The sequence below is a fragment of the Panthera leo genome, chromosome C2 (genome assembly GCF_018350215.1).
Source record: "Panthera leo isolate Ple1 chromosome C2, P.leo_Ple1_pat1.1, whole genome shotgun sequence".
Taxonomy (NCBI): Eukaryota; Metazoa; Chordata; class Mammalia; order Carnivora; family Felidae; genus Panthera; species Panthera leo.
In genome coordinates this window covers 143,535,133-143,607,221 of record NC_056687.1, presented here as the reverse complement: position 1 = coordinate 143,607,221, position 72,089 = coordinate 143,535,133, and the positions used below count along the sequence as shown (strand labels likewise).

The 72,089-nt window shown below is 39.8% G+C and overlaps 1 non-coding gene across 1 annotated transcript; it reads left to right on the top strand.

Annotated features, from left to right (window-relative positions):
- The first annotated feature begins 45,616 nt into the window (after positions 1-45,616).
- Positions 45,617-45,748, top strand: LOC122199026. The gene has a single exon (XR_006193299.1). It is a non-coding gene; the product is annotated as a small nucleolar RNA SNORA71 (small nucleolar RNA).
- Positions 45,749-72,089: the final 26,341 nt, after the last annotated feature.

Below are 72,089 nucleotides of genomic sequence, written 5' to 3'. Positions count from 1 at the left end.
GGAAGACTAGGGAAGGAGAGAGGAAAAGGACTTGTGATTTATTGTTCTTGTTGTTATAATGATTATTTTAAAAATCCAGCTCCTTCTTAGAAATTTGGAAAAAAGCACCAACCTTTCAATTCACAGGGACATGGATTACTCTATCTTGGTCAGATCTTATTGAAATCTTTAGTCATTATACTATTTGTATTAACTCTAGAACTTCTGGGCTTTATTTTGGACAGTGGGATCTGATGGGATTTTCTAGCATCCATATCTAGATTTCTCCATGTTTAGAATGTTGGACAGAAGGAGAGGTGACTATACTCTGGTCACAGGATTTTACTTTGCAGACGGCATGCCTGGCTAAGTAATTGGTTCTCAGGGACATGCAACAGTGAAAAAAAAAGACTGACAGGCTGGCATTTTTCTTAGAGAATAGGCTTGGTTTCCTCGTGAGGTCTTCATTCTGTGCCACCTGTCTCTGGGATTTTCTACCCCTGAGACTGGCTATCTGTTAGCAGCCCATGCTACAATCCCCTCTTTCCTGCCTACAGGGACGGGGATATAACTAGTATTTCAAAGCTCAGTTGAACCCCTACCTAGCTTTGGTTAAAAATGAATTTGGATCCTAGGCTGCGTTTTGTGTTGGCACCTATCTAAACACTAGTACTTTATTTTAAAAAATAAAATTTAAAGCCACCTAGGAAGGAGAGAAAGGTTGCCCCGGAAGAGAGTTGGTAACATTAGGACTAAAAGAAATGTATTAACAGGAGAGCCTCACCCAGATAGTTATGGAGGTAGTGAAAGTCTTCATCCATTGACAACCTCTAATTGTTTGAGGACATTGAACAAGTGCTATGGAGCACGATGGCAGAAATGCCAACCGGCATGAACGTAGACCAGGCATCACTTTTCTCCAAAGTTTTTCTGTTTGGTTTTCTTTTTTTTAATGTTTTCTTTCTTTTTGTAAGAATGCAGGCATGTACCTGCATGCAAGCGGGAGAGGGGCAGGGAGAGAGGGACACAGAAGATCCGAAGTGCAGGGCTCTGCACTGACAGCAGTGAGCCCCATGCGGGGCTTGAACTCACGGAACTCATGTACCATGAGATCATAACAGGAGCTGGAGTCGGAGGCTCAACTAACTGTGCCACTCAAGGCACCCCATCTTTTTTTTTTTTCTAGATAAAGTAGAAGGTAGAGATGCTGCTCTGGGCAGCAGATTCTACAGACTCCTGGGCTCCCAATCCTATTCTCTGCAGAGAATCAGGTGGGGGTCTGTACATCAGAAAGAATTATGCCTAGTGTGTACAGTTACTTTGGACTCAGGAATATATATGCTAAATGGAGCATTGAAGGAGGCAGGTGAAGAACCCTATAAATTCTTTTGTTCAAATGCAGTATTGAGAAACATTTAGCTGTAAAACCCTGTTTCCTTAGTTTCAGTATTTGCTAGGCTAGTGAGTTATAAAGAACCGCAGATGGAAAAAAAATCTCAACAATTTGTTTTTCTCTTAGGAATTCACAGGAGTGTTGTTTCTCAGCCTCTGGGGTGTGATCCTGTCTGCATTTGTAAATCTTTTAGTGAACGGAAAAATAATAACCCTTCTCATTCTGTCTGTGGTCTCTGAGTGGAACGGGCTGTGCAAAGGAGTCAAATGAAAACAGATCCTAGGCCAGCCCAGGTAAGATGGCCAGAGACCTCCTGAGGCTTTTGATTCCACCTATATAAAAGTTCTCAGAGCGGCTATTGAATGCATGAATGTAAAAAGGTGTGCACGCTAGGGGCAGTCTAGGAGGGCTCTGTATCCACAAACAGAAAGATGAGAAATGACATACCACAGAAGGCTGGAGGATTACTAATAAGCAAATCTTGTTTATCGTTAGATGTCGAGCCTGGATCTCCAAACAAGGGGTGGGTCTGGAGAAAGGATCTACATTAGAAATGTCAGTCATGGAGTCTACTCCATTTACATCCCCTTTATATGAAACAGCACATCAGTAGCCCCGATGAGGACACAGGAAACCTACTGCCCTCCCGGTCATGGGGCAAGGGAGGAGCGCCTGCCCTAAGGGCAGCCATGTTGTGCCGCCAGTGAGTCATAATATGGTCACGCTGGCTCCATCAGAGACCGTCTCTCTGAAAATGGACTGAGGCAGTAGTGGAAGAGCCCATGCTTGGCCGTGGAGTCGTTACTGTCACCACTCTGGTTTGACTTATCAAAGCCTCATGCCTTTGTTTCTCCTCTACCCCCAGGGCCTAGACAGCCTATGTGTAACTTGTACCACTGTCACCTCTCTACTTGTTTATTACTTACTTATAAGTATATAATTATATATACTTAATCAATTGCATGATTATTATATATACTGCAATTGATGCAGTATATATACAATTGATGCAATTGATGATTTAAGAAAATATCCTAAGCTTGTGAGTGTGCTTAACCATGACAAGTAAATATGGAAAATGTTACCATCAACAGGGTAATGTATTCTCTATTTGTCACCTTCAGTTAGAAACTACATACCTTGGGCTCAAAAAGTCCACTTCAAGGTGTGAATCTAGTTCTCAATAAAGACAGAACGATTTTCCTAATTCAGTCAAACAGACTGATATCACTGACCCTGTTCATGCAGTTTAAGCTTCGTAAAATATCCCCTTAAAATACAGACTAACAAAACCAAGAAGGACTGGTCTATATCCATTGGCAAGAAACACTGTCGACCAAGTACCACAGACTGGGCAGCTTACACAACGGAGGTTTGTTTTCACACAGCTCTAGAGTGTAGAGTTATGAGTTCGAGAGTGAGCAGAGTTCATTTCTTCTGAGGCCGCTTTTCTTAGCTTAGAAATGGCTATCTTTTAACATGTTTTCTTTTATAGTTAAAACATTTTTTTTTAATTGTGGTAGGTACACTTCACCTGAGATCTACCCTTCTGAAAAAATTTTAAGTGCACAATTCAGTGTTGTTAACTATAGGTAAAATGTGATACAACAGCTCACTAGAACTTACTCATCTTGTGTAACTGAAACTATGTACCCATTGTACAGCAGCTCCCCTCTTTTCCTTCCCCTCAGCCCTTGCCAACCGCCATTCTACTTTGTTTTTATGAATTTGACAATTTTAGAGGCTTCATATAGGTGGACTCATACAGCATTAGTCCTTCTGTGACTGGCTTATTTTACTTAGCATAACGTCCTCCAGATTCAGCATGTTGTTGTATATGGCAAGATTTCCTTCTCTCTATTTTTTTAGTTTGTTTATTTATTTTGGGAGAGAAAGCGCATGAGCAGGGGAAGGGCAGAGAGAAAGGGAGAGAGAATTCCAAGCAGGCTCTGAACTGTCAGGTCAGCGTGGAGCCCCACTTGGGGCTCAAATCCATGAAATGTGAGATTATGACCTGAGCCAAAACCAAGAGTCAGATGCTTAACCAACTGAGCCACCCAGGCACCCCGACGTTCTTTTGTTTTAAGGCTAAGGAATATTAATTCCATTGTATGTGTGTACCACATTTTCTTTATCCATTCATCTGTTGCTGAATATTTAGGTTGTTTCCATCTCTTGACTATTGTAAACAATACTTCAGTGAACATGGGAGTGAAAATATCTGAGATCCTGATTTCAATTCTTTGGGAGATATACCCAGAAGTGGCATTGCTGGATCATATGATAATTCTATTTTTAATTATTTGAGGCACTTCCATACTATTGGCAGTGATAACTTCACCATTTTACATCGCCACCAACAGTGTACAAGGATTTCTATCTCTCCACATCCTTGCCAACACTTATCTTTTGTGTTTTGGATAGTAACTATCCTAACAGGTATGAGGTGATATTTCATAGGTTTTTTATTTGCATTTCCCTAATGATTAGCAATGTTGAGTATCTTTTCATAACTTGTTGAGTATTTTTTACCTTTTTTGGAGAGATGTCTATTCAAGTCTTTTGTCCATTTTTAAAAACAGGTTGTTTGGACTTCTTGCTATCGAGTTGTAAGAGTTTCTTATGTATTTTGGATATTAACCCCTTATCCGTTAGATGGTTTGCAAATATTTTCTTCACTCTGTTGATTGTTTCCTTTGCTGTGTAAAAGCTTTTTAATTTGTTATAGTTCCACTTATCTATTTTTGCTTTTGTTTCTTGTGCTTTTGATGTCATAGGCAAGAAATCATTGTCAAGATCAATATTATGAAGATTTTCCCATTTTCTTCTAGAACTTTTATAGTTTCAGGCCTTATATTTAAGTTTTTAACCTAATTGGAGTTGATTTTTATGTGTGTGGTGGAAGATAAGGGTCCAATTTCATTCTTTTGCATGTTGATTAGATGGCCTTCTTCTTCCTATATTCACATGATCCCCCCACTGAACTTTTTTGTTTCCAAATTTCCTATTTTTACAAGGACACTGGTCCTATTGGATTAGAGCCTACCTAAATGACCCCATTTATACCTAATTATGTCTTTAAAGATCCTATGGCTTTTTATAGTCACATTCTGAGATGCTGAAGGTTAAGACTAAAACATAGGAATTTTGGAGGGACACATTTCAATCTATAACACTAACCAAATAAAATGCTGTAATTTCAAGAGTAAGGATGTAGTGACTCCTTCCTTTTGTGGTTTAAATAAATAGAAATACTATTACAGTATGTACAAATGAAAAGTGACCTGTTCGCATGGATTTAGGTAAATTACCTTAATTCTCCATATTTCAATTTTTCTGTGTATAAATCAGAAAACAAATGTATTCCCTATCCTCTCTGAACTTTTCTAACTGGTCAAAAATTTCAATCTTTAAAAATGATTTTGTCAGGGCACCTGGGTGGCTCAGTCTATCGAGTGTCTGACTCCTGATTTCAGCTCAGGTCATGATCCCAGGATCGTGGGATTGAGCCCGGCTTCAGGCTCTGCACTGAGTATGGATCCTGCTTAAGATTTTCTCTCTCTCTCTCTCTCTCTCTCTCTCTCTCTCTCTCTCTCTTTCTCTCTCTCTCTCTCCCCTGTCCCTCTCCCCTGCTCATGTGCTCACTCTCTCTCTAAAAAAAAAAAAAAATGATTTTGTCATCTTCAAAATCTTGTATGTATTCATTTCCCTGTGGTTTTTATTACAGTGTGGCCATTTCCAGGTTGCTGTCCCCTGACTCAACATTCATAATAGCTCCAGGATGCCCTTTGGAGAGCAAATATTCTCTTGCCACTTTGCAGATGGAAATTAAGGAAGCTAATAACATTTCCAAAATCATATATATTAAGTTGTGACCTTAAAAATAGAACCAAAATTACTTGACCCGTTATCCAATAGCATTTCAACTACACTCTTAATATATCACAATTTTGAATAGCAGCTTTTGATGAGAAATAGAAGAATAAGAGAACAGTGTCCTGAGACTAAAGAGTTAAAGTACTAAGAATCTTAGTTCTTTTTTCTGGAGCTGGCTTCCTTTTCCATAGGATTAACTAGAGTAACATGGCTCCAGTGAGGGTTGAAATTTTTGGCATCGTCAACATTTTATGTATCTCTAGTGTCTTTCCAGGCACAATGTTTATAAAATGATGGTGATGGCCTCCCACAAATGAGTCATGTTCTATGGTTTAGATAAGTTTCCTCAGCTGATAATCATGAACTGATTATCATTATGGCTTTTTCCTGGACTTGTTTCAGTGCTGAATTTCATCCAAAGCCTGTGTTCACACATTTATTTTCTTGTAATATCCATTGGCAATTTCATTTCCAGTGGATTGTTGGACTTCTTACTTATTAATTTCCCCAAGCTCATTAGTTAGTATTGACATTTACCCCTTGTCTTATGTTGATTGCAAATATTTTTTGACAGATTTTCAGCCATCTTTTTATGGTGTATTTGCCATATCCAAGTGAAGATTGTATTTTGTTTTTCATAGTAAAATCTATCAAATATTGCCTTTACTGTTTCTGAATTCTGTGACTTGCTTGCCAAGATTATGTAATAATTATTTAAATTTTGGCCTCGTTTTTAAATGTTTTTTAAATTTTTTTAACATTTATTTATTTTTGAGAGAGCATAGCGGGGGAGGGGCAGAGAGAGAAGGAGACACAGAATCAGAAGCAGGATCTGGATTCTGAGCTGTCAGCACACAGCCCGACACCAGACTTGAACCCATGAACTGTGAGATCTTGACCTGAGCTGAAGTCTTAGTCTCAACAGACTGAGCCACCCAGGTTTTGAAAAACATATTTCACTTTCAAATTCACCAGGAATTTTTGTGTTTGTGATGAAAGAAGGAATATAATTTTATTTTATTTTTTGACTGTATAATCCAATTTCAGCAAAAATTTTATTAAATCATCTATCTTTTCTATACCTTAATCATACTCAATTCCCACTGTATATGAACCAGGTTCTCTATTCTATTTTTCACCATTAATTCTTTTTTTCCTGTTCTTATACCATTGTCACACTACTTAATTTCTGCAAATTCTTATTATGTTTTGATATTTAATGAGGCAAGTTCTGTGTCTTTCTGAAATTATCTTGAACTTTCTAGCACATTTACTCTTCCAGAATAATATTTCAGTTATTCAAATGGTATATATTTTGTAAGTTTATTTATTTATAGAGAGAGAGAGAGACAACAATGAGTGGGAGGAAGGGCAGAGAGAAAGAAGAGAGAGAGAATCCCAAGCAGTCTCCGCAAGAACCTGACACAGGGATCGATCTCACGAACCATGAGATCATGACCTGAGCAGAAATCAAGAGTCGGACGATTAACCAACTGACCCACCCAGGCATCCCTCAAATGGTTTTTTAAAAATGCCATTGAGTTTTCTAGTTTACTTCAGTTCAGTTTTTATTTTAAAAATGATTAAACCACTAGACTAAAATATAAATAGTTCATATGTAATTCTGGATTGACTAAGAAAGTGGATTTTACTACTTGAAAAAAACCAACAAAAAATTAACTTCCATATGGCAAATATATCATAAACAGAGTTAGAAGACAGTTGACAGTCTGTCATAAAAAATATTTGCAAAGTAGTTGAGCAACTTTATATGTCAGGCATAAGGTGCTGGGCATTTCTCAATGAATAACTCAGGTGATAATTCCTGTGTGGAATTAACACTCTAACAGGGTAAAGCCAACAATAAACAAGGAACACAATAAATAATTATCGGCTAATTAGTACATACATATGCTATGAAAAAAAAGATACAAAGTAGAGGAGTCTGGTAAAAAAGTCAGAATTCCCTGGATGGAAAAAGTGTTGAAGTTTTGAATAGGGTGATAGGGAAAGGTTTCAATGAGGAAGGGATATTTGGGCAAAAATTGAAGAAGGTGAAGGAGTTAACCATGTGGATAATGAGAATTATTGATTGGGATTGGTGTTTATAAAATCATTTGGGGAGAGTTGATATATTATGGATTCTTCTTATCCAAGAATCAAGTGTGTCTTTCCATTTATTTAGGATTTCCTTTAATTCCTCCAGAAAATAATTGATATCTTTGTATATCTTGGGTATTGATGGGGTCTTCCACATTTTCAGTTAGGTATATTTCTAAATAATGTATGATTTTTACTCTTGCTATTTGTGGAAATGGAACTTTTATATTTTATAATTTTTTATTTCTAGTGCATAGAAGTATTGATTTGTGCTTCTACATCTCCTATCCTCCATGTATTGGACTCAACTCTTTTATTGGTTGCAGTTTTTCAATTTGTAAACAAATTATAAACAAATTATATGGTTGTCTGTAGACAACCACTATAACTAAAAATGTAAGTGGTTCTATTATTTTCATGTCTGTCTCTTTTATTTACTTATCTCAAGTATCAACTAAAACTTCAAAAATACCATTGAATACATGTATTAACTGGCATCTATGCTTTTTTCCTGATAGAAATGGGATGTTTCAAACTATTTTACCTTTAATTATGATGTTTGTTCAAGGTTTTCAATAGATTACTTTTATCAATTTAATGAAATTTGAGTCAGAACCAGATGTTAAAATGATAAGCTTTTAACAATCATCTGTTGCAATAATTATGCTATTTTGCTCTTTTATATGGTCTATAATTTTCTTTTTTTGGATAATAATAGGAATTCTCTCTCTTGGACCTTAAATGAACAGCCTTGAAAATTGTCTGGACTTTGTACATATCGTATTGTTAACCGTGCAGTTTCTTCTGTGGTTACAGATCTACTCATGTGTCTGTCCTTGATTTTGCTGAAAGATCATCTATTTCTTCTGGACTTGTACATACTTTTTTTGGTATCAAGATGTATAAGTCATCCTTCTACCACTTTCTTCTTGTTTTCATTTCCCATTTTTGTGGTTATGACTTTTTTCTTATCACTAATATTGCTTAGTGACTTACTTTCTCCTTTTCTTGAATAGATGTGCCCAAAGTTTTACTATTGCATTGGACTTTTAGGAGAACAAGTTTTAATTTTATTAAGACTGCTTTTATTATTTTATTTTATTTTATTTTATTTTTGTCACAGTTTTATCATTACTAATTCCATCCACTTTCTTTAGTTTTACCAGTCTTCTTTTTAGTTTTCTAAATTTAGTGCTTATACACTTATTTTCCTTTTTAAAATGAATGCAAAATCTTAACAAAGTAAATGTAAGCACAAAGATTATAAAATCAATTACTACTACAAAGTGGATAACCATCAACCCCCTGGAAAAGCAACTGTCCCCTGCACCACTCCTTTATATATTCCAGTTCTGTTTCTTAGAGGAAACCACAGATAAATCTTTTACTATTGTATTTGGTCCTTACTTACTATCCTACCATTAAAAATTACTTCTTTTGTTATTTATTGATTTGTCAGTTTTAGATATTATCCATAACTTATTATCTATATACTTCTGTTATGCTTTGCTTTGTTACAGAAATTCCATATAACCCAACATCCTCTTATACTACAATTTGGCTTAAGTTATAGTCAGTATTTACAATATTATGATTGTGTAAAAATATAGTTTGCTATCGAGCCATATAGTCTTTTCTTTCTTGTGTACTTTTTCTTTTTCTCTGGAGTTAATATTTATCCTACCTTTTCTTTTGTTTAGTAGTCTATGTATGTAAGGCAATGACTTTCCAAATGTTCCAAGAGAAACCTATCACTTTTTCCCCAAACAGTAAAGCACAGAAAATAATCTTTTCAGCACATTTCTGTCCTGGTTACTTGCTCACCCCAGCTCCCCAGCCTCCAACTCCATCTGGAGTGGCTGGCCTCTAGAAGAGTTGTAGAGATGCTGCCCAGACACTTCCTTCCGTTCTTCTCTGATCTAAAATCCTGTATTTCCTGGATCTCATGTTTTTGCTTCTTTCTTTCTTTCTTTCTTTCTTTCTTTCTTTCTTTCTTTCTATCTGAGAGAGAGTGAGATAGAGAGCTTACATGTGCATGAGTGGGGGAGGGGTTGAGGGCGAGAGAGAGAGAGAGAGAGAGAGAGAGAGAGAGAGAGAGAGAGAGAATCTCAAGCAAGCACCATGCTTAGTGCAGGCCCCGACGTGGGCTTGATTCCACAACCATGAGATCATGACCTGAGGCGAAATCAAGAGTCCCACGCTCAACCCACTGGGCCACCCAGGCGCCCCTCAGTTTTCATTTTATTCTCATTTTACTGAAGTACATCCTCCAAGATTTTCCATAAGAACGATGAATGGGAGATGCTTGTAAGTCTGATTTACCTCAATTTTAGGCTCATGTTTAATTGATGGTTTGGCTAGATATGCAACTCTGGTTTAAAAATCATTTTCTCTTGGTTCTGAAGGCATTGTTCCACTACCTTTCAGCATCTAGGATTCAAGATTAAGAAATGTAGTGATTCTCATTCCCATGTCCTTGTTTATGACCTATTTTTACATCTTCTTTCCACCTACAGGATTTTGAAATTTTTATACTGATGCATGCTGGTAGGTGTCTTTTTCACTCCATTTGATGGGCCCTCTCAATCTATAGATGTACCCTTTGGGTTTGCAAGTTTTCTTGTAAGTTTTCTCGGTAATTTTCTCCTTTCTATATCCCCAGTTTTCTCTGTGTAGCTACTGACAGTGGGATGCCACATTCTTGGCTTGATCCTCCAATGTCCTCATGTGTTCTTTCCCATATTCCACTTATTTGCTTCTTTATTAATTCTTTGATTTATTTTAGCTTCTGTGAAGTTTCCTTAACTTTATCTTTGACTTCTTCTACAGAATTTAAAATTTCTAACAGCACATTCTCTATTGCCAAGAGATCTTTCTTATCTGCCAAGTATGCCTTTTTATCATTGGTCAGCGTGTTGTTTTCTTTTCTCTCTCAGGTCATAGTAGTTATTTTGAAACTTCCTTCTGCTATCCCCAGCCCCAAATTATTTTGGGATTCCTTTTCCCTGTTTTTTGGTGGATTTCCTTTTCATTTAGGTAGATTTCTCAAAATGTTTAAAGATTGTTGACTGTCCCATCATATTTAAGATTTAGGCACCAAAATGCTGATAGGTAAGTTAGTTGCAGAGCGGAGGGACTCCAAAACGCCACGTTTGTTGAAGTATCCTCAAATGTTAGCGTTTCTAGTTCACTCACTTCAGACGGGAGTCAGCCACCCTTCTGACTGCTGGCATTCTGATGAGCAGTGTCAGGAAATTTATCTTCCTGTTCCCAGCCCTACTTCTTTCCCCTGCTCCCTTGTTTCATACTACTCCTGAGGTCCTCAAGGTTTAGGCCTCAACGTCTCAAGTCCTTTAGAACATGCACCTTCAGTGCCACATGGGCAGTGTGGGGACGTGGCCAGGTGCTTGGCTGCGTAGCGGAGAAGGACCTAAGTGTCTGGCTGCTCTGTGGAGGGAACTCCGAATGGCCTCTCATGTCAGCCCCATGACCCCGTTGCACCTTCCATGCTCCCTGGTATCATTTGGAGCCAAGCTTGACAGAGGTACTGAGACGAATTGCATGCCATTTGTTGATATCATTGTCTGCAGAAATTTGGATAACAATTTTAACTATTCAGTTAAATCAAGTGCTTTTGAACTTGCCAAATAATTGAAACTCCTCAGCTAAAGTTTTCTCCTCTCCCTCTTTGTCAATCGAGAGCATGTTAATATCTTTACTGGCATTCTAATATGGTTTGGGGAAAGAGAAAGTATAAATACCTGTGATCAAATGCCATGTAGTCACTTTTCTGGTTTTCTAATAAATGCAACCGAAGGCTAAAATTGTGCTATGAGTAACATAGGGCACAAAACCCAGCTTTTTCCATGAGGTTTTCTCATTATTATTTCTAAAAACTCACTTATATGAACAGTTACTAAACTATTCTGTGATTATTTTCAATTTTAAAATGAATCGATTTGTTTGGCTTTCATTTTCTTGCTAATTTTTAGTTTTATTAAAATACAGTCAGAGAATATGGTCTATATATTTCTGCTTTAAGGATTGATTTATTGTGATTTTTCTTTGTTGTTTGTGCATTGCCAAATTTTCCATTGTCTCATGAATATTTGAAATTGCTACGAATTTACCGTATATCCATATTTTATCTAAAGTTAATTGCATATTATGTTAATTATGCTATTCATACTCATTATACCCTTACGTCTCACCTACTTCATCTGTCACATTTTGACAGGGGTAATTTATTAGCCTTCCCTTATGCATATCGGTTTATTAATTTGTCCCTAAATTTCTTTTTTTTTTTCTTGATGTGCCAGTAGGAGTTAAAAAGTTTCTTTACCCCTTTACCAATATAAAAACCCCTTTTTTGTTAAATTCTGTGACTTAGATTCTATTCAGTCTGTTTTTAATGTTGCATAACTATGTCACTTATTAGTATTTCAGAATATGTTTCTGTTCCATTTATTCTGAGCCTTTTTGTATCACTTCATTTCTGGAGCATCTCTTGTGAGTAACATATAACTGGTTGAATTTGTCACCACTCCATAAGTGAGGAGTTGTCTGTGCTACAGGCAATCGGACTGAGAGGGATTTTAAGCAGATGAATAGTATTATTGGATTTACATATAAAAAATTGCATACCCTTTCTAGAGATAGAGAAGAAAGTGGAAAGGAATGCGATTGAAGGCAGGTGGAATTTGGACTTAGGTTTCTAACTTAAAATTTTAGTGCTCTGGCCCATTTTAGTATTTATCTAAAAATGAAATGATAGGGGTGCCTGGCATGCTCAGTCAATGGAGCATGCAACTCTTGATCTTGGAGTTGTGGGTTCAAGCCCCGTGTTGGGTGTAGAGATTACTTAAACATAAAAATCTCTTAAAAAAATTTTTTTAAAGTGAAATGATATCATTTAGATGTCCACAGCCTCTGGAAGAAAAATGGTGAGAAAGGAGGGTCTTACACCATAGTTCAAGAGACTGTCTACCAGGCATGAGTAAACTGTTCCTTTTCAATGCTGTTTTAAGTTTTCAAAGATTATTTTCAAGAAGTAATGACCACATATTAGATTGCAGACTTTGTAAAGAATCTGTCTTGTTCATCCTTATATCTACAGTACTTTATGCATGGTACATGTATGATTAATATTTCCTGCATATAACTGAACTTAATTCAGAAGAAAGTGACTCGTGTTTCAGAATTATTTTTATGCCATTCATTCCACATTTCCTAAGACTCCCATGGTAGGTCCTTAAAGCTTAAATGGACTCCCATAATCAATATATAAATTAAATTGACCTTCTTATAACAGCTTTGAAGCTCAGCCAGTTGCTCTGAAAATCTAGCTCAAGGAAAAGGTTAGATGAAAACTGGGTTTATGTGTTCATTGGAAAGCCCCTTAGTCATGCTTCCTACCCCCACTTGAGAGCAATTCTATAGCTGTTAAAACAACCACAGTCACCTCACTCTCAACACTCCCTGTATATACACTGAAACCTCTTGGCCACTCTCTCTGTCTATATCCCTTGAAATCGCTCTCTAGTACCTCTAGCTCAGCAGGCGTTTTTCTTTCATGCATTCATTGAACAACCATTCATTTTACCCTTGTCATATTCCAGGCACTGTTCTTGGTGCTGACGGTCTAGCAATTGATAATGCCTGTTCCTCTGGCTGTGCTACTGGTGAGATCTGAAGCTGAGTCGGAAAAGGGTAGGCAGTATATGATATATGGTACAACATAGATGCCTTAAAAACATTGTGTTGAGTGAAAGAAGGCATTCACAAGAGGCCATATAGTTTATGATGCCATTTATATGAAATGCCCAGAATTGGCAAATCCATGGAGGCAGAAAGTAGATGAGTGGTTGCTAATTAGGGGCTGAGGGGAGCAAGTAATGGCTATGGGTATTGTATTAGTCACAGTTCTCCAACGAAACAGAACCAATAAGGATGGGTATATGTATTTATTATAAGAGATTTAGTATGAGGATTTATAAGAGATTTAGTTCACATAATTATGGAGCTTGGAAAGTCCCAAGGTTTTTAGATTGAGTTCTTAGCTGGACCCCCAGGAGAGCTGATGGTGTAGCTCTAGTCTGAAAGCTATCGGGATCAAGATCCATGAAGACCTGATGATCAGTTTGACTTCTTCAACTGATTGGACGTGGCTCACTCACATTAGAGAGAACAATCTACTTTACTCAGTCTCCCAATTTAAATGTTTATCACATCCAAAATCACCTTCACAGAAACACCTAGAATAATTTTTGACCAATAATTTTGATGAAAAGTGGGCCCAATTGGGGAACCTCGCCGGTTCAGTTGGTAGAGCATCTGACTCTTGATCTCAGGGTCATGAGTAATAGCCACATGTTGGGTGTAGAGATTATTTTAAAAAATTTAGGGGCACCTGTGTGGCTCAGTCAATTGAGTGTCAGACTCCTGATTTTGGTTCAGGTCATGATCCCAGAGTCTTGGAATCCAGCCCTGGGTCAGGCTCTGTGCTGAGCATTGAGCCTGCTTAAGATTCTCCCTCTCTCTCATTCTCCGTCTATCTGCCACCCCTCTCATGCATGTGTGCTTTCTCTCCCTAAACAAAAAACAAACAAAAATTGGCCCAGTCAAGTTAACGCATATAATTAACCATCACAAGTTTGTTTTTTGGTGTGATAAAAACGTTCTAAAATTAGATAGTGGTGATAGTTATACAACTCTAAATATACTAAACCTGCTAAATATGTATGAAATATACTATACTAAATATATACACTAATATTATAAAACCCACTGAATTTTGCACTTTGAAAGAGTAAATTGAATAATATGTAAATTAAATCTCATTAAAGTGATTTAAAAATAAACAAATACAATACATAAAAAATTGTAAATTTTTCAAAAATTAAAAATAAAAATAAATACAAGAAAGGGCAGTATCCCAAGAATGATATGGGTGCTATGAGACATTCATCTAGAAAGTGCATCTAGTACCTTGCTTCTCCAAGTATGGTCCAGCAGCTTGGGCATGACCTGGGAACTTGTTAGAAAGGCAGAATCTCAGGCCCCACCTGCTGACTCAGCATCTGCATTTTAACAGTGTCAAGTGATTCAAATACCCAGTGAAATAAGAAGCTCTGATTTAGTGGTCTTACATTTTACTTATCATTTTATTTGGATCAATGAAATAATTTCTTAATCAACATCTTATATTGAAGCTTGATATATGAACAAATGAAAATTGAGCCTCTCTGGTTGAAGAGAGTCTAGGAACCCTCAGCCCACCTGCCTGCCCCCACCTGATAGGAAACCCCCAACCCCTCTGCCCTAGGAATCCAACACAAGTGGGTCAGATCTCTCTCTCTCTCTCAATCTCTCTCTCTCTCTCAAGTAAAGTTTATAATAACAACTTATAGGCAAACTGACAAGACAATTAGTCCTCTCTTGTAGGAGAAAGAGAAGGAAGAGAAGAAGAGAAGGAAGGAAGGAAGAAATAAAGGAGAGATGAAAAAAAAAAAATAAAGAGGTCCCAACATAGACATACTCCTCTGCTCCCCAGAGCCCATTGCCTGCCCCAGATTTGCTGTCTTTTCCCATTGTGACCCAGGCTGTCTATGCTACACTTCATCTGACAGCGTGGAGTTGGCCTGTCCCAGTGCACAATGCAAGAAAGAGACATTTCCTGGCACCTGTGTGTCATTGGGTGCCTCCAGCCAAACCCCACAGTTGAACCATCGGAAATGCACTGACCTTCCCTTAGGAGCCGACACCCTTCACTCATAGCATTCGTTGGGCAATCAGATGGCATCCCAGTGACATTCTTCACAGCTGCTGGCAACAGCCTTTAATTCATCTGGTATTTAACCAGGGTGATGCATCCTCTGGCTATAACATGTTCGTTGGTGTGAGCTGAGTCTGGCTCATCTTCCGCTCCCTCTAGTTCAGGGTTTCACACCAACTTGTAGTCTGCAGGCAGTGCAGCAACTACACAAAGTGCTCTCCTTCCGTCTTCTGTTTGTGCCTTGCATTTTTATTCTCCTTTTGTCAGCTCTCGGTCAAAGGAGAATTACAGAGCTGAAACACAATACTTCACAGAGAAGTAAAATAAAACCTAGAAGCTCACGCAACTTGGAAATATCAGTCAGGATGTCATCAGAAACCAGGCTTTCTGGTTCCAGATGCATTTCTCCTGGACAAACATTGCCCCAGCGCTAGAGTCCTCAGCTTATAACAGGCCAAAGTGTTAGCCAGCTGATAGCTAGATCCAAGAATCACAGAAAGTTCTCTAGCATCTTTAAAAAAAAAATGGACTTTAAAAAATACCCCAAAAGATGTTTTTAACCCTTTCCAAAACCTCTTTGGTGTGAGATATCATGGAAGAAAATGATGATAAATATCTTCACATGCAGATTTTGGAATCAAAGCAAGACCATTCAGGAGAAATCATGGGTGTCTGCATAAGAACTGTAATTTCTTCAGTATCCACATATTTCTGGGTTCAGCCTTTTGAATCACTCAGTGCTTGTCATTGGGAGGAAAGACACTTATCTAGGACCAGGGACAAAATGCAACTTTTGATGGAGTAAGTAGGAAGTCTGTGAGTTGGCCAGTCATGCTTTAAGTCTCAGATTCGACAGTTAGATTTTCTACCCTTCCATCATGCGAGGTTTTGACTTTGGATGTGTGATGATAGTAATAAAAGGGTGCTCTGCCTGAAGAGAGGATAAAAGCATCACAAACACTCGGAAGACACTTCTTCAACCACAAATGAATAAGTGATTATCTTGGGCTAATCTTCTATTCTAAATGACCTCATGAAGGATCCATCAACCCTGGTGTGCACTCTTTGGGAAACCTGCTGTATCTCATAATTATTTGATCAGTATCTCTCTCCTTACTCTACTATGTGCTATATGAAGACAAAGGCTTAGTCTTATCCAAAGCCCTATTCCTCAATTCCTGTGCGCAAGATGCCCAATACTTACTAGTTGAATGAATGATCTTTCATGTATTTTCTAATAGTGTGACCATATTTATTAGAATTATTGTTATTGCTATTTGCAAGTAGCCAACCCACATTAGCTTAAACAAAACCAGATATTTCTTCCCAGGCCTCGGGAACAAACTAAAACCAGAGGACCTTTCTCTCTCCACCTCTTTCTTACCTCAGTTTCCTTCAGATCCTTCTTGTTCCTTGCTTATTTTTCTTTCCCACTACAAAGCAACTTTCTGTGTCTGAGTCTACGGACAAGCTATACATGTCTTCACTCCACCCACCAGGAAAACACAGAGACTCCATTTCCAAAGTCAAGTTTAGTAAGAAGGGATTTAGAGGGGAACCACCCACTTGTGGTAAGACAGTGGGATCCATTTTGGGCATGGCTGCTTTGCCACCGCCGTCAGGGTGAGTCTGCCACAAGGCAGTTCCTGAAAAGAGATTCACTTCACACGCTTTCTGCTGATTTGCATTTCCTCTTGTGCGAACTGGTTCATCTTCTTAATTTTTTCCATTTTTCCATTTTGGCATCTTTTCTTTTTCCTACCAGGTCGATAAAAATATTGACCTTTCTGTTTAGCTTTCTGAAAACATTTTTCCAGTTTATATCAGTCACAATTCAATGCAGAAAACAGAAATCATTCTAGATATTGTAAACAGAATGGGATCGAACACAGAAAATTAGATGCTTGTAAAATCCCTGGAAGTTCTGTAGGGACAGCCTCTCGGCCAGGCTTCTGTGAATGACTCTTGCAACATCACAGAACTGGTCCTTAAAGGTTTTGGCCACATCTGCCACCATCAGGAAGAACACTCCACTGCAGCTGGGGTGCAAGGGTCAGGGAGCCACCACCATTGCAACACAAATGTCTCCTGACAACCACAAAGGTAAGGATTAGACACTGGAATGCTGTTCCAGAAGCCCTCACACCTCCACAGCCAGACCTAAAAACAAAAACAAATAGCCAAATGCAGGCTCTGCCTCACTTCTGCCTCCAAATTATCGCAGGAATGTATTAATGAGTAAATCTAATTTGAATCCACCATCCCAGGTGCAAAGGAGCCTGGGAAATGTCATTTTTACCTTCCAACCTCTGAAGTACAGGAAGGCACATGAAAAAGGGGCGGACAAGATCCTAAATGCCATTTGACTTTGTCTACTGCAGACATATAAACACACAGTACTTTCTGAGAGATTTAAATTTTATATAATTAAATCGGTCAGTCTTTTTCTTTGTAATGTATTCTATTGCTTCCAAACTTATAAAATCATCCCACTCCAGAGACATTTAGTAACTATTAAATTCTGGTTGCTTCTTGTCTTCTTATTGATTCTGTTGTTGGAAAAGAAGATGAATGTGGAAGCACTGGGGGACTTGCTGGGGACTAGTAAAAAATTTGCTCAAAACTGTATTCAACTCCATTGTTTTTACCATAAAAAAAAAAAAAAAAAAGACAGTGATTAGAAGGGTGCCTGGGTGGCTCAGTCAGTTAAGCATCCGACTCTTGATTTTGGCTCAGGTCACGATCTCATGGTTTGTGGGATTGAGCCCCACGTCGGGCTCTGTGCTGGCAGCGCTAAGCCTGTTTGGGAATCCCTCTCCCTCTGCCTCTCCCTGGCTCTCTCTCTCTCTCTCTCTCTCTGTCAAAATAAATAAAGTTAAAAGAAAAAAAACAGTGATCAGAAAGTAACAATATACAGCCTGGTTGAAATTTTACTTCAAGTGGCACTTATGGCCTTTGCAACAGGCTATGGGCAAATCATGTCATAGCATGGGCATCAGTTAACTCTGATGTGTAATTTTTATATACATAGGTGAGAAGTTATTCTCAACTTTGTGCTGTTCACACAAGTACAGCTTCGGTCTGTTCTCAAAAGACAGCGAATGATGCAGAATGCCACACGATCAGGAAAAACAAGGCATGTAGGGTACCCGAATCATTAAGTGATCTTTGTTTCGTTTGAAGCTTGGTTCAGAAATGATTCTTCTTTTCTCATAAGATTTTGTCTTGAGGTTTTCCAAAATCTTTCATTCTTTTTAAACCAAAGCCTCCATAAACCTCTCAAAAAATGTTTATTTTGTTTGGTGGTTAAAAGAACACTCTGCAGAGATTTGTTTTCATCACACCTAATTGGCCATGTGCTGCCTCCTCCTTGAGGTGAGCCAGGGCGACTGGATGCCAACCTATGGAAAATGGTTTTCCAGAGCAGCATCTGTCTCTCCACACAAGTCCTGGGGCTGTAGCTGGCGCTGTGGTCCTTGGAGTCCCCTTGCCCTACAATTGGATGGTTTAGTCAAACCAGGGCTCTCCCCAGCTGTTACATCCTTGAGGAAACACTTCTCTGAGATGCCTTTTAGTAAGACTTTGTTGAGCCACTGTCTCCACTTTTATTGTGGACAATTATGTAAACTTAACCCTTTTGTGTGGTCAGCTGAAAGTCATTGATAATATATTCTAAATCAGCGTTTCCCAATCTTCACTATACATCAAAGTAGCCTTCAGAGACTTATTTCAAAAAATAATATAGGTATACCGAGAGATTCATATTCAATGGTCTGGCATGGTGCCTAGGCATCAGCATTTTTAAGCTCTCCAGGTGATTCTGTGCTGCAGCCAGGGTTGAGAACCACTGCAAAAAAAAAAAAAAAAAATGATGGGCCAGCTCCAGCGAGCAATTTGTGTTCATTTGCCTGAGACTTTCCTGGTTTTAATACTGTAAGTCTCATGTCCCAGGAAGCCCTCAGTCCCAGGTAAACCAGGACAGTCGATCACTTTAGACCTATAAGTCTTTCCTCTCAACCTCCCAAGAAAGCCTGAGTCACGTATGCACCCTCTGTAATTACGCATTGGACACAACACTGGGTTTACACACCCAAAGCCCAGGTTGGATACAGCCCTTCTTCTGCCATTCCCTAGCTGTGACCCTGGGGGGAGTCACTGAACTCTTTAACGATAAGAGTTTCCTCCTCGCTGCCATGTTGTGGGCATCAAACGACAGTGCATGTGACAGAAGAGGAAACTGAGGCTCAAGGAGGCTAAATGACAGCGCTTTAGTCATTGAACTGAAGTGTGCCTTGCCTCTCAGGCCTAAATGTCTTCCACTGCCGCTGTCCTGCAGGGCCTCCAGGAGGTATTCTCCAGCTGGGAATGAATCACCACCTCAGGCTAAGAGCAAAGCAGTGAGCCACCCACCTTCCACACACTCCCTCCAGTATATGGCTTGTATGGATATTTCTCTTTTATGCTTATTTGGAACTAAGGTCATCTTTGTAAAATGTGTTTGGTGGAGATAGCTTAATTTGTCCCAAGTTCTAGCTCCTGGAGGTGGGTTTAGATTATGCCCGAGTAGCCTCTTGAAGGGAAGGTTCCAGTTCCCTCCCCACTCCTTTCAGGCCACCCATTGAAAAATGCTGTATTAGAGCTTTATTGTTGACATTTTTCATGTTTTATGTTTCTGAAACAAAGATGGGTATTATGATCAATGGGTACATCATATGTGATGCTATTTTCCTTTCCTCCCCAAACTGCCCCTGAATTAATGGTATGTCAGTACACTTAATGGAGTTATTAGTATGCAGAAAACAAAACTATGTCTTTTAATTCAACCAGCAGCCCTGGAGGTAGCTTTTGGAGAATGTAGAGTTGCCTTAAAGCCATCGTGCAACCCCCCCATCCCCCACCCTGGGCTGGAGCCCGTGTCAGCTTCCTAAAGGCAACAGAGCGTGCACACAGCCCTTCTTCAGTTTGGCAACTTAACACGCATGGATCCCACATTCTTGGAGAATGTGAGACTGCAGCTCAAACAGTATTTTTGGAAGTCATTAGTTAGCTCAACTGTCAAGCTTGTCCATCTCAAAATGTAGCCAGGTGCCCCTCAAAGTCATAATGAGCTTAAAATGTATTGTGTTCACATCGGTCGTAATTATCAGCTTTCTGCCCTTTGCCATCCCAGCGACGAAAACTTGATACCAACAGTTATGTGAATCAGGAGAACTGGGGCCCGAGAGGTCTAAGAGGCATTCTGAGAGGAGTCCGGCAGTTGCCTATTTTACATTCAGAGCTGTTTGCCTCCTACTCTTTTGACCATCCACTCTCACAATGTAACCTTTGAATATACTTACTTTAAAAAATAAATGAATAAGGGTAACGGGCACCTTGTTTAAGTGACGTTCTCATCACAGTCGGACTGAGCAACTTGGTAGGACCAGCTTGCCTATCTGGAGTTGAAGGGAGAGAAATGAACAGATTTTTAAAATAATTATTCATAAGATGTCAACTCTCATAACATTGTTTCTTGATTATCTGCCGACCTGAGGGGCTCTTGCTCTGCTCTCAGAATAATGCGTGACACGCTGACATCCGGCTGGTCAATGGTAATGAGATATTTAGTAGGTGAGGGAGAAGGGCCTGATAAGTAAGTCCAATTCCCTTTGTCTGCGATCTGTTGGGATAATTCGCACAATGTTTCAAGGAGTGCGTGGGGAAATGAACTGAAAGCGAAGAGACTACCATCCTTAAGTACTTACGTTCTAGGTGATAGGGGCAAAAGATAATATTGATCTAAGAAAAGTGTAGGTTCTCTTGATGGAAATATTTAAGCATCAGGGAGGAAGTGAGGAATAAGAGACAATAGCAGCCAGGCAATTTTCAAATTCCCTTCTTGCCAGTGTTGAGCTGTGTGACTGTGGACAAGTCACTTAAACTCTCTGGGCCAGTTTTCCATTCTTAAAAATGAGGTGACAGGCCTTAGAGGACAGTGGTGATGATGAAATGGAATAATCTACACAAAATATAATGTGCATAAAAACATATTCAAAGTAGTGAGATTTAAATATTACATGTTATTTGTTCTAAACATTCTTTTTCCATTTTGAACTCCTGGATTCCCAAATATATTTTGTTAAATATCACATTTTGTGTGGCATGTGTGCTGTTTTAAAGGTGTATAAGAATACAATATGAGTATAAATTCTGATTTAGAGAAAGATTATAGAGAGATTTTTGTGATTCTTAAAAGGCAACTACTTTATTTAATGTTTGACTTGGAATTGTGTTCTGGGCTAGTTTCAGAAGGGGTCAGGTCTTCTGTCATGTGATAGTGATGTGGCCCTTAGAAAGGCAACCCACGGGGCGCCTGGGTGGCTCAGTCAGTTGAGCGTCCGACTTCGGCTCAGGTCATGATCTCCCAGTCTGTGGGTTCGAGCCCCGCGTCAGGCTCTGTGCTGACAGCTCAGAGCCTGGAGCCTGCTTCCAATCCTGTGTCTCCCTCTCTCTCTGCCCCTCCCCCACTCTCACTTTGTCTCACTCTGTCTCTCAAAAATAAATATAAAAAAAATTTATTAAAAAAAAAAAAAAAAAAGAAAGGCAACCCAGGTGAGACTGTTTATCCTATCTATAAAATGGGATAATTCTCCCCTTCCCACCTCACCAGGATGCAGAAAGGATCAAGAGAAGATACATACAAAGGGGTGAAGCACTCTAGTAATGAGAAAGATGATTATTCTGAAGAGTATGGTGAACACCTGACATATGTTTACACCTGTGGGCTTAGGGATCAAGGTTTTCATTGAATACACAAGCTCTAGAACCCCAGAAAGAGCTCCTGGAGATGCCAGGGTGGAACCAAGGCTGCTGGTTAGAGTTGAGCTTTCTTCTTCCATATTTTATGGGGGAATTACTCTGTCTTGGTCAGTATGTTGGACTGAGCCTCAAGTAGAGACATTGTTCCTCCTTCCCTGCATCCTAACACTACCACCACAGGTCAAAATATAACCCCACCCAGAGAAGAAGTTCAGTTAGACTTGGGAATTTTCATAACACAATGTCGTCCTTACCCCATAACACAGGGATCCCCTTTGGGCAAAAGTTCAGAACCCCTAAATTCCAGGGCCACCAGAGAAGATACCATTGAACCCACTACTCCCTCTCTCTCACCTTTCAAAAATCACGTTGAGAAAATGCATTCTTGGGGTGCCTGACTGGCTCAGTCAGTAGAGTATGCAACTCTTGATCTCAGGGTCATGAGTTTGAGCCCCATGTTGGGGGGAGAGTTACTTAAAAAAAAATTAATTAGTTAAAAAAAAAAAAAAGAAAATGGATTCTTAAGGAGGATATTCAAAGGTCCATGCTATCTATTTGACTGTCTAAATCATGGCTCTTAATCTTTTAGTGTGTGAGGATTCCTTGCTAACCAAAACATTTTATCAAGGCCTTTCTATATGACAACAGTTTTATTTAGTGACCACTGATTGAGAAAATACACAGTGATCATCAAAAATACTAACCACCACCATGAATTCAAAAGTACTATCATTGAAAACATTTATACCTATAAAAAACCAGCTATGCAGATAAGTGTGAGATGTATGTATTCAGTCTGTAGGCAGTGCATGTGAAGAAACTCTCACGAGAGCTGATGTGTTCCCCATGGGGGCTTTGGACCCTGGCTGAGAATCCCTGCTCCTAGTTTAAGAACGTCAAGTTTCCATGACCTCCTTAGCTTTGCCTCACTAGAAACACTTTCACTCTGCTATTGTTGAAGATGTCACCCTCAGACTGAAGATTGACAATTATGTTATCTAGTGCCACTTATGAACAGACCACTAATTTCTTTTAGAATTTAATGCCAGTAAATGCTTATGTTTCCTGAAGAACTAGCAAATGGGTTTTTTGTTGTTTTTTTGAGGTTTTTTGGTCAGTGGTGTTCTAGTTGTTGTGTCCGTGTGGTTAGGGGCATTATTTTGAAAGTTTAAAAAAGTGGGACTGGGTGTTGAAGTTGGTGAGGACCCAAAGCCACAGTGCGTAAGGATCTGTCTTTACGAAGTTGTACATGCAGAAAGGGGACGTGAAAACAGGCATTTTCTCATTTTTATGGGCTCATGTTGGAATATCCTTTATTTTTTTAGCGATGCCCCTTCTGGTATTCTTTCATGGTGAAAAGAAATAAAAATGCTCTATTTCTCAAGATAGACTATCTGGGATTTGCGTAGTGTTTTGATTGCATAATGAGGGTGGTTAGAGCAAGTGGTAAATATATAATAGGAATCTGCTTGCCTGCCCAGAGAGAGACTTTTGGGGTGGCAGTTCTAGAGTCTGATCTTTTTTTTTTTTTATTGAGGTATAATTGACATAAGACGTTTTATTAGTTTCAAGTATACAACGTAATGATTCAATATTCGTGTATTCTGGGAAATGATCACTATGATAAGCTCAGTAACAGTGATTGCTGCCCAAGTTAACAGTACTTTTGAAACTGACTCACAATAACCAAACTTAAGAGACTGATGTATAAATCAGAATGCTGGCATATGACTTCACAACAGGGGAGATAACTGTCCAGCGGAGAACATCAATGTCTATCATCCAACACACTACCTTTCTAGTATTTGTATTCGGGGGTCAAATTATTCATCAAAGTTTGGCTAGTAAATACTGAGTTTAATAAACAGAATCAGTAAAGTTTCTGGTAGGCTTATTGCTCCTTTTACACACACTTTTCCTAGAACATTTTCAGGGCACTCTTCAAGACAAACTCTGTGCTTATTTTTGTCCTTAATTGGTTTCTACCAAATGTCCATCTCACACAAAATGCTTGTACCTCTTTGGTTGAGTTCACCCAGAAGCAGACCCTGAGAAAAGGAATTAGTTCAAACCATTTATTTCAGGAGGAGATTGCAGAAACCACCGGGAAGAGCTGGGAAGTGAGACAGGAAGGGAAGGAACCATTACAGAGTGTGTTAAGGTGTAGGCTATCATTTGGGGCACCGGGGTCTCCGTCCCACTGGACATTTGTGGGAAGTGATACAAAACACTCCCTAGAATGGCTGCACTTGAGGACAGAAGAACCTGGGGCCCTTATCTTCCCATTCCATCGACCATTGCCTAAGGGACATTCCCAGAGGTGTTAATTCCCTAGAAGGATTTGACCTGCCCCACCCATGAGCTGAGCATACAACAGAGCATTAGCTACTTGGGTCACAGAGGCTGGCAGCAGGAAGTCCTGGGGTGAATAGGCATCAAGAGTGGGGAGGGATATGTGCCTGATGGCCTCTGCTAATATCCTACTGGGCAGAATTTGTATCAACCTACTTCAAACAGGGTTGGCTGTCATAATTCATATATGACTATTGACATCTTAGACTCAAGATATCAAGGTAGATTTCCCTCAACTCATAGGCAAAATTCTGAAAACTTGTGAGACCATTTCCTTAAGATGATGGCAAGAACTTTTCCACGTTATGCCCTGCTTCATTATCAGAGTTCCTAAGGTTAGCAAGGTGATGAAACAAGGCAGAGGATGCAGAACAGAAACACGGTTCATGGCAGTGAATGAGTGTTCCACTGCTGCTGTAACAGATTGGCACAAATATAGCAGCTGGAAACAATACAGGCCTATGCTATCTCACGGTTTCCCTGGGTCAGAAGTCCAGGCCCAGCTGAGCATGGTCCCTTGCTCGGGATCTCACAGGACTGTGAGCAAGATGTCAGCTGGGCTCCATTTTCACCTGTGGAAACAACCTACTTCCAAGCTTATTCAGGCTCTTGGCAGAATTCATCTCCTTGCAGCTATGTGACGCAGGGCTCTGGCTTTTTGCAGGCTGTCAGCTGGAGACTGTACTCAGGTCCTAGAAGCCATCCACAAGTTTTTGGCATATGGGCTTCCTCTGGATGACTGTTTACTTCATCAAGCCAGCAAGGAGAATCACTGCTAAGAGGGAATCTCGTGTAACATAATATAATCACAGGAATGACAGCCTGTCACCTTTGCCATATAATGTAACCTAATTGAGGGCATGACATCTCATCACTTTTGACATATTCTGTTAGTTAGAAGCAAGTCCCAGGTCCTGCACACACTCAGGGGAAGGAGATTACACAAAGGCGTGGACTTGGGAAGTGGGAAACCCGTGGGGGTCATGGTAGGATCTGTCTGCCACAGATACATAGTGCACACCCGATACATATTAATTTGCTTCCTCTGCTTTGGATTCTTCTCCCATCACTGCATGTATTATTACTGTCACAGTAAATTTAGGCTAGAATAAAGACTCATGATGGACACTGAGTCTCTGGGATTGAGAAAACAATTCAGACACGACAGCTCCGTGGTGACAACAAACACTGTCAGATCACATTACCTGTTCATGCACAGTTATCACACATTTAATGTGGTGAAATGTTATGGCCACATCACAGTCAGGCTGAGCTGATGGTTTTAATTTGGGTCTAAGGCTACAGTGATGCTGATGCTTTTCACCGCTGGCTAGACTGGGGGACTCACATTTCCATGAGTTTCTGCTATCAGGAGGAAGGCTTTGTTTCCCCTTCATCTTGAACTTCTCATGCACGTGAAAGCTAGTATTTCCCAGGTGGAAAAAACTGTCATTAGACATTAGTCCCCTGCATTTCATATTGGATGAGAGTCTGAGTGAGTTATGGAAATATAGGGGCTGGCACTTTCAAGCTCTGGGAACTCTAAGTGGCAATTGAAATTTGGCTTTCCTAAGGACTTGATGAAAAAACAGAGCTTATAAAAGTCCACAGGCATCAGCTTCCAAGAAGCCACCTGAGGATAAGCTGCAAAAATGCTTTATGTGCATATAACTACTGTCATTTCCCACCCTGGCCCCAACCACTAGTTTCCAAAAAAAAAAAAAAGAAAAAAAAATGACTTGACTGTCAGCCTTTACTGCAACAAGAAATATTCATGACTCAATTTTGAAGATTATATTCTTGGAGTTGACCTCTGTTGATCTAGGAGAGATTAGGCCTGTTTTACTGATGGTATTGCCAGTCTATATGGATTGAGGACTCCAAAGCAAAGCAGTGGACTTTTGTTTTGTTTTGTTTTTAATGTCTTCTCTATTAACTCAGAACCTGAAAAGTCTGCAGTTGTAGTGCTGGGAATAAACGTTGTGAGGACAACAAACGTCTCCTAGAAGTTCCAGTTGATGGAATTCTGTTGTTCACTTATATATCTCCTTGATGACACCATTGGTGGACAGGGTCCAATTGGCTTTCAAACCCACAGAAGAGGGGCACCTGGGTGGCTCAGTCGGTTAAGCGTCCGACTTCAGCTCAGGTCATGATCTCACGGTTCTTTGGACCAGCCACATTTCAAGTGCTCAGTAGCCACATGTAGCTAATGTCTACTGCCTTGGATAGCACAGTTAGAAGCTTCCATTTTAAGTTTTTTTTTTATGTTTATTTATTTTTGAGAGAGAGAGACAGAGAGAGACAGAGAGTGCAAGCAGGGGAGGGGCAGAGAGAGAGGGAGACACAGAATCTGAAGCAGGCTCCAGGCTCCGAGCTGGCAGCACAGAGCCCGACTTGGGGCTTCAACTCACAAGCCGTGAGATCATGACCTGAGCAGAAGTCAGATGTTTAACCGACTGAACCACCCAGGCACCCCAGACTCTTCCATTTTAAATGGATTCTTAGGAGTTTCCTTTTATTGGGAGGGTGGTGGATGTGGTAGGGGCAGTATTGACCAGTGCCTCTTAAACTTTAGCATCCATGAGAATCACCTGGAGAACAGGTTAAAATGCAAATTCCTGAGTCCTAACTCCAAAGATTCTGATTAATTGGTTCTGGTGTAGGGACCAAGCATTTGCACACCCGAAATAATGCTGATGTTGGTCCATAAACCACATGTTTGAGTACCCATGGTACAAAGTCTGCGTCCTTCAGTTTCACTGTTAACCTTACTGTTTTCGTTAGTTTTCCAAGAGAAGACTAGTGGTGCCTATTTTGGCCGCAGTAATAGAAATGCAGGCCTTTCCCATGGCATGCATATCAGTTTCTGTTTCTACCAGCCCCACACGGGTAGAGGGTTGAAAACTTGCAACCCATTCACTCTCACTCTGCCGGTTGTTGAGCCACTAGGACCAATGCTTGTTCTATCTGGGGTGACTCATCTCCTCCATCAAGTGGAGATCAGCTGGCTCCTGTTTCTCCAAACCTAGAGATCTCCCTAGGCCACGTCCCTATGGGTCTCCCTGGGCCACGTGTCTCCTCGTTGTAACCTCTCTTTTTAATTATCATAGGCTCTGCCATTAGTATTACATTGAGTTTGCATTTCAAATAGTTTGGTACAATTGATGTGTTGAATTTACATAACAATCTTGTCCTAAAACCTGTGTAGTATGACTAACAATGTCTTTTATCATAGTATCTATTAATTGTTTCTCCTTTTCCATGAGCATAAGTGACACTAATATTTAGGCAGATCATCTGCCTAATTGTATATCTTCATATCATGTTCGTGGTTTATGATATTGCCATTAAAAAGCAATGTTGAGTAGTTATGGTAGAAACTATGGGTTAGTCTCATGTTTACATCCATCATTTTGTTCTAGCTAAGCACTATTTCAGTAACCTACCTACCCCGTGGCCCTCCATGAAGATATTTAATAAATGCTCAATAGCCTATTCTCTAAAAGAAGCTGTTTATAATTTCACTGGAGAGTATTATGCAGACAAAGAAAAAAATGTCCTAGGAATGTCCAAATTCGCTTAAAACACCACTAAGTTCTAGGTGCCCAGTGACCAGTACAATGGGGGACAGAAAATGGACTGAAGAGATAGTCAGGTTTGAGTGACAATTTCCGACATTAGGCCAGTTAGGCAACTTATTTATTTCTCTAGGGTTAGTTTCCTCATCTACAAAACAAGAATAACAAAACCCGTAGTTAAGGAGGTGACTGTGAAGACTGAATGCATGTACAGGGAGTGGTGCTCAGCAGAAGACTTACTGCTATTATTGTTTCAAGAAAAAAAGGGTCTCTAGGCTGCTAATCTGAAAAGGCACCATGAAGAAGATAGCATTTGAGTTAGGTCTTTAAAACTGGTAATATTTGTTTGGTGTTCTTTTAAAAAAAAAAGGGGGGGGGTACGCCAGCAGCTCATCGGGTTAAGCGCCGACTATTGATTTCAACTCAGGTCATGATCGGGTTATGGGATCGAGTTCCTCCTCGGCTTCTATGCTGCTAGCATGGATTCTCTCTCTCTCCCTCTCTCTCTGCCCCTTCTCTGCTCATGCTCTCTCTCTCTCTTTCAGAATAAATAAATGAACATTTTTTTAATTAAGAAAAAAGGTTTGTACATAAACTATAAATTCATCGTATAAAATATTGAAGTGATAATTTTTAAAAGTTACCGTGATTTCACCATTTTCATTCATTTTATGTTGAACAACAAGGTGTTAACTAGAATTATAGAATAGAATAGAATTATTCTTATTGTGGGGTTTCAGCATGCCTAGTGTCCCCACATTCTAAAGCAAAGTACCACACCATCTATGAAGAATTTGCATTTTGGGTGCTCTTTTGCCCGCATTTGCCCACCACCCACTTCATCCTTAAAAAAAAAAAAAATTAAGGTGAAGAAGTCAGTGGGAAGTAGAAAGTTTTGTACTTTAGAATGTCTTTAGGTCAGTGCCTCTCAACTGGAGGCAGTTTTGTACCCCCAAGGGACATTTGGCAATGTCTGGAGATATTTTTGGTTGTCACAACTGGGGGGTGGGGGGTGCCGCTAGCATCTAGTGAGTAAAAGCCAGAGAGGCTGCTTAACATCCCTCAATGCACAGGACAGCCTCTGGCAACAGATACTCATCTGGCCCCAAACGCCAATGGTGCTATCGTTGAGAAACTCTGCCTCAGAGAGAGGGTTGTCCTCGAACAGGTGCGCTGCTCCTGCCCACATCTGTGGGAGTTGTGCTTCTCTCTCACCCCGATCCAAGTACGAGGATTCAAGAAAACTCTTTGGATCATTTGGCCGGGGTTCTTTGGAGTTCGGTAGACATGAATATCTGTATTTCATTCCCTTCTGGAAAAACCCTGAAGAGGAGAGGCTGAGGGAAGCCATCAGTGGCAGTACTTGGAAAGTTCAGTGAAACAAAGATCCCTGTTTTTCTGGGCCTCAAGGACTATAGCTGCAAGAGACCACCTCTAAGAAGAGACCGGAAACGGAGTGAAGGCTGAGAAGACAGCAGCACAAAACCAGGCAAGGGCAGCATACATCTTCCTGAGTGGAAAAAGTAGGAGGGAGGTCTGCAAAGAGCGAAAGGGCAGGAGGATCCTGTCGGGCCAGGGACAGTCTTTAGAGAACATCAAGACAGCCTCTGAAAATCAGCATTTAAACCGTTGTCACACCCAAGGGGATGCTCTTCCCATCTTCCCTTTCCTCCATGCCTTCCTTCAACCCAGCAGGATAGAGAGGCAGCCAGCGAGTAGAAAGGAGGATGAAGGGACCAAGTGGGTAATTGTGAAGCAGCCAACCAATCCCCTTTACCTACTGCAGGTTTCCTAAGCTGGGCCAGGAGAGAAGCTTACATAAAACAAGAACCTGAAGGGGCACCTGGGTGGCTTCGTTGGTTAAGCATCCGACTTCAGCTCAGGTCATGATCTCAGTTCACAGTGTCAGTGCAGAGCCGCTTTTCGGATCCTCTGTTGCCCTCTCTCTCTGCCCCTCCCCCGCTCACTCTCTTTCTCTCCAAAATAAATAAACATTAAAAACAACAACAAGAGACTGAAGATGTGATGCTAGCCTAGGCAAGACTTTTTAATATCTGCAGATGACTATACAAGCTAAAAGGCCTCCTCACAAGGTCATCTTGAATACTGGAAGAATGAGTGTCTAGAGTTTCTTTGAAAAAGGTAGTATGTGGGAGAATAAAGTTACATTATATTTGGAACCTGCCAAGACTGGGTCTTTCAATGAGCTGGTTACATGCATGTATATAATAGACATGATATGTAAACATATATGTACACACACATGCAGAGAATATATCTGTGTATCATTATATCCCGTATATGACAAGCAGCTATACATACGTTTGTGGATGTATGTTTTCATATATTTGGATTACACTCTCTATATAAAGTTTTCTGTTATGCCTTATTCACTCATCACTTTACTATAAAATTTTTTTATGCATTGAAATAAGCCATCATATAGATAGATATACCACAATTCATGCGAACAACCCTAATTCTGTTGTTGGATATTTCAATAATAAATCACTAATTTACTACCAGAAAGAACACTCCAATGAACATCTTTATGACTGTTCACCTATATTATTACTTCCTGGACTAAGATTATGAATTTTATTTTAACACTATTGATATTATTATCCAACTGTTTGAGAAATCTTTATCAAATTTTAAAATTTTTAATTGCAGCGAAAGACATATGGCATAAAGCTTAGCATCTTAACCATTTTAGTTTTTTGAGCGAACAGTTCAGTGGCATTAAATATATTCACATGGCTGTGCAACAAATTTCCAGAACTTTTTCATTTTGTAAAACTGAAACTCTTATACCCATTAAACAACTCCTCGTTTCCTTCTCCCCCTACCCCCTGGTAACCACCATTCTACTTTCTGTTTCTATCAATTTAACCATTTTAGATAACTCATACAAGTGATTCAAGCAGTATTTGTCTTTTCATGATTGGCTTATTATACTTAGCAGAATGTCCTCAAGATTCATCTATGTTGTAGCATGTGATAGGATTTCCTTCTTTTTTAAGGCTGATTAATATCATATACACACACACACACACACACACACACACACACTAAATTTTGTTAATCCATTCATCCATTGATGAACACTTAGGTTGCTTACATTTGTTAGCTATTGTGAGTAAAACTACTACGAATATGAGCATACAAATATCTCTTGAAGACTCTGCTTTCAATTCTTTGGAATAAAGGACTTGAATAGAAATTTCTCCAATGATGATACGAAAATGGCCCACCAGCCTATGAAAAAATACTCAACATCACTAATCATAAGATAAATGAAAATCAAAACAACGAGATTCCACCTCTTACCCATTAACATGACTGTTACAAAAACAAAACAAAATAGAAAATAACAACTACTGGCAAGGATGTAGGGAAATCAGGGGCGCCTGGGTGGCTCAGGGGGTTAAATGTCTGACTCTTGATTTCGGCTCAGGTCAAGATCTCATGGTTTGTGCAATCGAGCCCCTCTTGATGTCTGCCTACAGAACCTGCTTGGGATTCTCTCTCTCTCTCTCTCTCTCTCTCTCTCTCTCCCTCTCCCTCTCTCTTTCTCTTTCTCTCTCAAAATAAATAAACTTAAACAAAAAGGTGTAACGAAATCATAACTCTGGCATACTACTTATGGGATTGTAAAATGGTGAAGCCACTATGGAAACCGGTATGGAATTTCCTCAAAAAATTAAACATAGAACCACCCTATGATCAGACAATTGTACATCTTTATACACTGGAAGCACAGCATTACTTCTACCCCATTCTATTGTTCAAGGCATGTCACAAGACCAGCCCAGGCTGTAATGAAAAAGAAATAATGCCACCTCTTGATGAGAGGTGTAACATGTTTGTACAGTGATGGAGGAATTATGGAAGGCTATCTTTAGAGACCATTTACATAGATAATTTGATATAGGGATAATGATAGTCTTATGTTTTATTTTACATTTCTTTGATTACTTATGAGGTTTTTTTTTTCATGTTTCCCAGTCGTTTGTAGTTCTGTGAATCATTTGTTTATGCCTTGTGACTTGTAAAAACTTTCTCCAACAGTTTTTTAAATTTTCTGTAAATGTTTTTGTATGTAGGGGTGCCTGGGGAGCTCAGTGGGTTAAGCGTCTGACTTCGGCTCAGGTCAGGCTCAGGTCAGGATCTTGAGAGTGGTGGGTTCAAACCCTGATTCGGACTCTTCACTGACAGCTTGGAGCCTGGAGCCTGCTTCAGATTCTGTCCCCCTCTCTCTCTGCCCCTCCCTTGCTTGCATTCTGTATCTCTTGCTCTCTCAAACATAAATAAACGCTAAAAAAATTTTTTTAAGTCTTTGTATGTTTGTTGCTTATGAGAAAATAGGATGTTAATCAATTTCCTGTCAAATTTATTGTAAAACTCTGTCATATAGCATTAAGTTTTTAAATGCAAAATGCATTGTAAAATTTTTATTTTCAAGTAACAAAATCTGTTTCGTTTTCTTGATAACATATGCAGTGATAATACACAAAATACATGATTATAGTGACTATTCATTATCTTTTTGGCAGTATAACATCTTTATGCCTTTCCTAGTTTGAGGGAATTTCCAACGGTCTGGGTTTGGTATTGTACAAGGCACATACCCCTGGGGTACACACATGTGGTTCACTAGGAGCAGAGAGAAAATACTGAGATATTTCTTTTTATTTACTTTATCTTTAAAAAATATAGAAATTAAACTTTACCGATACTTAACATAGATACAAATCCTGGGACCTTTGTTTGGATCACACACCAGGCATAGGGGATAAACGAGAGAACATGGCACTCTAAAAAAACATGGAAGGTTGGTGGTCCTACCCTTTATTCCTTTTGGGAAGATTTTCATGTGTTTCCATTTGCATATGACTAAAAAGATCTACAGGCTATAGTACCCAGCTTTATTTAAACTATCCTTTATGGGCACCTGGCTGGATGAATTGAAGGAGCAGGCAACTCTTGATCTTGAGGTCATGAGTTCAAGCCTCATGTTGGGTGTAGAGATTACTTAAAAAAACTTTTTTAATTAAAAATAAAAACTATCCTTCAAATATGGACAAGTGCCTAGAAAGTTTCCTGCAAATAAATATGGATTGAATATACTCTTATCAATGCCAACATAAGGGAACAATGTGAAAATAGTGAGGCTGACACTCTACTTCTTGTTACCTTAAAAACTCATCAAATTTGCCAAGAGATGGGCCAGAACAGTTAAAATGAGTAAGAAGACTGTCTCACATACAGATATACACTTATGTCCCATGGATACATTGCATTTGGGTAGCTAATGGTAGCATGAAGTCACTATGATTCTCAAGATGGTCTACGTGACTATCTAATATGTAAAGACAAATATCTTTATTTTTCTCAGATATCAAAATTCACATGACATTTATTCACTATTTAAATCTTTTCCCCTAAGCTTAATGATATATACTGAGTTTAACGTTTATACTGAAGTTTCTTACTTAACATCTTTCTGAGGGAAAACTTTCAGTTGTGATGGCCATTAAAAATTGGTATTGAAATAAACTCAAGAAACAGTCCTTTGGGGGCACTTGGCTAGCTCAGTTAGAAGAGCATACAACTCTTGATCTTGGGGTTGTGAGTTTGAGCCCCATGTTGGCTGTAGAGATAACTTAAAAATAAAATCTTAAGGAAAAAAAAAGGATAAGAAACAGTCCTTTGGACACTCTCTCAAAAATAGCTAAAGCAATATTTTAGTGAAGCAGATTTAATCATGGTGCTATTAAGAAAATATTATTTATAACCGTTTAAGGGTATAAGTAAAATACATTAGTACTAATAATACAAAAATAAACATAATAAAGCAAATACAATAATTTCCATTTTCATTTTATCACAGCATTTAAAAATGTGTATTTGTTTAATTTTTTTTTCCAATATATGAAATTTATTGTCAAATTGGTTTCCGTACAACACCCAGTGCTCATCCCTGTTTAATTTTTATATATAGTCATATATGACTGTATAAATAAATAAATGTTTATACAGGTATACTGCTGGCTCACACAATGGCAAATTAGAAATAGGGATCTTTCTTTAAGTAAAACTTTTTTTTTATTAGTTATTGTTTATTTCTACAAAATAAAAAACATTCTGTATAAATTATAAAAATAAGATTGAGTATAAAATAATAGAAAATGAAAACTTTAATCAAAATAGTTATAAATCACACAGTTAGAACACGCATTTATTATTATTAAAATTTTTAAATTATTAAAATTAAATTAATTTTAATAATAATATTCAATAATTATAATATAAAATATAAAATAATACTTAATAATAATATTAAATTATTAAAAATTTTAATGTTTTGTTTTATTTTTGAGAGACAGAGAGAGACAGCATGAGTGGGGGAAGAGCAGAGAGAGAGGGAGACACAAAATCCGAAGCAGGCTCCAGGTTCCGAGCTGTCCGCACAGAGCCCGACACCGGGCTCGAACTCACGAACTGTGAGATCATGACCTGAGCCGAAGTTGGACGCCTAACCGACTGAGCCACCCAGGCGCCCCAGAACATGCATTTTTAACGGTTGTTTTATGGAAATGAATTCTTTATGATGATTTCAATGCTTACTTGACCCAGTATCTCATTTTCCAGGGAAATCATCTCCAATTGACTTGTTAGTTTTCTTCAGATATTGCAGACCTTAAGTAGTTTTAAGTACATTTTAATTTTGAAACTATATTTGCCACTGGCAACTGAAATGGGCAGTTACTTACAGCCTCACAGCTATCAGGATATTTGAAATGTATCCAGTAAGTTATTGCTGCAAGCATTTCAATATTGAAATTGCAATATTGCAGAGGAAATCTATGTAGATTCTAGAAAACAGCTTAAAGATTTTAGTTTCTCAAAATATTCATGACCCGTAAATATCACATTTGCTGTTGTAGTCATCAATAGATATCAACTGTAACTTTCTGTGTAATTGTAGTATTTCATATCCTTCATATTTCATCAAATAGTATAATCTAGAACACCAGAACAGGCATAGTATTCTCCTGGCATTGTAAAATTTTCCTTAATGATAATATTATTGTATCTGACACAGAAAACAAAATTCCTCACTTGGAAATTTGGGTTTTGGACAGAGTCGGGGTGACTATACGATTCGTGGTCAAACTTGGTCTTCTCACTTGTACTTTTTGAGATCCATATCTATGTCCAGTGACTGCAATTTCTACAGCAACAATAATATATTTTTCATAGATATCATAACCATAATTTCTTTTTTAAAGAAATTTCTTAATCTCCGACGTTTCAAGGGTATTAAGTCGTGACTTTCAGTTTCTACGTTTGCTCACAGTGTTAATACTTTTAAAGATATGATAGATTAGAGCTAAACAAATACATATAAATGTTGATATTTTTTCATGTATTCTTTGGCTTCTTTTCGAGACTATTCATCTTTATTAATGCCACCAAAAAATTCTAGAAGAGTTTTTAACCTGCCCCTACTTGTGTTTTTAGTTTTATTTATTTATTTTATTTTATTTCATTTCATTTTATTTTTATTTTGAAAATTTTTAAATTTTAATTTTAATTTCAGTACTGTTAATGTGCAGTGTTGTATAAATTTCGGGTATACAATATGGTGATTGCACACTTCCATACATTACCTGGTGTTCATCACAAGTACGCCCTAAATCCCCATCACCCATTTCAGTCACCCCCCTCCCACTATCTCCCTTCTACTTGTGTTTCTAGTAACATAATGTTACCAACTACATTTCCTATTACAAATTCAACAATGGCTAAATACTTATATTTGGTAAGTGTGTATCCAATACTCTTTTAATTTTCATTGAGGCTAAAAAGTACTTGTATAGTCTGTGCAATATAAAAAGCTATTCAGAGTGTTGTCAGAGACAGTTTTGCTGTCTCATTTCCTCTCAGTTTAAAAAATGCACAGAAAGCAGAATATGGGATAGTCTATCATTTTTGAATATCGTCTGTTGCAATTTGTTATGTTTTCCATGCCCATTTATTCTATTATTGAATCTTAGATTTCCAGATTTTCTCTTGTAAGTGGTCTACTAAAAATACATGTATAATCCTTCTTTACTTATGTCACCTTCTGGGCAGAGTTGCCCAAAAGAGTTGCGTGTAGAAATAACAAGACTTGCATTTTCAATTCTCAGATCTAACAACTATCATCTGTTCTACGTGGCTTTGACTGCATGTGTATATGCAATGTAGGAGCCGGCTTGCACGGGCTGGTGAAAGCCTACGGTTAAATATTCAGGAATGTTATAAGCCAATTGTTAAAATATTGGACATTTGAAATCAGCCTTATTAGGAGTGTTTACACCATTGTGATTGGCAAATGCCACAAATCAGGGCTTTTTTTTTTCTTTTTTCTTTTTTAAAAGGGTCAGTTTATCAGCACACCACTTGTATCTAAAATGAATGATAATTAGCATTACTCGCCTTATTAAATAATCTTATTCATTCCATCTGCTATAATCTTAATTTTTGGTTTTGTATTTCAGCCCCTAAATAGCGTACAATATTATTTGTTGTTGATGTTCGTATTATGCATGTCAGTCATAACGTTATTGACTTTTACTATCGTTTCTACCAAATGAGGAAATTCCCATTGTCATTCAGTTGTAAAGATTATTCTCTGAGTGCTAAATTGTTTTGCTAAACACATAAGTATTTATAATATACCTCTTCTAATAGCCTGTTAATATTTTTTTCATCCTCAAATAGTTTATTTCCTGTAGCGTCAATAATTATCTACTTTTTTCAAAACAGTTTTTAATTTTGAACGCTTAATAAAATGTTTGTGGTGCATTTCACTGTATTCCTGTTTTACAACAATTAAGTGACAAAAATGTCAATCTATATCCCCATTCTCTTTATTCAGCTGTTTTTTTTTCTTTAAGGGATTTACATAACTTTTTTTTTTTTTTTAAGAATTCTTTCAGCTTAAAATAAAAGTAACAAGAGTTAGGATTTTTATTTTCAACATTTGTCAGAATTCTTATGTACGAAGTTTCCAAAGACTTCCTACATGTGTTTTCTTCTGGAAGATAAATTTGTCCTATTTGACGCTCAACAGGAGGATTTTGCTTTCGATATTCAAATGCATGGACTTTAACTAGATCAACTGAGAGTGTATTTCATTTAATGGATTCTACATGGTTTTTTTTTCTTCTCTCACTTTTTTAAGAAGAATTCATCCATTCTTTTCACATGGAAATAGAGGGTAAATTCACCTCTTGCCCTCTCTGTGAAGTCTGTGCTAGAATCTTCTGAGGCTAATCATTTCCTTTTCTTTCTTCTCTCTGGCATTCAATGATCCAAACTTTTTTTTTTTTTCATTTTATTGTATAGTGGATTCTCACTTTCTGTTTTTCTGATATGATAAACTATTTTCTTATGTTTTGAGCATCTGGGCAGAGATAATGTGATCATTTAATACATTTCCTTTAGAATGCGTAATATTTTAAAATTCTATTTATGTAGTGAGCCCTTAAGATTTAACAGCAATTAAAATTGTATGATAAAATTTTCACAGCATGATAATGACTGTGATACAGTTAGATCATTATGTGCTAATGGTAAATAAATATTACTTATTCTATAGTGAGTCACTGAAAGTATAGGCTTAAATTGGAAACTCTGCAATGTCATTTTAGTAAAATAAACAAATGACAATACTGTTAACTACAAAATGAAACATGAAATTTAGCTACATTTTACCAATTGGGAATTTTCCTTTTTTCATTTTAAGATATTTTCTGATGAGCTCGTGAAATTTGTGAAAAGCAGCTTCCAGTAGCAGAAGCCTTGTTAATTGTTACATCAAGAGAGTCTTTTGTTTGTTAAACTTGTTCTTTCTTTGCGAGTCAAAGCAAAACGGTATGTATGTACTCTATTATGAAAAGATATTTTACTTGATTAGTTAGGGAACTGTTATAACAAATACACAGATAGCCTCTCTTTGAAACCTAAGGAAGTTATAATAAAAATATAGAAACATACTAAATATGTCTCCAATGTGAATGTCACTGTCTTAGTTGCCATTCCCTTATATGGGACACAACCTGGACATCTGTAGGCAGCAGATGAGCTCCTGTTGGAGACGCACGTTCGTAGGGTCTGGAGACCATTTCATCAGCATAGCGTAAGTACTAAGCAAGCAGGCATTACTTTTCTACAAATAAAAACAAAATTTAAAGTCATTAATCTGATCCATCTATTCCTTTGTGATTTCCTCCATTGGTTCGCTCTTTGGTTTGGCTTATAGTTATTTCCCTGAGATCACACACTGATCATCCATATTTTTCTGCTATTTTTTACATTAAAATACCTTTTAATTCTGTTAGGTTTATTTTAATGCATGATATATAGTGAGAATCTGCTCTCAAAATTTTATCTATTGTATACTCACCCTCCATTTCATAATCTCTCTCTACTCATTTCCAATGTCATTTTTATCATAACAATTTTTGATAGAGTTTGCTTCTGTAATATCTCTTTCATTTGTACCTATTCTCGTACCTTTAACATGCTATTTTATTCAGTATAGCTTTATAATGCATTTTATTATTTGGCGAGATGGATCTTCACTCATTAAGTGTTGCTTCCCTTTTTTCATAAGACATTTTTGCCGATTCATTCTTTCAAAGTATAATATAGGACTTGAAAGCATGGAGATAAAGAGAGAAAAGGTATTTATTTCAAGGAGGACAAAAGACAAAGAACTTCCAGTAAATAGATGGAAAGTAATGTTGAGTTTGACAAAGGAAGGTCATCTGTCTCATCTCACCGATCTGGAAGCTAGAATTTATCCTCTGATATCAGCTCATCTACTTAAGAGAACTGGAGAAGGAAAAAATACATAAATACTCTAATATCAATGTGTGTGAATACTGCAGGCTTACCACAGCACTTGCTTCTTGAATTTGCTCTTCAGCACATGGTGTCTAAATAGAAAGTTTCTGACAATATTCTGAGAGAGTAAAATTTTATTTTATAATGGTTTTTCCTACACCTGATATGGGCTTCACGCTGCCCTCCCTGGAAAACTTACCTCTCACCAACTTTCGCGAAGTGTCATATATTCTTTTAGTAAATCTGAGTCAAGATTCAAGGAAGCCCTGGTTTTATAATTGAGAGGTTTTGGCTTGGTTTCATTTTGAGGTTTGGGGGATGATAGAAACTCAAAACAAAATGAAAGCTCTTTAAATCCTCAAACCTCCATTTTATAATAAATATATCGTAATGCCCTCTGTTGTGGCCCAAATGAAATTTAATTTGTAATAAATTAACCTGCCTACACCCAGATTTTTAAAAATCAACAGAAGTCTAACTTTAATATACAGGATAAATAGAAGGAAAGAAATGTATAATTTCCATATGTAAATGCTTGGTCACAGTCACACCGAAAGGTGTAAGGAAGCTGTTAGATATTTACACTCTGTGTAGCAATCACAGTGAATAAGACGGCTACAAAAGCAGAATGGAGTGCGCAGTATTGGCAACTCAAAAGCCTAAGTGGAGAGACCGTCGGTAATTTGCTTTTCCAAAATGGTAAACCTCTGTTGATAACGTTCAGTCTAAAACACAATGCAATCCTTTCTTGATTTTTAGGTGGTTGCATACTTGAAGCAGGCAGTGTATACACGAAGCAAGTTGGAGTCTGGAGTCGTGTCATCATACTCATGCGCTTTCTGAACGCATTCCAGAAGTGCCATAAACTCTTGACATTCCTACAGGACAGATCTTCATGGATCACCAAGTGTGACCTTCCCAATATTATAATGAGATGGAATACTAGGTTGACAATGATCATCTCAAGTATGTGAGACGCAAGTGAATGTGTATAGAAGCAGGGAGAGTGGGTGGAGGACCCCCCAAAATGAGCTCTCAAGCCCAAATTCCAAAATATGTAGGAGAAACTAACCCCAAGAAATTCAGCCACTGGAATCAACAATCAGGAGATAGAGTCACCCCTCACCAAAAAATACATTTTTTTAAGGATAGAAGAACCGGAAATAATTTTATAAAGTCATCCGCCATGAGCTCTGTAGCTGTATAAATAAAATACTTTCGCTTCCAAAAGACCTGCTGTTTTTCAGTAGGATACTTCAAACGGTGATTATGTACACAGAGTGAGAACGACATCACCTGAGCTAGATTTTTATTGCTTTTTGTTAAGTAAGTCTCCTATGCCACTTGAGGGAGGAAAAGCTTATTTCAAACCAAATTTTTAAAAATGTTGACTAACCAGTAAGAAATCTCAGGGGAATATTGGCCTCCTAGAAGTTCAGAATCAGAGACCTCAGACTCTCCACCAGAACCTCAAATCTGTCAATACCAGCCGTGACACCTGCCTAACCCACTTTCAGTGAAATCACTGCTTCTGTGGCCCATGCTCCTTTCCAACTGTAAATAAAGTTCTTTCTCACGCTAATTAGAACATGACAGGGAATGAGGTGAGGCCATAAACTCTGGAGCAGAAGTAAGTTTGAATCCTGGCTCTGTCACTCACCAGCTGTAGGAACTCGGGCGAATGATGTACCCTCTCTGCATCTCCATTTTTTCACCTGGCAAATGGGGATAGTAATAGTGCTTATTGCTCTGGTTGTTGTAAAAATTGAAAGCTAAGTTTTATGGAGGGCTTGAGACAGTGCCTGGGAGACAGCCAGTGCTACAGAAAGGTTGCAGGAAGTCCAGCCTTGGTCTTCACTGCTCTCTTTGAATGCTAGAAAACTGCGAGAGTCCCAACTAAGGATCCCAGGTCTTTGTAGGATTTCTCATATTGCCTGATTTTTATTCTCTGTCCATCGTTATCAGGCTCCAATTTGGCAATACTCTTGGAAATTGGGTTCCTGGATTGAACCTATATCTCTGCCATGTAGAATGTATTCATGCAGCAACTTAAAATCAATGCCTACTGCACTTCTACGAATATGTACAAAAAGTTGTTCATATAAGGAGCAGGAATGTCCATTGATAAAATGGGTCCAAGAGCTCTTTTTCGTGTTTTTATAACTGAATTCAATTTATATTGGGAGTCCCCACACTCCTGGATGGTAAAGACTTAATTTGAGTTAATTCAAATTCAGACTCCCTGGCTTGCCTCAAGTTTACATCAGAATTCTGGGGGCCGCAAGGTTCACAGGACTCATCGAGTCAAGGTGTCAGGATGGAAAGGGAGAGAATATCTGGTTGTCAGTGCGTGCCTACGCTATCATCCACTCAGAGGTTCTGGTTCCCTTCTAGACCTCAGTCATTGGTCACTGCTGCCAGTATGGCACCCTCCGGCCCTACCCTGCCATTCCCATCATTAAAGCCTCTTTAAGATCCTGACTGTCCTCTGAGTCACACTGCTGTGGGGGAAAATTCCGCTGTAGGGCATTGCTCTGATCTGGGGCAAGCTTGCATTTTCCAGTCCTAGACTCATCTGCTGTTGCAATGCCATTCTCTGACACAAGGAACTCTTGGAGGCTTACACCACCCGGAGCACGGTTAAGCTTCCGCATCAGGCTCGTGGCCAGGCCCGGGGCTCGCATCTCCCCCGTCACACCCCCAGGAACCACCCAGGGACAGAAGCCTGGGTCTCCTCTGCTCTCCTACCTCCAAACTCATCCCATTTCCTCAATCCTCAGCTCACCCCCCCTCCCTCCAACCCCACAATTGCTCGAGAAAGCCACCAGGTCTCATCGTGCACCCTCTGCAGCTCTCCATCACTCAGGATAGGAGATCTTTGTTTACCTCTGGGAGGGAGACACTGGCTCTGATTCATCATGTATTCTTCCAAATGGGAAGAGGCTTTTTTGAAAAATGGTCACTTGTTAATTTCACAGCATTTTAAAAGTCTACCTTCTCCTATGCTGCCACTTTCCCAGGGACAGGAAGGCAAAATGCCTCATGTCCCCAAGTGCAAGTACACAAAAGGAAGGAGAGAGTTGGAGAGAATAGGAAACATGAGAAAGACCTATCAGTGAGAATCACACAATTTCTCACCTTATTACCTTTTTTGATGACGTGCAATCAAATTGAGGCAATTCTGTGATCAAGGGAAATATTTGCTCAGCCCCTACTGTAGGCCAGCATGGTGCTCAATGCTGGGGCACAAAGATGAATGAGAGTGAGCCCTCCGTCTCACCCAAGTAGATCTCATTCTCTCCACTGCTTTGATTTAAGCTCTGTAATTTTTCAGCTATGGTATCATCTTCTCACCGGTTTCCCTGCTTCAAAGCTCGTTGTCCCGTCTTTTGTGCCTGCTCCTTACCCTTCACTTTTACTAAAACGTACACCTAATTGTATTATTCTTTACTTAAAAATTTACAGTGGCTCCCATCATCTTTGGGACAGAATGCCAGGCACAGTCTTCGTTCTTAAAATTATTTCCCTTAGTTCTCAAAGCAATGCTGTCAGGTAGCCATTGTGATCTCAATGTTATTAACAAGGAACCTGAAGATCAGAGAGCTTAAGCCATCCTGACCAAGCTCACAGAGCTGGCAGAATTAAGGCTCAAAATCAGCTTTCTTGCCTCTAGACCCACTGCTTTTAATGCTCCGGTCTCCTTAATTCATCTCCCCTCTTACATTAAGGAGTGATCTATGTAGTAAGACTACCACTACCATTAATGTCATGACTACTAACACTACAACAAGTAACTATCACCTGGGATTTCATGCCCTCATTTATCTTCGATATAGAGAAGGAAGGAGGAGAAAGACACTTACCTAGTTGGTCAAGTCGGTCAATCAGCCAAACGAACCTTGGCAGTCCATGGGTAACAAATTTCGAGCCAAATCACCCTTGCATGCAGTGTATTTTATACAAAGACTTAACGATAAAATACTTAGTTTATAAACCATCACTGTGAGAGTAGAATAAAAATTCCAGTCTCCTGAATCTTCTGTCCACTAACCCAAAATGCAACAAATAAATCCACTAATCTAAACAAACAGAAACCTTGCCATAAGTTAGCCCCGTGTAACACACAACTTAACACGTTTGAAAGCTTTACAATATGACAATTAATTACATCTCTAGGAAGCATGTGGTACAGCTAAATGGCGATTCGCAGGCAAACCTCAAAAACACCAACATTGCTTATGACTGTTAACCTCACTCAAAATTTTTTCCCTAGTGGTTTCAATATTCAGTTGGAAGAGTGACAGTTGGAGTTAATGGTTTTCTTTTCTCACCTTTCCTCAGAAACCAGTCCATCTCACTATTGCAGTGCTTTGCAACCTTTTTAAACCCATGGCCTCTTTGGATAAACCTGAAAATCTCATGACACCTTCCCTCCACCTCTGACTTCTACCCTGACCAGTGGGTTTTGTATGTTCAGAAAATAAATTCTATTTCCTGCATATCACGTCAGACAAGAAAAAAAACTATGGTGGTTAAGTTTTCGAATTATTATGTGACAAAGGCATTTTGCTTTCCAAATATAAAAATATATTTTGACATTTTTTCCCCAAATCACATATTATCCACTCTTAACACCCCACCCTATCTTCCTCCTTTTTCCAAACATTGCCTGGACAGCTACAAATGACGGATGGAACACATTCCCTTATCTCCTCCAACAAAATAGTGGTAAAGGAGTAACATAGGAAAAGGAGAGACTTGTTCACATTTTTGGAAGATGTAAAGCAGGTGGTGGAGTGGTGGCTGATGTGATAGAAGAAGAAGCTTAAACCTACAATTCATATCCAAGGGGACACCAAGGAGAAATACACTTATGTGCCTTGGAGAACTCAGCAGAAAACACAGGGACACATGGCCAGGGGTAAGGCTAGGCAAAAAAGGTGCCTGGATGGCTTGAAATCCCAGATGTGTGTTCATATCCCACCTTCCTCTATCCCCATGCAGACGTGCCAGCAGCCAAGTGCTCCATTGCCCACGACTGACAGCCAGGTTCTATTCTCCACTGAAAGTGAAAGGGAAGGCTTGTATTCAGAAGCACCAAATACAGAAGAGGGTCGCAGGGAGGTACAAGACTGTAAAGGGGGTAGTCTATTGAAAATTTTGCATAATCTCAACTCCTTTTGCAGAACCTCCTATCTTAATAAATGGAATTGTTGGTTTTTTTTTTCAGTTGTTTAGACAAAAAAAACTCAACAAATACCTCATACTTTATAAAAAATTAACCAAAAATTAATCATAGACAGAATGTAAAATATAAAGCTATAGCTGTTCTAGGGGGAAAAAGATGAGAGGAAATCTGCACAACTTGGGTTTGGCCAAATTTTTGAACATGAATCCAAGAACATATGACGTGAAAGAAAATGGAATTTATCAAAATTAAAAATATTTGCTCTATGAAGAGCACTATTAAGAAAACAGAAAGAGCCACACACTGGGAGGAAATATTTGCAAATCATATATCCAATAAAAAACTTCTGTCTAGAATATATAAATAACTGTCACAATTCAACAATGAAAAACAAAGAAAACAAACACATCAATTTTTTAAAAATGAGCAAACAAGCGATATGGACACTTCACCAGGAAGATATATAGATGGCGAATAAGTATGAGAGATATTCAACAGGGGCTCCTGGGTGGCTCAGGCAGTTGAGCATCCAACTTTTGATTTCGGCTCAGGTCATGATCCCAGGATTGTGGGACTGAGCCCTGTGTTGGGCTCTGTGCTGAGCATGGAGACTGCTTAAGATTCTGTCTCTCTCTCCCTCTGCCAATCTCCCCAGTTTGCACATGCACTCTCTCTCTCACTCGTTCTCTCTAAGGGGAAAAAAAAAAAAAAGATGTTCAACATCATCAGTCATCTAAGAAATGCAGATTAAAATCCCAAGGAGATACTACTACATATCTACTGAAATGGCTAAAATTTTAAACGCTGCAATATCACATGCTGATGTGTATTCGAGAGCAACTAAAACTCTGATCAGAATGCAAAAAGTTACAGCCATTTTGAGAACATTTTAGGAGGATCTTATAACGCATGTGATAAGGAGAGCCACATTTCTTGTTGTCATAGAAGGAACAGAAGTTACAAATAAACAAAAGATAATGCTAAGAAGAACCCTATTGTGCTGTGTTGAAGAAGAAAGTCTCACGGTAAACTCATGATTTTTTAAACATGAACACAGAGGAATAGAAACAAATAAATATAGATTCATGTCTGCATGAGTTATAATAGATAAATAGACAAATATGGCTATCGATTTATCTATCTCTCCAAGCCAAGACTACTTATAAGTCCCAGAAGCAATGAAATCCCAGTAGCAACCTAGTACCTAGATCTTGGTTTTGAAATACCGTTCTATGATAAAAGAAACCAGGGTTTCTTGGACAAGTGGTTGATTCCAGTGTTGGAACAAGGAAAATAAAAAGTAGCCTGGGAGCCTTTTGTGATGCCACAAAGGAAGTGTTATTGAAAGAAAAGAAGAAAGAAAAAGACCTGTGAAAAGATTAAATAAATAAGAAAGAAAAGGCAACTGTTCTTCACAACATTCCAACTAATAAGCATGCAGGGAATAAGGGAAATAGGAAATCATCATTAGAACACCGCAGTAACAGGTACTTGAGCCCCTGATTCTCATGGAAAGGCAATATTGGTTGGTATTGTCTACTTCACATTTCTTTCATGTGATTAGAGAAGTTGAGTCCTATCTGGCTTTTGTCACAGATATTTTGAGTTTCTGTCATGTAAATTCAATAGAATCCTATGAAGAGGAAGAGAAGGCTCTAAAAGTTTCATTTGACTCTTTCATTCAAAAGTGCTCTGGGCTGCCAGAGCCCTGGTCATTGATAGTACAGGGAGAGGAACCGCTGAAAGCATTTCCCCATGTTGGAAGAGCTCATCCTGTCCTTTCCAAACTCTGGAGCTTTCATACACATCTTTCTTTCCACTGATTTGTGTTACTTCCTGGTACCTGGTGCTGTGTGGCTTACTGAGTGCCCTTTTGCAGAGTAGGGCCCGGCCTCAGGGTGTTTCTGTTCATGGGCCAGTGGTGGAACCACGATAGGAGTCCCTCTTCTCCCAGGGCTCTCCCTGGGAAGCTTTCTTTGCCTCCCCATCACACCCCTTCCCACACCCTCAGCCCCATCTCTCAACCCTGATTACACTAGACGTTGGTGATTTGCTTGTCATGCCCCCTATGCTGTGATCTTGAGGGCAGTGCCTCCATCTTGGTGCCTGGCATGTAGCACTTAGACAAAACAAAACAAGATGGAGGAGACCAAGGTACCACATGGTGGGTCTGCGTATGTAGAGGCTCCATGATGCCAGGCCCCGGGGCCCTGAAGTCAGCCTTAGATCCTGAGGCTGTTGAAGTAAGTCCTAAGACCGTGAGTCAGTGACCCTCGGGACGACTTGGGGTCCGGGTTTGCTGATATTTCTTCCCAAGTTTCTCTTGGTGGTGTTAGTGGTCACCAGAGGGGCAAAGAGTGGAAAGGGAGCCCCCACATGAAACATCCTGAGAGCACTTCCCGCCATACACTCAGAGCATCAAGGATCAGCTCTTCACTCCACACAGGAGGTCAGAGGGAAAGCACTGGGGCTGGGGCCGGGGTCCACTTCAGCTGGCTCTGAGTCTTAATAACGGTGCCCTGAGAAACCATTGACAGGGAAGGCCAGCCCCAGGTCCCATTGCTATGCCTGGAATAACTTTAATGACCAAGAGTTTTTCTCTTGGATTGCAGCTGCTCATCACTTTCCCCTCTGCCTACCCATTCAAAACACCTTACAGGCTTGCTGAAAAAATGAACGAATGAATGAAGGAATGAATGATATAAGTTTCATTTGAGGAACATCATATTCTGGCATTTCCAGCAATGCCTCAACAGCCATTTACTTAATGACTATGATGGGCATTGGACGTACATCAATCCCTTCAGTCCTGAGAACAAATGATATATTATTATCCCCTTTTTGCAAATGAAAAACAAACTGTTTCTCAGAAAGAGTAAAAATTGGCCAGGCTAGCTAGTGTGGCCGAACCTAAAAACGAGTCTGTGTCTCATTGGCCATATTCTTTCCTCTATATTGCATGGTCATCTCAGAGAACTTTTAGAATACTTCCAACTGGCAAGTCGAGTTTAATTTTCCTTTTGAGGAGTGAGGAGCATACCGAGGAACAGGAAGGCTAACCAAATATCGCTGCTGACTTCTGATTTTAATGATGTCTACTAGTGACATCTCACAGGTAACAACCCCTACAATCCTTCAGAAGGAATAACCCTAAGAAGTTCAGCCCAGGGACTCCCTTCAGTGACCTGACATTGCCAGAAATTATCTGAGAACTGGGAAGATGTCCCCCCATGTTGACTGAGGTAGTATGTCTCTACAGTTGCCACCAGTTCCTTCTCTTAGTACATACATGACATTCCACATGGAAGATGGGGTCTATCCTTCCATCCCTTTGACTTTGATCTGTCCCATGACTGCTTTGACCAAGAGCCACAAGGAGAGGCATCAGAGCACCACATGTACGAATGAAGGAGCCATGCTGGACATCCAGCCCTAGCTGAGCCTTCGGATAACTCCCGTCCCAGCCCTTTCAGACTGCAGTTACATAAAAGATCCCAAGAAGAACCGCCCAAGTGAGTCCAATCAACACACAGAGCCTAGAGATAATCATAAATTGTTTCAGGACGTTACATTTTGTGGTGGCTTATTACGCAGCACTAAATACCAGGAACCTTGCTGGTGCCACTTCACACTGATACACGGAGAGTACTGGGGACCACTGGTTAGCAGACTTTTTGAGGCATTTCACAGGAGAGAAGTGGAAAATTCAAAGCAGTCTCCCACCTTCTTCTTTAGCAGTGCCCCAAGCTCTCCAAGAACAGGGGAGGGAAGCTGCCTGCCTCTTGGCTTTACCTTCAACAAAGGCGAGCTTGTAAGAAAGGAAATTTCAAAATTCTAGAGAAAGAAGGCACTGCAGAGGGTAGCACAATGGGTAAGGATGGAGTGGGGGGAATTCCAGTCACAGGGGGTAGTCCCCTGTTCTCTTTCATCTCCATCATCTGTTCATGCTTTTTTCTTCTAGAATGCTTCCCCCACCCCCATAACCACCATTCCTCTCAGCAAAGTTAAATTCTTAACCCAGTGCTCCTTTAGCACTCTGTCATTCATAGCATTGCGATTCTTTCTTCAAATATTTGTCTTGCCCACTTGACTGTGAGTCCCTTGAGGGCAGGGGACATTGCTTTCATCATCCTGGTTATTTTCGTCTCTACGTCAAAAATGTTTATTGACTGAATGATGCATTTTGCAAGTAGGCCATAGCACAGTCTTCCAAATGTGTCTGTTAAAACATAGTAGAGCGTGTTTTGCTAATAATATTTGGAGGCAGAAATAACCCTTGCTATTTGTGTTTTGCTTTCTGATCTAACTACCAACGTCAGCAAACTCAAGTATATGTAGGGCCAGACAGGTAAAGTACATGAGAGAAGCAGGCCGGTAAGCAAGCACGTGGCTCATCCAAGGCTGGCAGCTGTCACTCACTCCAGTAAAGTGCTGTCCGGTGGGACCAGTGTTGCTTCTAGAACGATTTTAAGGAAGTCCCGAATCCAGATTATATGTGAAATGCTGGCCAAGCATGTCATCCAGGCAAATCACATCTCTGGTCTGAAGTTGGCCTGTATTCAGCCACTTAACAATCTCTAACTAGGAAATACTTCAGCCTGTCTCTACTCAAGTGTCTTCCCATGAAAAAGACTTTTATGACCACTCTAAAAAACTAGCACTGTGTACACACACACACACACCCTGTAGACACTCATAGGCGCTCACTCTTAATCCCTTCAGGCTGCTTAATTTTTCTTCATATTTGTTATCACTATCTGGTATTATTCTGTATGTAATTTTACATATTTGTTTACTCTGTCTCTGCTACTAGGATGTCATCACCACTAGAACAGGGTCCCTGTCCGTTTTGTTGACTTCTCTATCCCCAGTACAAGTAACTGTATCTGGCACATACAAAGGACTAATGTAAACTGCCTGACTATTGAGAGTTCCTGCCTCCTCTGCTTTTCTGCTGGATTTATGCCCTTCTCAGATACTCATAGATAGTTTCTTGAAAATTCTCCCTCTCTAGCCCTGAGCTAGTGCCTTCCTAGACTGGTGAGTGGAGTTAACACTATCAAAAGAAACTCCAAGGGCCCTGACAGTTCTGCTTCTCACAGCCCAGGGCCTAGAAGGAGCTGCAATTCATCCAGCCTTCTCAGCCCTGCAGGGTCTTAGGAGTTTCCTGACAGGAAGGTACACTCAGCCCTAAACAGCACCTACATGTTTCAAAACGGGAAGAGTAAGGGCCTGAAGGGTCTCCGAGGAGCCTTTTCACTGGAGACTCTACAGTCAGGTCCTCGTGCTAACTGGGGAAGAAGACAGGACAGGGCGGGTGTTTCCATAGGAAGTAGTGCTTTTCTCCAACAAGAGAGAGAAAAGTAGTGCTTTTCTCTTTTTGGAGAAAAGTAGGCTTTTCTCCAAAGCCTTCAAGACCCCCTCTCCAGGGAGCCTGGGATGAGGATGGAAGCAAGAACAGGAAAGGCAAGCTGGGAGCCAGGACAGTGGTCCCCTGACTGTCCGTGTCCATGCTCTGCAGAGTGGAGGCTGGAGGTCTGGGAGGTCGGCAGACCCTGGAGGCACACATCTGAACATCTCGTTTTTTCATCACAGCTTTTGCCACGTGTATTCGCTTTCTGAGCTACATTTGTTGTTACTTTTTTCTGTAACTGAATATGGTTTTGAAATTATTCCGTTTACTTGAAAATGAAATTTTATATGACAAACACAAATGGAAAACCAGGATCATTACATATAAATAGGTGACGTGCACATATGCACACACACCCCGTAAAAAACCACAGAAAACAAAATAATGCTTTTAAATCCTAGTTAGGTAAGTTGGTTGGCAAAGTTCTTTGTCTAAAGAACTCTTTGTGCTAATCGAAAGCTCACTTAGCCAGTGTAATTATTCTTGACCTTACCTGAAGGGACACAGCAGACCTAAAAAAAGGAGTAACTCTATGTAATACTGATAGCCGAGGTCATGACCCTAAATTCATGGCTATTCGTACACACCGGGAAACACAACTCTCAGACTTAGATATAGCCTGATACCAGAACCACCTGCAGGTAAAGATGGGGCATGCCAATGACAGGTAAACGGTTGAGTTCGGAATCTGTAACTGAAATATCTCAGTAGTTGCTGGCGAGTGGGGCCGGAGCACGCAGGGGCAGCAAACGGAAAGAAAATCCAGGAAACATTCCCAATCACTTCTCCTGGCTCCTCCTCCTGCCTCTGGGCTGGGGCATCTCAATACACCATGTAGCCTCGCCTCCTCTAGTAAATGAGACCGGGCTTCTACATAGCCTAGTGATTTCTACATAGCTTAGTGTCCAGGATGGTTAAGAGCAAAAGCTTCAAGACTTTTTAACACCTAGGCCCCAGAATTGAACATTATATCTGCCACATCCCATTTATCAAAGCAATAGACTAGCTCGAGTTCAATGGGGAAGGAAAATAGATTCCACTTCTTACTGGAAGGAGTGGAGTATCACATCCCAAAGGGGTACAGACACAGAGGCATGACTTCTTGGGGGACTATTATTTTAATTTCTTTCTATGTATCTATTTCTGTGGACCTTCAAAACTCTGATTCATCTGATCAGACCCTGCTTTCCTTTAAAATTATTGATGCCATTGTCTTATACATAAACTGAGTTGGGAGCTACGAAAAGGGGCTCAGTACCAATTCAAATGAATTTAATGTAAGCACTCTGATTCCCCAGTTTGTAATCAATACACAGAAGGAAGGTGGTTTTTTTTTTTTAAGGACGGCACTTTTCTTTCTTTTTCCGTAGCTCCTGAAAAGTTAGGTCCCCTCCAACTGGAAGTGATATTGGTGTAGCACAGTGGTTCTCAAATGGTGGACCACTTGGGAACGTGTCAGAAATGCAAATTATCAGGTCCCATCCCAGACCTACTGAATCAGAATCTCCCCGGGGTGGAGCCCAGCAATTTGAGTTTCACACACTTTTCAGGTGACTCGACTGCATATTGGAGCTTGACAATCACTGATTGGTTAAACCTATTACTGGATTCAAAATCCCATCTCTATTACTTTTCAAGGTACACGACGACTTTGGGCAATTTACTTCATCTTTCTGTTTCTCTGTTTCCTCGTCTGCAAAAGATGATAGTAAAGAAACCTACCTCAGTGTTGGGGAGAGGATAAGGCAAAGTAGCAATATAGAGCACTTAAAGAGCCTGGAGCATTCTAAGTATTGTGTAAGTGTTGGCAACTATCGTTAAGGAGCTCTAAGTACTGGTTGTAATGGACCATGGTCTTTCAGAGTATCAAACTGGGTTGGATACAACTAAGGACATTTTTGAGAGGAAAGATTTTTTTTAATGTTTATTTTGAGAGAGAGAGCAGGGAAAAGGGGTGGAAGGGGTGCAGAGAGAGAGAAAGAGAGTAAGCAGGCTCCACATTGAGCCTATGTGGGGCTCAGTCTCACGACCATGAAATCATGGCCTGAGCCAAAGTCAAGAGTCAGATGTTTAACTGACTCAGCCACCTAATCATTCCGAGGGGGAAAATTTTTGACTGCAGGTTGGAGGACAAGGGAAAGCATTGCAAATCAGGATGCTTTCAGCTAGAGCTAAGTGGGGAAGTGGAGATTTCTGCCAGCACTATTGTGTTAGAAGCAGGTATTAGCTTGGTTTCCCCAGTAGCAGTTTTGAATCCCATCTGTAGTGTTAGAAGTATGGCCGAAGGTGAATAAACTTTGATTTAAGAGTAAAAGGTAGTAATGCTGAATTTGCTATAAAAATCCTGTCACATAGGTTACCTGTTAAATAAAAGGATTGTAGAATTGGAGGGCACCTACCTCTCTCCACCTGTCTCCTCCATGGTTTACCCGCTGTCTTTCTTCAAGCGTGCACTCCAAGTTCAATTCTCAGTCAGCCCTTCCTGAGCATTCTCCTTAAAATTCACACACACACACACCCCTACACATACACACACAGGTTTCCTATCCCTCTTCTCCCTTTTATTTTTTACCCTTAAGAATCATCCCCATCTCACATGCTGTGCATTCTATTTACTTAATTTTCTGATGGTGACAGACAAATCAGGTCAAAATCTGTTCTCAGAGGGCAGAGACATTCATCTGTTTTATTCTCTGCTGTACCCCCAGTGCCTGGCACCTCGTAGGTGATCAAAAACGATTCTTGAATGAATGAATGAATGAATGATATTAGTGCCTCTACTGCTTTGCTCCATCAAATTGAGAAGGAGATGAACAGAATCTGGAGGGGCACCTGGCTGGCTCAGTCAGTAGAGCATGTGACTCTTGATCTCAGGGTCATGAGTTCAAGCCCCACATTGGGCCTAGAGCTTACTTAAAACAAACAAGCAAACAAACAAACAAATATAAAATAGGAGCGCCTGGGCGGCTTAGGGAGTTGAGCTTCTGGCTCTTGATTTTGATTCAGGTCATGATCTTGCTATTTGTGGGATTGAGCGCTATGTCAGGTTTCGGCTGATAGTGCAGAGACTGTTTGGGATTCTCTCTCTTTCTGTCTCTCTGTTTCTCTCTCTCTCTTTCTCTGTCTGTCTCTCTGTCTCTGTCTCTCTCTCTCTGCCCCTCCCTTGCTCATGCTCTCTCTCTCTCAAAATAAATAAATATTTTTTTAAAAACCCTGTAAAATAAAATATTTTTAAAATTTCAAAAGAAAACAAACCGGAATCTGGAGAACTGAGGTTTTGACTCGGGGAGGGGGAGGCTTAGGCCCTTCCAAAAAGATGGAGCCATTAAATACCCAGGGAGTTGCAGTCACGACGCAGGATGTTAATCTGCCCCTGCTGTTTCACCAGGCACAGTGGTGGGTGTTTTGTGCTCAGTCTCTACTTCCAGCCATCACATGGGCGTTCCTACCTTTACAGATAAGGAAATGAAGGCTCAGAGACCTTCAAGTAAACTGTGTAGGCTCACACAGCTGGGAAGTGGCCGTGCAGAGGCCACATCCCAGATCTTTAACTTCAGGTTCAGGTTCTGTCCTCACTGCCAATGTTGAGGACGAATGCTCAGAAAGGTGAACTTGGAAGGCTGACTGAAAATGGAAAATAGGCTTCACATTTTTCCGTTTCATACCTGCTTTTGTAACAATGCTATAACGATAATAACTATAATCATTTGTATTATCCTAACCAACATTTACTTGGTGCTTAGCATGTGAAGATACCTTACAAGGATTATCTCATTTAATTCTCAAAATGAGTCCTCTGGGATATATTCTTTTATTATTTTATAATAGATGGGAGTAAAGGCCTAAAGGGCTTAGAGGTCGAAGGACGTACTTACCTAAGTCACACGGCTACTGAGTGGTAAAGTTGAGGTCTTTTATTGGAATTGTAACATTAGAAAACCAACAACCTGCAGCATTCACACCAGCAATGTAACCAGGTTACACGTAATCCAACCCACTGCCTATTGGTAAATCCAGCCCTGATTTACACTGACATTTGTAAATCTCGGAATGCCTTCCTGATTACCTACCCTGGTGACAAGCAGAGTCACTTAAAAGTAAGAAAAAGGAGAATGAACATAGAGGGTTAGTGAGGAAGTATATTTCCTTGACCATCATCTTTTTTTGTAGGCGCTACACGTTTGTTGTTTCCCCAAAAAGATGAGGGGACTTCAAATCAGACCCGATGCTGGATTTTCACGTTTTCTGCCATGTCTTTAAGAATTTCCCTAACCGTGAGGATGGGAGGAGAGACTTCCCATAATTCCCTGCCCACCATACCCCCGGCCCTAGTCCCTGCTTGCCAAATCCTTTACGGTGGTTTTCTGATGTGAGCTATTATCCAGGAGAGTTCCAGAGCGACATGTGAACTCCGTTTCTTGGAGGGCTCAACCAGAATTCCCTGAAGTGAACGCTTAGTCTTTTACCTACCAGCCTCCCTCTTTTTATAGTTAATCAACTGGCTAAATCCTCTGAAGTGAAAAAATGCACATTTTGTTGTCTGTGACTTACTGAGGCTGAATGCCTCTCACGATAGCAAAGTCTAAGAAACGACTATGTATTAGGGATGAGTGATTTCTCACACTTAATCTGTCTCTATCCAAGACTGCCAAGTTGGTCCACCGGGCCCCAGAACTGAGATATCACATTTCCCACATTTCTTGCTTCTCTTTCTACTTGTGCTCCATTATTTATTAAGGTCTTGAGTACCTGGGGTTCATCCCCAGCTGGGGTCAGACTCTTCAGACCCTCCCTCATTCTCAGGAGCTAGATTTTTATAAGGGTGTGAAAGACTCCTACCCCTGCAATTCTACAGTCAGCCTGTTCTTAAGAACGGAAATGGAGACACAAAAGCTCAGCTGAGAGAAGGTATTTCCAAGACTGGAGATCCAAAGGCCAGGATACCTTCTGTTAAGGTTTCTTTCCTTTCCCTCCTGGGTTATGGCGAAAGCTAATGAATTGTTGGTCTCCATCAATTCAGACACTTTGCTTGGAGGTAATAGAAAACTGAAAGTGTTCCTCAACCTCCACCATATAAATGCAAAATCCAGGGGTAATTTAGAGTTTTAGGAATACTGGACACAGGTTCAAAAACTATCCTTAGACGTCATGTTTTCCCCATCTCTTCCCTTTGCTTCTTTCTGTGTCCACTTCTGTCTCCAGCAAATGTAGCAGAAACTGTTGGCTTCCTGCACACGGCTCTCATACACCCTCACCTGGTGCCCTTTTGCTTCCTTCCAGTGCTTCCTTGTCACCTGGCTCTGAAGCTAGCATTGCCTGCTGCTGCCCTAAGAGCCAGACATTCCTGGGATTGTAAACTCCCCAGGGGCAGACCCTAACCGTGGCTCATGGGAGCAGAGATATAAATACCCCAACTCCCTCCCCCGTGAGGGGAAAGACTTTGCAGTTGACCTTGTCTCCAGAGCCACCTCACCTCCCGCAGAGCTTAGCCAGAGCTACAGAACTTTGCCTGATTCTGTACTTTGCTTGGCTGCCCAACCTTCCCCATCTGACTTCCATCCTTCCCCTCAGGTTTATCTTAAAAACAGAATCCTTGTATTAGGGGAATCCTGCCAAAGACAGGAGGAATCTTTGTACACGCTGGTCCAAACATTCTGGGCATACATCTTTCTCACCTGAAATCCACAGCTGTCCAAGCAAAAGTCCCTTAATTTGATTTGATTTGACTTTGACTGACTTGACTCAGGTACTCACCCCTAAGCCAATCATAGTGGGCACAGGCTATGCATGATGTTTGGCCAGACCTGGGTCCCATGCCCACCCCTGGATCAAAAGTAAGGCCTGAAACCTGCCCAATCACGTGGACGGAGAGCAGAGCTGGTGGGAGGGATGGTTCTGGCTCTTTGGGAAAAGCAGGGAATGAATGCTTTAACACGGTGTAGCAGGGATCCGCAAACTCGGGTCCACAAGCCAACTAACTGCCTGTGTGTTTAAACAGACTTTTATTGGAACACAGCCATACACCTGTGTTTAGGTATTGTCTATGCTGCTTTTAAGCTAGAATAGCAGGGCTGAGCAGCTGCCCCAGATACCGTACGGTTGGCAAACCAAAAATATTTACTGCCTGGCCCTTTAGAGGAAAAGTTTGCTGACCCCTGAAACACAGCATCATTTCAGGATATGCTCTGATATCAGTTTGTGGCACATCCCAAGGAAATGCCAGGAAGTAGTTAATTGGTGTCATCACACGTTTAGGAAGTTTGAAGTTGTTTTCTTCAGAATCTCCAAATTGAGGGAGGGGTAGATGCCCTGCGGCGGTTGGCAAACTGAACCCCCCCCCCCCTGCCACGCTTTCCCAGGAAGCTCCTGTGGGTGGGAGACAGCTGAGTGGGTGGGAGGTCAGTACACAGGACCCTCGGAATCCCTCCCTGTTTCACATTTACCTGTTTAGCTAGCAGGCTGAACTTGTGGCACTCATGGTTTATATTGCAAAAACTTGGTTTTTAGTCTCTCTCAGTCTTGCTCCGTGGGAACTGTCCTTTTCCACCTCTGGACACAAAGTAAGGCAGCCTGTGACTTTTCTGTCCAACCTTAGTTAGCACAAAGTCCTGCAGTCCGATTAAGTCACCAAGAATCTTAGCTCAGAGATTAAAATGTAGGATATCAAGTCACATTTTAACAAAACAAAGCTTCCCTCAAAGGTGAGGTTTCTGTGCGCCCCCAAGCAGCCCACTACTGCCTTTAGGGAAAGGGGGTGCTCATCTTCTTCCCCTCTCCTGCTTCTCCACCTGCCCCTCCGCGAGCTTCTACTTCCGCTTCGGTTCTCTAGCCTGTTCTGATTGGAGCAGAGTGGAGGGCAGAGCATTAAGGGCAGGAATGTTTTCACTTGTGTGCTTCTGTCTCAGCTTTGCCACCTCCAGCCCTCACTGGTATTCCAAACTCAATTTTGCTCTCAAGAGACACTTCTCTTGGCTTCGTTGGAGATTCCCCACCATTGAGAACCTTTTTAGATTACATCCCAGACAAGGACTCACAAATAGAAACACAAACATATACCCTTTTTTCCTGGCGCTGGAACGTTTGCAGTGAAAGTGTTTTCTTTGGCAAAGTTCTCCCGACCTAGAGGTATCATGAAGAACTAGGTTAAGTCTTGGGAAATTCCATAAATGATGTGACAGCTTTGGTGTCAAAGTAGGAACCCAGCAGAGTAGGTAGGTAAGTGCTTCAGAAATCTTGACAACCTAGAGATAAGCAGTGCTTCCTGTTTCTTTTCTAACATCAAGATGGTGGTTTCCTGTAGGCTGTTGATGTGTAATGATTAGAATTTCTTTGATAGCACATTAAGAAAGTATTTTAATTAAAGTGCTGCACGTTGGATGAATAAGGAGGCAAGGGAATCCTATACAACTCGAGGTTGGATGAAAAATATTTTGCCTGGAATAAGAAGAAAAAGGGAGACAATAGAACAAGTCATGAACTTAAAAGAAATTTTCTTATGCATCAGATAAGTCTATTAGGCTTTGCATCTTTAGGTTCCTTTAATAGATGGAACTGGAAGCATTTCTATTTGAACTTCCAGATTCTCTAACAAAGGATCAGAAATTCATTCTTAAGAACTGACTTATGAGCAAACTGGCATTCATCGTGTGATTGTATGTTTTCAGATAGATACACATATCATCCAGCTGTAATTTTCTCCTACTCTGGGCAGGATTTCCTTGATATTGTTTCTTCAAAAGATGCTCCTGTTAAAGCCCAGGAGAAAAAGACTCAGAGAGGTTAAGCAAGTGAGTAGGGTTTTTGGCAAAGCAGGTGCCAAAACCAGAGCCTTCAGACTTTCAACCCATTTCCCTTCACTCTCTATTACACTGCGTCTAGGGCGATGTATTCCGGACATTACCAGATGTTCTAATTTCTAAAACATGGCTCCATAATATGAACTTCCCCACCTCATCCCATTCCTTAGCAAAGCAAGGATGGATTTGATTTTTGAACATACTTAATAAAGAGTTATAAGAGTCAACAATAATTCAATTTAAAAAAAGAGGTATAGGAGTCAAAGTAAGCAAGTCAGGAGTTAACCCTTTAAAGCTAGGCACAGTGGTAGCACCCGGAGAGGCGTTACCTTGTTGCGGGCCATTCATAGAGTAAACAAGGTCAGATCTCTCCTATCTGGGAATCACTAGCCTGAAATATTATCTAGTCTCTGAGAACCAACCTAGTCATATAATAAATAATTGCTAAATGTCACGACGCCCAACAACTTGATGTGTTAAGCTACAGGAAGACGTTCAAGTCTATAATTGTTCATTGAGCATATACTAGTATCAGGTTCTATGCTACGGTCTTGAGGATACTATGGACAGGCATAGTTCTTTCCTGGCCTTACTTACTTACTTATTCACCATATATTTATATAGTTCTTGCTATGTCCCAGAGCTTGAAGTCTAGGGGAAGAAAAAGGCCTAGGGGCCCCTGGGTGGCTCAGCCAGTTAAGGGTCCGACGTCATCTCCGGTCATGACCTTGTGGTTTGTGAGTTCGAGCCCCACATTGAGCTGTCAGTACAGAGCCTGAAGCCTGCTTCAGATTCTGTGACTCCCCCTCTCTCTGTTGCTTTGTTTTGTTTCTGATTCTAGGCACCAATACTCTCCACCACCTTATATAGAGCCTGGGCGACTCTTGATAAAGTGGATGGCAGGCATCTGTATTACTAATACATAACGTTTAGTTATTGCATAACTTTCAGTATTTACTGTCAAAGTGTCTCAAACTGGGGAAAGACAAAATTCTGAAAAACTGTCAAAGTTGCAAAACCCAAATAACTTATTAAAAAAAAAAAATCTATGAAGCATCAGCTGATTGGACAGGCCAAAGGGCTGGGTAAAGGACGCAGAGGAATCAGATGAACCAGCGTTTCTCCTGTATAAAAGACTCCCATTTGCATTACTGCAATCACATGTGTAAATTACTAGCCCCGGAAGAATCCCAAAAAAGAATACCATAAGACTATTAATAGAATGTTAAAAATTAAACCAAACTCCTAAGAAATCTGCAAATTCTCCCAGGCAGAGGAATGAGGAAGTGAGGTGGGCTGGAGTCATCAGCTTCCCTTTCTTCTTTGCTTGTTGACATATCTGTGGAGAGCACAACGCCAGGACCTAGTGGGACCTTTTCCCCTTTTCTCTCCCCTGCTCCCCTCACACACACAATTGCAATTTTTCCTGAAGAAACTAAGGAACGATGTTCAAACCCAAGAGGAATTGAATTATAGACTTACTTGTACAACTACGCTTGTCTTTTCTTACCCTTGCAATTTTCGGAGGCTTGGATTTTAAAAAATCTATGTTACAGCTTTCAGGACCTCACAATTGCTCTGTTCCAAGGCTATCCAGTAAGTATCATAATGAACCTGCTTTTCAGAAGGGGACCCTGAAATCAAGTATGTTCAAGCAGAGAACATGACCCCAGGACAGGACTCAAAGGCTCATTCGCCTGCCTAGAGTTGTCACTTCATGTTCTTTTAATGTAAATCAAAGATGAGCTACAAGGTAATTCAGTTCTTTGGTGCAATTACGATTCTAATATATGCTGTGGCCTGGAGCCCCTTGCAGAGGTTCTGAGTTTTCATCAGCGTTCATTTTTAAGTGGTTCAATTCTGCCCCTGATTGCCAGGTGCTAAAATATGAACCTTCACACTTGTGAGTCACCCAATTTAACCAAGCTGTGGCTTTACCCTCAGAGAGTTTCCTAGGTGTGAACCTAACCGTGCCGGGGGCCCACAAAAACATTTTAGTCAAGATTTCCAGGGTAAATTCTAGCCCACCCTTGTCAAAACCACACAGACTCCCACCCCCACCTCGCTGCAGAGAGTTACTCAACCTGGGTCTGAGCAAGAAGACCCTTCCAGCAAAAAGTGGGGGAGTTCAAAGGTATGATTTGCCCTTTAAGAGGCTCTCTGTTTTTTTTGTTTTTGTTTTTGTTTTTGTTTTCTGATTCTGGCAGCTCCAACATGCCCAAGGCATCCCAAACAGGTTGAAACAAGAGGGAAGACAATAGAAAGCAAAGTTGAATGGCACCTGGGTGGCTCAGTTGGTTGAGCGTCCAGCCTCGGCTCAGGTCACGATCTCAATGTTTGTGGGTTCGAGCCCTGCGTCGCGCTCTGTGCTGACAGCTCAGACCCTGGAGCCTGCTTCGGATTCTATGTCTCCCTCTCTCTGCCCCTCCCCCACTCGCACTCTGTGTCTCTCTCAAAAATAAATAAATCTTAAAAAAAATAAAAATAAAGCTGCTCCCATGCCAACTTGGATTGCTCTATAAAAGGACATGAGCTAGAAATCATTCCCTCAGCTGACAAGAATTTATTGAGTATCTGCTCTGTGCACAGAATAAGAAGCTTTATGGGGAATTCAAAAGCAATACCAAGGCCTGATCTACAACTTTGAGATAGCAATGCAGGATGGCACCATTGAAAGGGAAAGAACACTGGAGTCAGATAGATTTGAGCTTAGATCCTGATTCCACTGATACTAGTTGGCTAGAGGAACTTTGGCAAGTAAATTCACCTTCCTGGGCCTCAATTTCCTTGTTTGTGAAATGGGAATAATCTATCACATAGAGTTATTGAAAGAATTCAGAATAAAATAGTATATAAAAAGTTCTTGGCACATCCTAGGAATTCTCTTTGCCTAAAGAATTTACGCTTCTAATTAGAAAAATGAAATATGGACATGAGAAGCAATTGAAACATGATTGAAGCACATATAAGCCAGACAATTAGCAAATGAGGTATGACTTTAGTTAGGGAGCTAGATCACCTTGTTTCATTTATCTAAGATACCATCTTTTGTAAAAGGAGCTTCCATTTCAAAGATGTAAAATGTGGAGAAAATATAGATGTTAGAAAAATGAAATTACGTAAGTATAACTTGTAAGAAACAACATTCTTGCAAATAAGTTCAAGTTATTTGCAAGCTGTAGACTCATAAAGCTATCTTTTTATTTTTTTTTTCTCTTGCTTTTTTCCTTTCACCTACTTCTCTTTTTTTAATCTTGGTGCAACCCGTATATTTTGGTAAGGGTCCTTAAAACTATCTTGGCACAAGGCGGAGAATAGACTGCCAGGTGGAGAGATGGTCTAACTTACTGAACCAACTTCAGTCTTGCTCTGGGCAATAGCAACCATCAGACTGGTTTCCTAGACTCCAACTGGGCGATGATTTGTGGTTTTCCAAATTCGTAAGCAAAAGATAACATAGGTAAATTGATTGGCAAAATCAATTTCCACATAATAAAATTGATGCTGAAAGGAAGCATAAAGTGTACAGAATTCTTTTAGATCCATCTCTTTTTCCTTTAGTTCATATGTGTTATTAGCATAGTCATACTACCAGACCTTTAATTTCTCCCTAAGGCAACCATACCTGCACATACTAGGTTCAGCATGTATTATGTTTTAAGGCACTGCCTCCATGTGCTCCATTTGATAATGGTCTATCAGCCTAAGACTTAATCTCATTGAATAATTCTTATTGAATAAAGAAATCATTCATTTTTCATCCTGAAGACTACAAATGTCTCTGATCATTTGGAATACATGTCTTTACTAGAAATAAGGGGGCAGGGCCTATAGTTTTGAGTGGGAGATTAGACTGTAAGCTCCAAGAGAAAAAGGACCAGGATCTAGCCCAGTGCCTAGTCCATGAAAGGTGCCTCACAGGTATTTGTTGAATGCATGAATGAAGGCAAGGACAGATGGAGAAAGAGAAAAAGATTGTGAGTAGTGGGTTAGGAGAGATTTGGATTTCAAGTAACCTATTGGAGAAATACAGGAAAAATTTATGCCAAGAAATAAGAGCAGAATAGGAGAAGGTTGACTATAGATATATTTGTGGACAATATTGTCATAAATTTTTTTGTCTTCTGGTGAATACTCTGAAACACTTTATCGGGCATGTTAACAATTTTATAGGCCTTATCAAGACATACCTTCAGAGAAAATCTGAGGGGTTAGTGACTGAAGGAGCTTAAACTTGCTCTTCAGGGATTTGCAACTTCAGATGATCTCATCACACTTGGTCTTCTCAGATGAATGGAGTTTTGAATGGGGATCCCCCCCAAGATGGGTGAAGCAAGTAGTTATGATGACAGGGTAATGGATGGATGGATGGATGGATGGATGATAGATGGATGAATGGAAGGAAGGAAGTCAAGTCTCTGCTTAGGACTTTAGAGCTACACACTGTGTTACTCCAGAGGCTAGCATTCTAGGATGTGAATCTCGTTGCCTGGACGTACGCACTATACAACCTGCATGACAGGACATGGTGGCCATAGCACAAAAGATAACTATGAAATCTTAGACCATTCAAGTTACCAGACACAAGCCTGGCAGTGGAGCTAGGGAGCAGGTGAAGCATATTTATGGATGGCCCAGGAAGAGAAAACTAGCCTGCATCAAGAATAAAAGCACACTGAAACTTTAAAATAGACATCTCCAGAAGAAAGAGGGCCTCGGGGCCAGAGAAAATTGATGTAGGCAAATGACAGTAGGCCACACACTAAGTCCTCAGCACAGCTGTGGACTTTGGCATATTTAGAAATCAGATGAGGGGGGTGCCTGGGTGGCTCAGTCGGTTGAGCATTCGACTTTGGCTCAGGTCATGATCTCTTAGTCTGTGAGTTCAAGCCCCGTGTTGGGCTCTGTGCTGACAGCTCGGAGCCTGGAGCCTGCTTCGGATTCTGTGTCTCCTTCTCTCTCTGCCCCTCCCCCACTCATGCGCACGCGCGCGTGGGCTCTCTCTCTCTCTCTCTCTCTGTCAAAAATAAATAAACATTAAAAAAAAAAAGAAATCAGATGAGGAAGTGCGATGCTTGATTTTAAGTGTCAACTTGATTAGTCTACAATAGTTAGTCAAATGCTAACCTAGGTGTTTATGTGAAGGTAATTTTGTACACATAGGTAACATCTACAATAAATTGACCCGAAGTAAAGGAGATTAACCATCAATGATGTAAGTGGGCTTTATCTAATCAGTTGAAAGCCTTAAGAGCAAAATCTGAGACTTCCCAGAAAAAGAACTATTCTGCCTCAAGACTATAGCATCAGCTCCTGCCTGAGTTTCGAATATGCTGACCCGTGTTATAGATTTGGAATTTGCCCCATACCACAGGCAGGTGAGCCAATTCCTTAAAATCAATCTAAATAGATAGACTGCTTGATTATTTTGGTTTTCCTTTTTTTATTTAGAATTTTGCCGTCAACGTATTAGCATCGTTAATAGTAAAACCACCTTTGTAGCAACTCACAACCAGTCGTTTACGAAAATAATGTAGTACTCAACCACTGCCTCTCATTTGATCTACTGGCAAGCCCAGGTGATAGCATATGTGTATATCCCAAGTATATCTATATCTAATCTAGATCTATATCTTATATATCTGGAGATCTGGCTGTCCCTTCTAGAGTACCCCAAGGATATCTACGAGGCTGCCCTGGCCCAGGGCCAGGAGAGGCACAAGGAAGAGCTGTCCAGCTGTGAGCCCTTGTGGGCCAAGTGGGACCCACTGTGCCAGATCTCCCAGTCCTGGCCCTGGCCTGCCATTCAACCGGCCCTGCGTCATAGTGGAGGAGTTCGAGTGAGAGCAGAGGCTTGGGTCCAAGGCATTTGAGGGGCTTAGTGGGCTTCAGACCAAGGCAGCCAGGGAAAAGGAAAAGCTGAGAAAAAAGTGCTGCCATGCGTCTACTTCCCCAGTGGCTGCCTCTGGAGGCGGCCTTCTAACTCTGGGCAGCAGATGTCACAGCTGCACGGTCCCTCTGTGTGGTTTTGCACAGAGACCGTCTGCCTTTTGAGCTGCCAGCTTCGGGAACATAGAAGTTGTCAGGATGAGAACCTGTCCTTCAACAAGTTCAGGATGTTATATCTCTACTCCTGACCAATACAGGAGACCACCTAAAATTACAAGGCAAAATGGAGTAGCCATCATTTGATAGTCAACACATCTTCCTTGAGTGCCTTCTACGTGCCAGCCACTGTGGATGCAGCTGAGTGCAAGTGATGGCGAGTGGGGAGGGAAGTCAATATGAGACGGCATCATGGGCTGCAGAGAAGTGGGGTCAGCCCTGCTCTTGCAAGAATAACAAGACAGATGCAGCAGACAGAGAGCTGCCTTTGACTCAGCCCAGGAGGCAGCCATGCCAAGTTATCAGAAATTTAACTTGCAGGTGGAAAAAATCAACACCAAGGATTCTGCTGAATCATAATCAAGACTAACCATGGAACCTTGCGTAAACTCATTTCCTTTTTGTCTGTTCACCTGTTCTGTTAAATGCACGTGTGAAGAAAATAATTTCTTTCATGGTTGCTGAAATCTGGAGTTCGATTGGGTTCATTTCAGCAAGTTACTAACCGCTTTCTTTTCTGATTCGAATTACTGAAGCTGCTGAGAATTGCTGGTTTCCTTTGATGCTTGCAAGAGAGAAGCTGTTTAAAACACTTAGGATCCCATGCAGGTTGATTTACCTTCTATGATACATTCGAGAATCAGAGACCAAGATTAGGTTTGGGGGATCCTAGAAGACATTCTGAAGCCTGTAGGAGCAGATGTCCTGTTTCTTGCACCTCCCTACTCACCTTCAGATATGGAGAAAATGCTAAAATGGCAATGGTTAGAGTTTATACCCTGCAGAATCTCACGTGGTTTGAGCTCTCAACAGCTATCACCAATTCCAAATATTTCCTGCAGTGAGGAGACAGCCATGAGAGGTGCAGAGACGAGAAAGAGAAAAATATTCATCATCTTGCTTTTACATCCTGGTAGGAGATTTTGCTTTGGGGGTCATTTGGATGTTTTAGCTTTTAATGAAAAGCAGAACTGGTTATTGCAATTGGAAATAAAGGGAGGAAAGCATTAAACTTTTTTCTCTTCTCGCCCCCAGATTTATTGAAATATAATTGGCATATAACTTTCTGTAAGTTTAAGGTGCACGGTGTATTGATTTGATACACATATATTGCTGAATGATTAGCTCATGACTCCATCAAAATAGTTATAATTCTCTTCAAAGGCTGAATGATATTTAGTGAGTCTCCAGAAGAATGAATGCTTTCATAGCAATGAACGTATAGTGTTAAAAGAGAAGGACCACCTCTATGTGTTGATCTGGGGAGATCTAGGGACACTATTAACTGAAAAAAAAAAAACAAAAACAAAAAAACAAAGGAAAGATTAGTGTGCATATAGTATGTTAGATTTTATGAGAATAAAACAGCTATAAGAATATGTATTTGTATTGTTTTATATTTCATAAATATGTAACAAAAAAATAAACCATAAACTCCTAAGGTGGTTACCTCTAAGAGCCAGGGTAAAGTAGTGAGTCAGGTAGAGGTTACAGTGACGGGATCAAGGCTTTTCTTCCAATGTGCCATTTCATATTTGACCCTTTTTGTGTGTGTGGTAAAATACACATAGAATTAACCATTTTAACCAATTTGAAGTATCCAATTCAATGACACTAAGTACATTCATGGTATTGTACAACCGTAGTAACTCTCTGGTTCCAGAACTTTCTATCACCCTAAAAGGAAGCCTCATACGTACTATTAAGCAGTCTTTCTTCATTCTGCCCTCCTAACCCCTAGATACCCCAAATTTGCTTTCTTTCTCTATAAATTTGCCTATTCTGGATATTCCTATAAATGGAATCATGCAGTAAGTGGCCTTTGTGCCTGGCTTCTGTAATGTTTTCCAGGTTTATCCAGGTGTAGCATGCATTAGTACTTAATTTCTTTTTAAGGCTGAATAATATTTTACTGTATGGTTAGAACAAATTTCTTTATCCATTCATCCATTGATGGACATTTGTTTCCATCTTTTGCCTATTATACAGAGTGCTTCTATGAACGTTGCTTTTTTGTCTTTGTTTAAACACCTATTTTTAATTCTTTTGGATATATTCTGAGGAATGGAATTTCTGGGTCATGTAGTAATTCTGTTTAACTTGTTACGGAACCACCAAATTGCTTTACACAAAGATGGCACCATTGTATTCCTACCGACAATGTATGAGGGCTCCAATTCCTCCACAACCTTGTCAACCCCTGCTGATATCCCTTAATTTTTTTTTCTTATTATAACCATCTTACTGAGTATAAAGTGGTATCTCATTGTGGTTTTGATTTGCATTTCCCTAATGACAGATGATGTTGAATATCTATTCGTGTGCTTGTTGACCACTTGTATATCTGCTTTGGAGAAATGTCTATTCAAGTCCCTTGCACATTTTTAATCATGTTGTCTGTTTATTGCTGAATTGTAGGAGTTCTTTATACATTCTGTACACTAGACTTTTATCAGAGATATGATTTGCAAGTATTTTCTCCCATTTTGTGTACTGTCTTTTCACTCTGCTTGAGAGTATTCTTTACACAAAAAAATTTAATTTTAATGAATTCAGTATATCTATCTGTCTTCTGTTACTTGTGCTTTTAATGTCCTAAGAATACACTGCCAGATCCAAGGTAATAAAGAGTTACGCCTATGTTTTCATCTAAGAGTTTTACAGTTTTGGCTCTTATGTTTAGTTCTTTGATTTTGAGTTAATTTTTGTGTATGGTATTGGGTAAGGATCCAACTTCATTCATTTCCATATGGATATCCAGTTCTCAGCATCTTTTGTTGAAGAGACTGTTCTTTCTCCCATTGAATGGTCCCATCACCCTTGTTGGAAAGTGCTGTTCACCATGAATGTATGGGTTGATTTATGGTCTCAGTTCTACTCCACTGATCTCGATGTCTATGCTTATGCTAGGATCACACAGGCTACTATAGCTTTGTAGTAAGTTTTGACATCAGGACATGGTAATCCACCAAGTTTGTTCTTTTTTTCAAGATTGTTTTGGCTACTCAGGGCCCCTTGCAATTCCATGTATTTCAGGATCAGCTTTTATCATTTCCTCAAAAAAAAAAAAAAAAAGCCATGGAAATATTGTTAGAGATCTGGTGAGTTCTGCCATTTTAACTATGTTGTCTTCCAATCTGTGAGCAGGAAATGTCTTTCCATTTATTTAGATCCTCTTAAATTTCTTTCAGCAATGTTTTATCATTTTCAATGTACAAGTATTTTGCCTTTTTGGTTAAATTTATTAAGTATTTTATTAGTTTTGATGCTTTGTAAATAGAATTGTTCTGGTTTCAATGTAATTTTCAGACTGTTCTTTGCTACCATATAAAAAATACAACTGATTTTTTGTGTGTTGATGTTGTTTCCTGCAATTTGGATAAACTCATTTATTGGCTTTAATAGATTTTTGTGAATTCTTTAGGGTTTTATATATATGAGATCGTGTCATCTATGAGTAGAGATAGTTCTACATCTTTCTTTCTTATTTAGATGTCTTTTTCTTAACTAATTGTTCTGGCTAGCACTTCCATTGCCATGTTAAATAGAAGGGGCACCTGGGTGGTTCAGTCAGTTAAACATCTGACTCATGATTTCTGCTCAGGTCACATCTCATGGTTTGTGAGTTCAAGCCCTGCCCTGGGCTCTGTGCTGGCAGCGCAGAGCCTGCTTGGGACTCTCTCTCCCTTTCTCTCTCTCTGCCCCTCTCCTGCTTGTAGGCTCTCTCTTTCTCAAAATGAATAAATAAACTTAAAAAAAAAAAAAAAAGAATAGTAAGAGTGAGCATCCTTGTTTATAATCTAAGGGGGGGAATTTTTCAGTCTTTTACCATTGAATATGCTGTTAGCTATAGGGTTTTTATATATGTCCTTTATAACAACTTTTGCCTGAAGGTCTATTTTTTCTGATATTAGTATAGCTACCCTAGCTTTCTTTTGATTTGCGTGTAATATTTTTCTATCCCTTTACTTTCAAACACTTTGTATCTTCGGATGTGAATCTCTTGTAGTCAGCAAACATATATCGTGTTGTTACTCTTTTATTCATTCTGTGAATCTCTGCTATTAAATTGGAGAGTTTCTTATGTTTACATTTAAAGTGATTTCTGATAAGGAAGGCTTCGGCCATTTTGCTATTTGTCTTTTACTTTTTTCTTCCTCAATTCCTCCATTTACTGCCTTCTTTTTTATTTAGTTGGGTGTTACTTTTTTGTGGGGTTTTTTTTTTTTTGTACTGTATCATTTTGATTCCTTTCAACTTTTTAAATTTTAAAACTATTTTTAAATTATGTTCTCAGTGGTTATCTTGGGGATTACATTTAACATAACAATCTAGTTTGAGTTAATATAAACTTTATTTCAATAGTATGCAAAATTCTACTATTTATCTCGAGGCTTCCTCTTTATGCTGTTGTTTTCACAAATTACATCTTTATTGCATGCCCATTACATAGAATTATCATTTTATACTTTGAATTTAATATGTCATTTCACTGACTCCATGGTTTCTGATGAGAACTGGCTGTTAATCTTATTGAGGATCCCTTGTATATAATTCATTACTTCTTTTCTTGCTGCTTTAAAAGTTCTTTGCCTTTCACCATTTTGATTATTATGTGTCTCCATGTGGATTTCTATTTGTCCTACTTTGAAACTTGTCCTATTTTGAAACTTGTTGAGCTTCTTGGATGTGTTGATTCATGTCTTTGTCAAATTTGGGGAGTTTTATAGTATAATTTATTCAAGTATTCATTCTGCCCCTTTCTTTCTCTCATCTCTCTCTGGAGTCTCATTATATATATTTCAGTATACCTGATGGTGTCCCACAGTTCCTCTAGACTCTATGATTTTTTTGCTGTAGTTCTTTTTTTTTTCTACTCCACAGACTAGACAATTTCATTCCACCAATCTTCAACTTCATTAACTCTATCTGCTAAAAAAATAAATAAATAAATAAATAATCAGTTAAGCCCCTCCAATGACTTTTTTATTTCAGTTATTGTACTTTTCAGCTTTAAAATCTCTATTTAGAGAGAGAGAGACTCATTGTCCTAGTTTTCTTTTGTTCTTTGACCTTGGTTTTCTTTAGCTCTTGGAGCATATTTAAGGAAGTTGATTTAAAATCTTTGTTCAGTAGGTCTGCTTCCTCTTGGGCAATTTCTCCTAATTTATTTTTTTCCTTTGGGTGGGCCATACTTTTTGGTTTCTCTTTTGTTGAAAACAGGCCATTTCGAGTGTTATGATGTGGTAACTGGAAATCAAACTCTCTCCTCTCCCTAGGATTTTCTGTTATTGCTTTTTGTTATTGTGGGCTGCACTTAGTTGTTTATTTAGTGACTTTTCTAAACTATTTTTGTAACGATTGCGTTCCTTGTCATGGGAAGACTCTGAAGCCTCTATTCCTTTAGCGTAGTGCCCAGCTTGTTGTTTGACAAAGATTTCCTTAAATGCCTGAAGCCCAGAAAAAGAAAGTCTGGAAACATAAACAAAACAATTCTCCAGGTCTTTGCAGATTGGCTCTATAGTGGGTCACTCCCTCCTAAGCCACGCCATATTTCAACTCTGCTTGAGCCTCCTCTTTGGGCTTGCACTGAGCCTAAGTAAGGGTCAGCTAGAGATGAAAGCATACGGTTTTCTCAGGTCTATTCTGAGCACGTGTCCTGTGGGAGAGGCATGCACATGTTCTCTAGATTCCCTAGCACACATGAGAATTCTTCAAAGATGTTATCCCCCTCAAAAATCTCACTCCTTGGCATTTCTTCCTGTACTTTTGGTTTGACTATTGTTCGCCCAAACTGCTACTCTTTGCCCCAGACGGTAGTGGCACGTTCTTCATCTTTCAGTGTTTTGGGGAAACGTCCTCCATGTAGCCACTCAGTCCTGATAGATTTCCAAGTGGGGTGAAGAAAAGGAAGCCCCTTGCATCAGTTCTTTGGAGAAACACCAATAAGGTCAGAACAGACAAACACAGTTCCTGAGGAACAAGGTCTTGTCCACTGCCTCTGAAACCCGATGCCCACGCTGGGAATGTGGGCTGCTGTCTTGAAGTCCATCACCACATTGAGGAGAATGGTGGGACTAGATGAAATGAACATTTCTTGCCGTGTTTCAGTGGCCTTTTCTTGGTGAAGCATTCACTCGGTTGCTATAAACCTTTGATTCTCAGAGTTTAGTAAGTTTAATTCTGACAGTTTTTTTGTCAGGCTTTTCTGTCTCTACTGATAAATCCCAAGAGTTCCCTCCTCCACCATTTGCACTGATTTCTCATATTTGCCTTTTGAATCATGCAACTGTATGACTTATATCAAAGAGTAATCAATTTGAAAAAATTTTTTGAGAGAGAGCATGAATGGGGGAGGGGCAGATGGAGAGACAGAGAATCTTAAGCAGGCTACACGCCCAGCATGGAGCCCCATGTCGGGCTCGATCCCTAGGATCATGACCTGAGCCCAAATCAAGAGTTGGACGCTTAACCAACTGAGCCACCCAGGCACCCCAATTTTGAAAAACTTTTAATGAGTGTTTTAGTAGATAGGGTCTTATTATCTAACCTCCTGGCATTCTCAAACGTTGGCTCCACCAAATAATTGTTGTCACCAAGCTCTCATTTAATCTTGTTTGAGGAAAATACAAGAAGAGAACTCAACTGAGAACCAAGGCTAGTTTGTTAGTTAGGGCTTACACTAGTCAAAACTTTGAAGTATTAAGTCTGCCTTCCCATAGACATTTTCTTTCCCATCTCTCTCCATCTTTGTTCTCTTTTATTCTCAAACCCAAGCCTAATATTTCACTTGCTCTCCTACCACGTTCCATGATGAAACAATACTGACTGACTAAAACTTGTTAAGTGTTTAAGGAGATGAGCCAGTTTCTATTTCATAACTTGTCTTAGAATTCTGGTCTCCCAAGATCAAGTATTACACAGTTGTCAATTCATTCACAAACATGAAGGAAGTCATTTTTGTTTGTTGGTTGGTTGGTTTTCTTTCTGAAGAGCCGGCTCTCAGGTTTGGAGAGGATAGAGCAAATTAAAGGAAGAGTTAAGGTGCCTTGGGAGAAGGATAAGGGCAACAAAATATGATGCTGTTGGATAAGCATCACATGATAATTTTGTCAAAATCAGTGCCACATAAAATGTGGTCTCCAGATGTGCTGACTCAAGATCTCTAACCAGGAATCTGCATGTTCACCCATGCTCCAGAGGATTCTGAAACATGCTATAGTTTGAGAGCCACTGCCCAAAGTTACCTTACTGGGTTTTTCTTATTTGTATAATGAAGATAATAACATTCCCTTGAATTTCTGTAGCCCTTTACTACTTACAAAGTTTTTTTTTGTAGATGATAATCTTACCTGTTATCACAAAAGCCCAGGATTGGGCTTTGAATAAGAGCCTCTTTTAATAAATAATAAAACTGAGTTTTATTATTTGACTTTTTCCATGGTGCACATTCAAACACAAGTCTCTTGGCTTCAAATCTATGGATATTCTAATTTTGCCATATGCAATTTTTTTGCAAAAAATGAAAGTAAAAAAAAAAAAAAAAAAAGATGCATCTTTCCTGGTGTAGTCACTCACCCTTGCCTTTCCTTTGCTTATTCATTGGTTCATCCACCATACAATCCTTTACATATTCAGCAAATATTCATTACAAACTATAATAAGCCATGTAGTGTGTATATCCAGGGCTATCTAAAGTTATATTCAAAGATCATGGCAATTTCTTTTTATCAGTTTGCCTAGGGTGATACACTCTTTATTATGTATAATTCCATTACACACATTTTCTTTAGTAATTTAGTCACTAGCTTCTTTAAGAGCAGTTAGCATAGAGGAGCACCTGGGTGGCTCAGTCATTTAAGCATCTGACTTCTGCTCAGGTCATGATCTCAAGGTTCGTGAGTTCGAGCCCCACATTAGGCTCTATGCTGACAGCTCCAAGCCTGGAGCCTGCTTCAGATTCTGTGTCTCCCTCTCTCTCTCTCTGCCCTCCCTTCCCCCAGCCTGTGCTCTGTCTCTCTGTCCCTCAAAAATGAATAAACATTAAAAAATTAAAATAAAAAAAAAGAGCAGTTAGCCTGGGGATTCTCTAACATTATCTCCTACGAGAATTGGCAAGATATCTCAAAAATCCTCAAATCCAGGCCTCCCTACAGACCAATACATCAGAATCTCTGGGGACAAGACCCAGGCATCAATATTTTTAAAGCTGTCCAGGTGATTCTTATGTGTAGGCAAGGTTGAGAGCCAGTAAATTTGAGAATATAAGTCTAATTCTAGTGCCTCCTAAGAAAAGTTTTCCTAGTCTGTGAGTCTCATTCCAAAACACCTGAGAGAGAGAGAGAGAGAGAGAGAGAGAGAGAGAGAGAGAGACTGGGATAGACAGATAGTTGAGGGGATGGCAGAATCTGGGTGTGTACCCTCTTGGAAGTCTTCCTTTCCATTGCTCTGTTAATTCTTACCCCACAGATATGTACGTGTTCAACTCAAGCTGATCCTCAGTACTCCTCAGAAGTGTATGTCCACACAAAGTAAGCATAGTTTTCAAATTAAGTATTCATTATAAAGTCTTGGTGAAAATCTAATGTCTCCAAATTATTCTAGCTTAAATTGGTAGAATCAGTTGGACAAGGCTACCAGTCTACTTTGAAATTTATCTGCCAAACCCTCACGGAAGTACGAATTACTTCAACTTACGACAAAGTTTCTTTCCCTTCCAGTTTTACAGCCCTCCATCTATTCCTTTCCTATGATGCTGTACTTTCTAAAGTCTGTAACATTTTACATGTGCCTCTGAGCGGCTGGTTGGGGAAGTGACTTCAGGACCAAGGA